The sequence below is a fragment of the Ictidomys tridecemlineatus genome, unplaced genomic scaffold (assembly GCF_052094955.1).
Source record: "Ictidomys tridecemlineatus isolate mIctTri1 unplaced genomic scaffold, mIctTri1.hap1 Scaffold_58, whole genome shotgun sequence".
Classification (NCBI taxonomy): Eukaryota; Metazoa; Chordata; class Mammalia; order Rodentia; family Sciuridae; genus Ictidomys; species Ictidomys tridecemlineatus.
This window is the reverse complement of record NW_027523917.1, coordinates 9,123-70,070: the sequence shown is the minus strand read 5'-3', so window position 1 is coordinate 70,070 and position 60,948 is coordinate 9,123. Positions and strand designations below refer to the sequence as shown.

The 60,948-nt window shown below is 51.5% G+C and overlaps 1 protein-coding gene, 1 long non-coding RNA gene and 1 pseudogene across 4 annotated transcripts; 2 read left to right on the top strand and 1 right to left on the bottom strand.

Moving 5' to 3' along the window:
• Positions 1–2,231: 2,231 nt before the first annotated feature.
• Positions 2,232–34,195, top strand: LOC144374098 (ribosome quality control complex subunit TCF25-like; annotated as a pseudogene). Its single transcript, XR_013433595.1, has 19 exons — positions 2,232–2,327; positions 5,435–5,596; positions 6,130–6,204; positions 6,910–7,028; positions 7,989–8,053; positions 10,817–10,894; positions 12,454–12,589; positions 13,100–13,199; positions 13,890–13,983; positions 15,014–15,106; positions 15,232–15,337; positions 16,635–16,793; positions 18,205–18,292; positions 19,476–19,497; positions 30,336–30,472; positions 31,280–31,370; positions 32,022–32,101; positions 33,525–33,597; positions 33,935–34,195. The product of XR_013433595.1 is annotated as a ribosome quality control complex subunit TCF25-like (transcript).
• Positions 34,196–40,411: 6,216 nt separating this feature from the next.
• Positions 40,412–43,059, bottom strand: LOC144374104 (uncharacterized). The gene is made up of 2 exons (XR_013433597.1): positions 42,858–43,059; positions 40,412–41,681 (listed from the first exon to the last, which is right to left on the bottom strand). It is a non-coding gene; the product is annotated as an uncharacterized LOC144374104 (long non-coding RNA).
• A 401-nt stretch (positions 43,060–43,460) lies between these two features.
• LOC144374097 (differentially expressed in FDCP 8 homolog) lies at positions 43,461–53,272 on the top strand. Of its 2 annotated transcripts, none has more exons than XM_078037044.1 (7): positions 43,461–43,525; positions 44,135–44,179; positions 47,390–47,523; positions 48,457–48,554; positions 50,168–50,317; positions 51,653–51,794; positions 52,625–53,272. In XM_078037044.1, exons 2-7 carry the CDS (start codon positions 44,157–44,159, stop codon positions 52,687–52,689), a joined length of 612 nt encoding a protein of 203 aa, XP_077893170.1. In that variant the 5' UTR covers positions 43,461–43,525; positions 44,135–44,156; the 3' UTR covers positions 52,690–53,272. The 2 variants fall into 2 exon arrangements, with proteins under 2 accessions (XP_077893170.1, XP_077893169.1); XM_078037043.1 differs by lacking the exon at positions 43,461–43,525 and adding an exon at positions 43,533–43,693.
• The last annotated feature ends 7,676 nt before the right edge of the window (positions 53,273–60,948 follow it).

Sequence of the window (60,948 nt, the reverse complement as noted above, 5' to 3'; positions counted from 1 at the left end):
CTTTGTGTTTTGCATGGGTTGCTTCCTGGGGCTGAAGTGTCTGCTTCCTGAAAGAATTTTGTTGCTAGCTGTGTGTCCCCACCACCCAGCAGGCATACACAGAGCTCCTCCTGGAAGACCAAAGGCATGTCTTCCTCAGGGTGCAGGCTCCTGGGCTGTAGAGTCAGTGACTTCCATTCCAATGTGGGATCCACCTCTTCTGGATGTAGGAGCATTGATTAGATACCTGATGAAAGCTTTGGGGATGCTTTCCTTGGCCTTGTGGGACTGTAGTGAAGACATGCTGGGCCCTCAGTGGGCACTCAGCAAGCACGGAAATGATGTGATGTTGAAATGGAGGAAGCAAGAGAGCTTTTCTAGAAGAAAAACCTCCCGGGGAAATGGACGCAGACACCTATAGGCCTGGTCCCCACCTGCCGCCTAGAGTGTGGACCTTGGTGTCATGCATGGCTCATGGGTGTTCCTTTGGCTTTGGTTAGAAATCACCTTTACTGTCTCAGTCAGGGGGTCCTAAAGACAGCTTACTGAAGTTAAGTCAGATGAAGTGCAGTCAGATGCACCCCAGGGGTATGTAGTGAGTCTTGACCAGAGGCATGCACAGCATGAGTGCCACACCACATTCTGAGAGCTTGCCACCCTGCAGCCTGTGCCCCCTTTCCCTGCGTGTGTGTGAGTCCTGCCTGTGTCTGCATTTCCCACCAGCAGAGTCTTCCAGAATGTGTTCTTTCCTTCTGTCCTTGCTTGCTTAGCCTGTGCTTTTGAGTTTCATGCAGGCTGTGGGTTTTCACGGTCAGCTCCTCCTTGCTGAGTAGCAGTGTATTGCAGGGTGTTCATCCGTGGTGTTTCAGGGGTCTGACTCAGTTCTGGTTGGGGGCTGCTCTGCCTGGAGTTGCTGAGCTCTAAGGACAGGTGTTTTGTGGGTTTGGGTTTCATTTTGGCTGATGGGGCATCTACAGGGAGAACTGCTGCATCGGGAGTGGATGCGTATACCTGGACCAGCAGGTGCTGAGTGCTCCTCCAGCGTTTTTTTTTTTTAATTGGTTGTTCACAACATTACAAAGCTCTTGACATATCATATTTCATACATTAGATTGAAGTGGGTTATGTACTCCCAATTTTACCCCAAATGCAGATTGCAGAATCACGTCGGTTACACATCCACAATTTTACATAATGCCCATTTAGTAATTGTTGTATTCTGCTACCTTTCTCCTCCAGCGTTTTATCCCACCTGCCTATGGGCTGTGCGAGGCTGAAGGTGCTCCAGCCTCCAGGGAATTGGTGTTGGCAGCCTATGCCCCCAGCCCTCAGCAGGGACAGTGCTCCTCACTGGCTTTTGATTTACATTTCAATAAAGATGTTGTTGGGTGTCTTTCCATGTGCCTATTGTCCATTTTTTTGTCTTCTTTTTATTAATATTTTTTAGTTGTAGATGGAAACAATATCTTTATTTTATTTTTATGTGGTGCTGAGGATCGAACCCAGGGCCTTGCATGTGCTAGGTGATCGCTTTACCGCTGAGTCACAACCCCAGCCCCTGTTTGTCTTCTTTTGTGAACCATCTCTTCACATTTTGCTACCTGTGGTGGATTCCCAGGCTGCTCTGTGAGCATGGAGCACAGACACCTGGGCAGACATGTGGCTGCTCATCTCTCTGCTGCCTATGGATTTCCAAAGAGGTTCTATTCAGTCAATTCAAGTGTTCTATGGGTTTTTGCCCTTATAACTCATAGGTGGAAATAATAGGAGTGTTTTCACATGCACAGGCCCTGGTTTGATCCCCAGCACCATGCATATGTGCCTGTACACACAGCATTTGTTAGTGTTCTGTCTGAGGAAGCAGAGGTATGCATGACATGGAGCTGCTTCATGACTGCACAGCCGGAACGTGAATGCATTGACCTGACCTCATAACTGACCTAAGTGCTGTGGTGGGCGGGCTTGCTTACAGGGGGCATGTAACCTGATGCAGTTGGCCCTCCATACCTGCAGCTCCCACCAACCACAGGTCGAAATATGTCTCAAACTCACAGCTGTGCTGCTTGTGTTTATTGTCATCGCTCCCTGAACTGCACAGTGTGCAGACTACTGAGACAGGATTTGAGTTAGGTTAGGTATGTGGTGATGCAGAGGAGAGGCAGAACACACAGGTGTGCACAGGCTCTGTGCAAACACGACACATTCCATAGAGGGGACTGGAAACATTCCCCCACCCCCCTGTGCACGCACAAATGCTAAGGAGTGACAGTGCAGTGCAGCCATTGAGAAATGATGTTATGCAGCAGGACGTCATAGTATTTGGGACCAGTGGCTACTTTGACATGCTGGTGGAAACCAGATACCTAAAAATAATGAGTTTACTTTATTACATTGAAAAATTTTCCCTCAGTCCCTTTCAAAGAATTATGTGTGTATGTCTGTCTTGTTTTCGTGTACAGTATAGTTGCTGTTCCCTGATGGTAATTGAAATACGTTTCAATTGTGCTATTAAATAAAAAAAAATATTTAAAAATAAATTTCAGTGTTCAGGCTGCTGCTGTTAGGCTGGAATAAAGACTTGAAATGCGGTGGTGGTTTTAAACTTGCCAACACTCTCATCTTTATTTTTGATAGTCATTTGATTTTTTTTTTCCTTTGGTACTGGGAATTGAACCCAAGGGTGCTTAACTACTAAGCCACATCCCCAACACTTTTTAAATTTTTTATTTTTTTTAATAATTTTTTTTAGTTATAAGTGGGCACAATATATTTATTTTATTATTTTATTTTTATATGGTGCTGAGGATTGAACCCAGTGTCTCACGCATGTTAGGTGAACGCTCCACCACTGAGCCACAACTGCAGCCCCAATTTTTTTTCTTTTGAGACAAGTTCTCACTAGGATGCTTACAGCTTTGATAAGTTGCTGAGGCTGGCTTTGAACCTACGATCAGTCTCAGCCACTAGGATTATAGGCATGTACCACCACACCTGTGATAGTCATTTTATTTATTTTTTAATTGTTTGTCCTGAACTTCTCAGAAGATGATATATAGTCAGTCAAAAAATATATGAAAAAGTGTTCATCATCACTAGCAACTAGAGAAATGCAAATCAAAACTACTCTAAGATTTCATCTCACTCCAGTGAGAATGGCATCTATTATGAATACAAACAACAAGTGTTGGTGAGGATATGGGGAAAAGGGAACACTCATACACTGCTGGTGGGACTGCAAATTGGTGTAGCCAATAAGGAAAGCAGTATGGAGATTTCTTAGAAAATTGGGAATGGAACCACCATTTGACGCAGCTATCCGTCTCCTCGTTCTATACCTAGAGGACTTAAACAGCATAATACAGGAATGCGGCCACTCAATGTTTATAGCAGCACAATTCACAATAGCTAAACTGTGGAACCACCTAGATGTCCTTCAACAGATGAATGGATTAAAAAAATGTGGCATATATACACAATGGAATGTTACTCAGCAATAAAAGAGAATAAAATCATGACATTGCAGGTAAATGGATAGAGTTAGAGAAAATAATGCTGAGTGAAGTTAGCCAATCCCCAAAAGCAAATGTTGAATGTTTTCTCTGATATAAAGAGGCTGATTCATAAGTAGGGAAGGAGAGCGTGAGAAGAATAGACAAACTCTAGATAGGGCAGTGGGGTGGGAAGGGAAAGGAGGGGAGGGGGCATGGGGTTAGAAATGATGGTGGAATGTTATGGACATTATTATCCAAAGTACACATATGAAGACATGAATTGGTATGAATATACTTTTTATATAACCAGAGATACGAAAAATTGTGTTCTGTATGTGTAATAAGAATTGTAATGCATTTCGCTGTCATATATAAATAATTTTTTAAAAAATTTATTCTAATTAGTTACACATGACAGTAGAATGCATTTTGACAGGGGCTGGGGCTGTGGCTCAGTGGTAGAGCACTTACCTAGCATGCATGAGGCACTGGTTTCCATCAGCACCACAAAAAAATGAAATATTGTGTCCATCTAAAAACTAAAAAGTAAATTTTTTAAAAAAAGAATGTATTTTGACACATCATACATAAACGGAGTATAACTTCTTGTTTTCTGGTTGTACATGATGTAGAGTTTCACCGTTCATGTAGTCATATGTGCACATAGGGTTATAATGTCCGATTCATTTTACTGTTCTTCCTACCTCCATCCCCCCTCCCTTCCTTTTACTCCCTCTATCTAATCCAGAGCGCTTCTAGTATTCCTAGCCACCCCACTCCCACTTGCTGTGAATTAGCATTCACATATCAGAGAAAATATTCCGCTTTGGTTTTTCGAGATTGGCTTATTTTGCTTAGCATCATATTCTCCAGCTCTGTCCAGTTATCAGCAATGCCATAATTTTATTCTTTTTTAAAGCTGATTAATATTTCATTGTGTGTGTGTATATATATATACACACACACACACACATATGTGTATATGAGTATATATATTTATATACATACATAAAAATATATACATTTATATTTCATTGTGTGTGTATATATATACACATACATGTGTGTGTGTGTATATATATATATGTGTGTGTGTGTGTGTGTGTGTGTGTATATATATATATATATATATATATATACCAATCACATTTTCTTTGTCCTTTCATCTGTTGAAGGGCACCAAGGTTAGTTCCATAGTTTAGCTATTGTGAATTGAGTTGCTATCACCATTGATGTGGCTGTATCATTATAGAACTTAGTCCTATGGGTATAAACTGAGGAGTGGGATAACTGTGTAAAATGGTGGTATCACTCCAGATTTTCTGAGGAATCTCCATGCTGTTTTCCAGAGTGGTGACAACAATTAGTAATTTGATGTTGATTTCATCAAGAACAAAACTCCCTGCTGGGCATAGTGGTCATGCCTGTAACCCCAGTAACTCTAGAGGCTGGGAAAGGAGAATTGCCTCATCAGACTTGAGGACAAAATTATTTTAACATGAACAAGAACAATATTAGAAAATTATAGGGCTGGGGATGTGGCTCAAGTGGTAGCGCACTCGCCTGGCATGCGTGCGGCCCGGGTTCGATCCTCAGCACCACACACTAACAAAGATGTTGTGTCTGCCGAGAACTAAAAAAATAAATATTAAAAAATAATTCTCTCTCTCAAAAAAAGAGAAAATTATAATCCTTATAATACGCCCCTTGTTTTTTTAGTTTGAAGTATTGGAATTGAACTCAGGGGTGATGTACCACTAAACTATACCCCCAGCCCTCTATTTTTCACTTTGTCACTGAGGTTGCTCAGGCTGGCCTCAAATTTGCCTTCCTCCTGACTCAGCCTCCCAAATAAAGTCTCTGGGGTGACAGGCATGGCAAGTCGTCTTCACATCTGGCTCAGCTCTACTTCGCCACGTACACTGTGACCCCTGTGCAGAAATGCCCTGGGCTTGTTTCTCCAGATAAACGTCGAGGATCTTGAGGACGACCTGGTGGTGAACGGAGAGAAGTCTGATTGTGTGTTAACAGATGCTGCAGTGTCAGGGAACAAAGGAAGGATTCTGCATGGAAACCCAGAGACCAAGTGGGAAGGAAATGTGGCCAAGGCTGCACCCCCGGAACAGGTATGGGGACCCCGTGGTAACAAGGAGGCTGGCATGTCAGGGAAGGGCTGTGGCATCCTGCCACGTGCCACCTGTGTCGGGTTTTTCTTGGAGGTATAATTTTCTGAATTTGCTTTGGCTGATTCCGTGGGAACCCTGATGAAGTTTGTGCTAAAGTCCTTGAGATCAGTGGTGGCCCCAGGGGTACTGCATGCAGGTCCCTGCCCTGCCTGCTGCCCACTGTGCTCCAGGCAGCTCTGTGCCTTCTGGGAGCAGCCACTTCTGGTGAAGCATCCCTGAGGAGCTTCTCACTGCCCAGAGGAGCTGGCCCAGTCAGGAGCAGGTGGGTGCCCCAGGCAGCCTGGACCAGCTCTGCAGCAGGGTAGGGTGGGAGAGAGAGGCCACACTGACAGCAGAGGGTACGGGCAGGGTCCTGCTGCAGAAGGATGTGAGAGGCCGCAGGTGCTCCAAGTGGTGCTGGCTTGCTGCTTTGGTTCTCAGTTTTTAAGATTTTGCTTCTCTCTCCATTGATTAGAATATCTTATTTTTATTAGTCTAATGCAAGTGGAAAACTCCGGAAGAAGAAAAAGAAGCAGAAAAATAAGAAAAACAGTGCAGGAGAAGCCTTGGTATGCGATCAGACTTGACTGGCCCCTGCCCAATCCCTCCGTGCCCCTTGGGCCGTGTCCCTCACGGTGGTGCTGGGAGAAGACCATTTTATTTGATGTCTTCATTTTTTCCTGTCAGGAGTATAACTATCTAAGAGGTCAAGGACAAAGAAGAGTCACCTACAGTTTTGCTTGTGATTTGCCCCTTTGTTCCTTGGTTGTCATGGCCTACTCCTAGTCTCCGTGTCCCAGCTGCCCTCTGCAGGGAGAGTCCCTTCCCAGCCCTGCTCCCTGTTGCTGTTCACCCAGCCTTCATCCCGCCAGTGCACGAGGGGTGCTGGGTGTGGAAGCCCACAGACCAGATCCCCCTCAGTCAGAATGTTTCCGTTCTTGCCTTGATCCTCCTTGTCTCATTGTTTGTCCTGAAGAGAGGTGGTAGCTTTGTTGCTGTTCAGTTGGAGTCACAGGTCCCAGTTCCATTCAACTGAGGATGTGAGCTCACCTGTGAGACATGAAGTGTGGCTCTCTGGCACGATGGTTCCCAGGGCCTTCTGGATTAGTGATGGTTCTGAGCTTCCTCCTATAATACATCTCCTCCTTCTGAGTTAGATCATCTTTTAGAAAGTACATACCAAATAACTTTTCAAAGTAACTCCTTGTTATTGGTTGTCAGAGCACTTGGAGTGAAGCCAGTGTGGCGATTAACAGTTCCTTCGGGGCTTTTAGGAAAGTGGGATGGAGGATATCGACCGCATCTTGGAGAGGATTGAGGATGGCAGTGAGCTCAGCCGCCCGGGTCCCCCACCACTGAGCTCCAGGAAGCATGTCCTGTATGTGGAGCACAGGTATGGCCTCGGCCTCTGATTTTGATGGGGAGGAGTGATTTAGAAAGAGGACAGTTTGCTGTCTTTATTTATTTAGAAGTGTTAAGAGTTCATTATTAAACATTTAGGAAGTAGAAAAAAAAAGGAGAAAGAAGTAAGGAAAAGACATCTGTGTTTCAAAGGACTTTTTTTTGGTACTGAGAATTGAATCCAGGGGTGCTTTACCATTGAGCCATATCCCCAGCCCTTTTTATTTTTTTGAGGCAGGATCTCACCAAGTTGCTTAGGGCCTCACTAATTTGCTGAGGCGGTCCTCAAATTTTCGATCTTCCTGGATGCTAGGATTATACCTGAGCATCACTGCACCTGGCTCCTTTTTATTTTTGATTTTGAGACTGGGTATTGTTAGCTTGTTTAGGGCTTGCTAAGTAGCTGAGATCAGCCTCTAACAAGGAGTCCTCCTGCCTTGGCCTCTGAGTAGACACGGGTGTGGCACCATCATGCCCAGCTCAGGACTTCCAAACAGCTTGCCTTTGTATGTCTCATGAGGCGTTTTGAGCTGTACCAGTGTAGTGTCACCCTTGGACGATCACCCATCTCTTGGTCTGGTGGGTGCTTAATGAAACCTGATCTTTGCCAGCTTTGACAAGCAAGCTGCCTGTATCATTGAGGCCCTCTACTCCACGTCAGGGTGCATGTTCCCTGTACGAAGCATGGCAGATGAACACTGGACCCACAGGGGAGACCTACCCCAGGTTCTCTCCTAGCAGTGACCCACTGCATCCCTTGAGTGCCCCAAGGGGCCAGTAGTGGTCAGGTCCTATTACAGGTGGCAGATTTAAAGAAAGCAGGCCTAGAAATCACCTTTCAAGCCCAAAATCATTGTTCTTTGGCTGCACTCTTACTTAGCTTTCTGTAATTTCGGGTCATTGTAGGAAAGCCTGACTTAATTTTTTCTTCCTCACATTTCCCACATTCTAGACACTTGAATCCGACACAGAACTGAAACGGTATTTTGGTGCTCGAGCGGTCCTGGGGGAGCAAAGGTAAGGCCCACAGCAGCTGCATTCTCAAGCTGTTTTTACCTGCTTTCATTTCTTATGGGTGGGGGAGCCATTGAAAACCCTGGGGGAGAGTACTGAAAGCCACACTGGACAGATGGAGCCCTTCCAGGGCCTGGGCAGGTGGCTGAGACGCCAGGAGGCCAGGCTGTTTCACACCTTCTCAACTGTGCACCTCATATTTTTAAAAAGGTCCTACAAGCTGTTAAACTTTGAATCCTGAAATTTTAGCCAGATCCATTTTGTTTCTCCACCAGCAGGAAAAATGACAAAAAGTTTGGGTTCTGAGATCAGTTTTATGTCACCTAACTCGTTCCTGGCTAGTCAGCCTCTGCAGTGTCAGCTGATGGTGTGTAGGCAGTGGAGTGTCCCTTGGCTTTTCCAGAGGAAGTCAGGGCCCATCCTGGGACTTTCTTTAGGAGGTGGGAATTCCACTCTCCATCTCCGTACCGAAACATCCGGAAGCTTGTGTCTTTTTAAGTATGTGTTTTCTGATTATAGAGCTGAATGCTTTTTGTTAAAGCTCTGAAGCAGTGTAGAAATATTCCCCTCTTATTCTGATCACCTGTGGCCATGTCCCCAGGCCTTTCTGCACGCCTCTCGAGGAAGCTGTGCTGGCTTTGGCATGTCGGAGTCCCAGGTGTCCTCTGTGCCTGATGCACAGGGTTCTTTGTTAGGCCAAGGATAGGCGTGTTCACACCTTGGCTGCAGGCCCCCTGCATCCATGCAGCCCTCCAAGAAGTGGCCCACTGTGGGTTTCCTCGAGTACCTGCGCCTTGCCCAGCTGCCCTCCCAGGAACGGTGCCACCGACGCCCACCTGCACTCGGTTGTCCTCAGCTACATCCTCGACAACACAGTGCCTTGAAACTGTGTGAAGTGTGCACGTGGCGCCCTTGTCTGACTGGTGTCTGTTGGGTCATGAGTGGGCCAAGGATTATTTTTAGACTTCGTTTGTCCCCACTTTCCTTGTATTTTACAGTTTTTGCCTTGTATTTTTGTTTTTAAGTGTTTGAGGACTCATGAGTTTCTGACTTCTGTGTGTTTTGGGTTATTTGTGAACAGCACTTACATGAGCCACTACCTGCGCTGCTCAGGCTGAGTTCTGCCGCTCAGCCCAGGTCTGTCTGCCTGCCCCTGTTACATTTTTGCATCATATTATTTTTGTAAATTATAGTTATTATCAGTCATTAGTTAATAATTACATTCTTTTTTAGTTTTTGTGGTGCTAGGGAGTGAATCCACAGCCACCTCCGAGCCACACACCTCTGAGCTGCCCCCTGCACATATTTCAGTTTTATGTATCTATTTTTGAGGTGAGGCCCTCCGTGCTTCCCAGGCTTGTCGCACACTCATGAGTCTGCATGGGCCTCCCCCTCAGCCTCTCAGGCAGCCAGGACCACAGGTCTGTAACCAGGTCAGCTCACTTACTACCTTTATAGTAGCACACTTTTTTGTTGTTTGTTTCTTCAAAAATTTAAGTCCTACTGAAGTATGTCCAGTGAAAAGCTGTGGTTCCCTTCTTCTTGGTCCCCCACCCTTGTCCTGTTGTTCAGAGACCAAACCTTAGCTCATTTCTGTTCCTCCCTCCTGGTGACCATTCAGGGTTTCCATATAGCTGTGTACTGATCTTTGGGGGGAATCTGACTTCCTCCTGAGACAGATGGGGTCTGCTCCCTTCCCCCTGTCTGTGCTGTCTCCACACCCCCTGTGTCGCTCCTCCTGACCCTCCCTCCAGCATCCGTCAGGGCTGCCTCCTCCCCTAGACTTCTGGCTGGAAGCTCACCTCAGACAGACCTGGCGGTGCCCAGGATGCTGTAGACTTCCAGGCACCGGTGGTTTCCTTTCCACTGCTTGCTGCATGTGCAGAGTTGTGCCATGTTGTGCCTCTCAGCCTCTGGCCATGCTTTTCTTTTTGTGTATTTGTTCTTCTCATACAGTTTTAATGTCTCTTTTTGAGAAAAGAAAGATGCTGTTTTGTCCTGTTCCGGGTAGTTCAGCTCCTTATTCCTTGTTTTGTTTTAGTGAAATAGGACACTGTTGAAAAGCCTAGAGATTGGCCTACACACATCCACATCCCATCACTCAGCTCAGGGTGCAGCCCTTCCAGGCCTGGCTAAGATGCCACCTGGCAAGGGAGCCAGACCCCCTAACAGCAGCTAAGAACTCTTGCCCAAAGGGGGCCTGGGACCCTCAACTTGTCGCTCCACAAGAGTCGCAGGGAGCTGGGTGCCTGAGGACCCTCAACACTCTGCTCTCGGTTTTCTTCCTTGCAGAAATATGCCAATTTCCTCCTCAGTTTTCCTCATTGTTTCCATGTTTTCCTTTTCAAAGATTGGAGTCATATTACTGGGGTCTGGGTCAGAGGTCCACTTCCCTAATTTGCCTCTGGCCACAGCCAGGCATTCCTCCTGTGCAACCTGTCCCACAGGAAGCAGCTCGTTTGCTCAGGGAATTTCAGTGGCCCTGAGCTCCTGCTCTGCACCATGTTCTAGGGTTTCACTTTTGTTTCCTTTTTGTCCCTCTTGCCTTTGTGCTGGACTATTGGCCTCCCTGTTCCCCTGGACCTGATGGTAGCTGCTTGCACAGGTCGCAGCTGGGGTCCCCTCTTCATGCAGCAGTGCTTTGCTCTTCCTCCCTGTGTGCCCCCCTGCCCACTGCTCTGCCTCCAGGGAGAGCTGGAGGGATTGGGTGGCCAGCCTGGCCCCTGGCCCGTGGAGGTAAAGCTGTGCCTGTCTCCTCCTCCCCAGGCCGCGACAGAGGCAGCATGTATAACCCAAGTGCACGTGGCTGACGACCCCCAAGAGCACCTGGCCGCGGTACAGCAAGCCAGATGAGTCTGTCAGTCCTGCAGCAGGGGGCTGGCACGCTGGCCTCAGTGCCTTCCAGGTGGGTCTTGCAGCACCATGTGCAGCTGCATGTGAAGTATGGTGTTCCTGAGGGTTCAGCAGCCTGTATGTCCCCAGCTGGCCTGACCTGTGCAGAAGCTCTCAACTTCCTTGCCGTCTGCCTCGTCCTCTGGGTGCCATGCTACAGGAAGCAGCTGAACAGACGCTTGCATTTTTAAGTGTTTTTTTGTGTATGTGTGCTGGCACTGAGCCCGAGCCCTCCAAGCCACACATGCCAGGCTGGGCTCTGCTGCTGAGCTGTATCCTCAGCCCTTGAGTTTCTTTTCACATTATGATAATTTGGGGGCTGGGGTTGTAGCTCAGTGGTAGAGCGCTTGCCTAGCATGTATGAGGCCTTGGGTTCGATTCCTAACACCACATAAAACTAAATAAGCAATATAAAGGTATTGTGTCCATCTACAACTAAAAATATTTTAAAAAATCAATAATGTATGATAGTTTTATGTTTAAAGAAAACAGCCATGCAGAAGGTGCAGGGTAGGAAGTGAATGCCCTCTCTGGGCATCGGCTACACAGCATAGAGAAGCATCCAGACATCCCTCTGCAGGTTGATGGGGCACATACTGTAGAAGAGGTCATGGGTGTGTAGAGGACATGTGTGGAGGGTGGTAACCAACGCACCTCACCTGCTGTGCCTGTAGGGTTGGGGATTCTAGAAGAATCCCCTTGGACTTCCAGTGAGGATCGCCTGGGAGTTCGGGACCTGTACTTGTAGGATCAACCCTGATGCCTCTCATGTATCTTCTCTTTCCACCAGGTCTCTTGCCCTTCTAGCAAAGGAACCCGAACATGGTAGAGATAGGGGCTCATTGTCTCAATCTGCAGGACTTGGACCTTGGGCCGGGCTCTCAGGATGGAGTAGCTCAGGGGAAGCCCATGAGAACCATTGGCCATTTAGTGGTTGTCTTAGCAGACTGAGTTTTTCAGGTTAACCAGAGGAAATGGTCCCTCCACACAGTCACACAAAAGGAGCAGAACCATATTTGGTCAGGGGTTACACATGGCCAAGGCTTCTGACCTGGCCCTGTGCCCACTGCTCGCCTCCTGCCCCAGCCCCTCACAGCCACCCTGGCTGCTGGTCCCAACCAGACGTGATCGGGCACCCAGATGGACCTCCATGCTCCCATCCCTGAGGTTTGTTGTCCTGGGCCACTTCGGCTCCATCCTTTCCCAGAGCTCATCTGAATTCTATACAGAAGTGAGTCTTTGTGGAAAGCAAATGGAGGCCAGCTCCCAGGACAGCCCAAGGAAGCAGTGGGAAGCAGGCCCAGGTGTTCTGAGAGTCCCTGGATGTCAGCCTCTGGCCCAGAGGCAGCCCAGCCCCAGGCCTGGGTGACCTGTGAGACCCCTCAGATCGAGTGGGTTGGTATCACAGAGTCCTTTCTGAGAACAGCACAAGGGAGACTATTGGGGCTACTGTGCTCTGTAGAGGCGCCATGTCCTGGCATCCAGCACACCCTCTCTGTGCACTCTCACCTGCCAGGTCTGTCTATGTGGCTGTTGGAATCAAAAAAAGGGCTTTCCTTCTTTGTGTTTGAACACAGTGAGGAGTACCAGCAGGCACAGCACAAGTTCCTGGTGGCCGTGGAGTCCATGGAGCCAAACAACCTTGTGGTATGTGGGCCCCACAGCTGCCAGTGGGTGGAGGGCGAGTGCTCGGGCAGCTGCTCCCTTGGCAGTGGGGCCTCCGGACCCGAGGGGCACTGTGAAGACTTGGCACTCAGGTGCTCTCCTGCTGGGAGCTGCGTGTAGTGGCACTATGGTCCTTCCCAGGTGCTGCCTCTGTCTTGGGCCTCACTGGGGAGGTAGGGGGAGCATGTAGATCCTGCTGGCCCCATGTCCCCCACGTAGGGGGGGGCGGGAACCTGCTTGCTTTCAGTCCTCTGTCCTGAGACCTGGGAGCGAATACAGCCCCACTGGGCAGGCAGTTTCCCCAGTTCCCACCTGGAGCCAGGTCCAGGCCTTGGCTGGGTAATAGCAGTGCACACCTGTAGTCCAAAGGGAATTTCGTCTGTCACCTGGTGATCATCTCTCCTGGTGTGCACAGGTCCTGGTGGACTGCAGGGGTGTCCTTTGGGTCCCTGCCTGTGACCTTCCTCCAGAGCTGCCCTTCTTTTCTGGTAGATTCTGCTCCAGACAAGCCCCTACCATGTGGACTCACTCCTGCAGCTCAGTGATGCCTACCGCTTTCAAGAGGATCAGGAGATGGCACGAGACCTCATAGGTGAGACCCAGTAGGCAATGCAGCCTGCCTGTTCTCGCCACTAGAGCAGATGCAGGTGGTGGGACGTTGTCATGTAGCACTTTGTGGAAGGTGTGTCATGCCTGGTTTAGTGTGTCCCGGAACTGGGCAGCCATCACTGCAGTCCATTCCAGGAAAACAGCCTGCCATCTTCTATCTTCCCCCAGGCCCCAGAACCCCTGACTTCTGGTCAGACTCTCCGTGGCCCTACCTGTGTGGGGAGCCATTCAGTGGAAGCACTATGCATGGTCTCTGCCCATGGTTGTGTGCCCCATGTGTGGTGTGACCCAGGTTTGCGTGTGCTCTTGGCTGGATAGTACTCCCCCTTTGGACAGACGTGGTTGGCGTATCCGTCATCAGTGGTGGTTCTGGTTGCTCTTCCGTGTGTGCACGCATGCTGCTGTGGGCATCTGGGCCGTGTTTGTATCACCTGGGGACTGGGCATGAACAGGACATGTGGCAGTTGCACCCCATGGTGTCGAGGGCGTTTCTCATTCAGGCTCACATGTTCTGTGGCTGCAATTAATGCCGTGGCACCAGGGAAACCTAGGAGGTCCCATTGCAGGGTCCCAATTCTGTGACCCCTTCTTTCCAGTGCTTCGCTTGTTTGGGGTCTTGGGAGTTGCAGGCGCCTACTGTGGCTGACTCCTGCCTCTGTGTTGCTGCCCACAGAGCGAGCGCTGTACAGCATGGAGTGTGCCTTCCACCCCCTGTTCAGTCTCACCAGTGGGACATGCCGGCTGGACTACCGCAGACCCGAGAACAGGTGAGCCGCCTCTCCTGAGGGCAGCCCTCCCTGTGGCCGGGATACTTTTGCAGGCCTCACAGGCCTGTTTCTTGATTCTTAAATCAGTGATGCTTAAGTCAGATTCAGCCTGACAGAGCAGACCTGGGTCTATGCTCTGCTTTATGACATTTCTGTGCTGACCACCTCTGGCATCAGCCCCGAGGCAAGGCTGCATGACTGCAGCAGTCTTCCTGCTGTCCTGTGTGTATTCTTGCTGCTCTGGGCAGCGCTGCTTGGCTGTGGCATGGCCCCCACCTTATGGCCACCATGCCCTGTCTCAGTGCAGCAACGTGGCTGCACTGGGCACTCTGTCTAGACTTTTTCCACTGGTTTCTTTTTCTAGTAAACTCTCAGTTCTAAAAATAAGTCTACAGGATGACTAAAGTCACATAGCTTTATGTACCCAACAGTAGCGCCATTGAAATTTGAAGGTAAATTAAGATCATAATTATAACCGTTTTTAGCTCATTTCCCTTGAATAACAAGTAGCAAACCAAAAGCAAGATAATGATTTCAAAAAGCTTGGTTTTCAGGGAGCTGAGGCTGTAGCTCAGTGGCAGAGCTCTTGCCTAGCACATGAGAAGCACTGGTTTGATCTTCAGCAGCACCACATAAAAATAAATAAAATAAAAAATATTCTGTCCATCTACAACAACAACAAAATTTTTTTAAAACCTTTTTTAAAATATTTATTTTTTAGGTGTAGATGGACACAACACAGTGCCTTTTTTAATGTGGTGCTGAGGATCAAACCCGGGTCCCGCCTGTGCTAGCCGAGCGCTCTACAGCTGAGCCACAATCCCAGCCCCAACAACCAAAATTTTTTAAATACTTTCAGTACATTTGTGTGTGTTCAGCTCTTCAGGCATTCACAAAGCTTCTCCCCAGACACAAAAGGCATTCGCAGACTCGTATGATGACCTGGACACTGGCGTGGAGCCAGGTGGCTCTCAGAGGCTGCTCTGCTGTTTGCTGCCACTTGAACTCACATGGACCTTTTTGGATATAGGAGCTTCTACCTGGCCCTCTACAAGCAGATGAGCTTCCTGGAGAAGCGTGGCTGCCCGCGCACCACACTGGAGTTCTGCAAGCTCATCCTAAGGTGAGTGTCCACCAGGGATCCACTCCTGCCAGTCCTCATGGCAGGGGCTTCTGGGCTGCAGAGACCCTAGGCCCTGACATTTTCCTTGCTCTCTTTGCTCTTCCCTCACTGTGCTGCCTGCGAAGCCTTGAGCCACACGAGGACCCGCTGTGCATGCTGCTGCTTGTCGACCACCTGGCCTTGCGGGTCCGGAACTATGAGTACTTGATCCACCTCTTCCAGGAATGGGAGGTAGGTGTGCGCTTGCAGTGTGACTAGTAGCCATGGTGAGGCCATGAAGCAGAGCCAGGGTGGGTTCCAGGGGCCTCCTGCCCTTTAGTCTCCCTCAATTCTGCTGTTGAGCAGAATCAGGTCTTTCCAGAGGGAAGCAGCCTGGCATCAGAACCCCAAGATGAGCACACAACTGCATCGAGTGTGCGTGTAGAGATGGTACTTAGTAATGGACAGTCAGGCAGACCACAGAGCTGGGCGTGCTAGGCACATAAAGGGACAGCCACTCAGTGAGGGAAGTTGTGTTGCAGGGCTGACAGGGACCCTAGGTCCTGAGTGTGGGGACGACAGTCTGGGTAGTCATGATTGGTTACATGTTCCAGGTCAGAGTCGCACATAAATTCCACCTGCCATCCTGGGGCCCCCAGACCCAGGAGAGTGGGGTTTGTCTTGGGCTCCACTGAGTGCTATAGAGCATGCACTATCTTGCTACAGGTGGGGTTTGCACACAAGTCAAAGCAGCAGTATAGGTGTTTTGGGTCAGGCTCCACGTGTGAAGATCAGTCTCACTTCTCGCTTTAGTGTAGCTGCTGCAAACTGAGTGGGACAAACAGCTGAACAGAGCTTGTCCAGAGGGGGCTCAGGCCTAGAAGGGGAGGAGGGGGAGGAGCCTGTACTTGTTCTACTTTTCTGCTTGAACCTTTCACAGTACATATTTTTTGTGAATAAAGAAATACATTTTTCATAAAAAATAAGTAATGAAAAACAGGTAAATCATTTAAAATCACATAACTCTTTATACAGTTGGCCAAGAAGTCTCACTTCCAGGGATCTAGTTTACAGAGATTCCAGGAGCTCAGGAGAATGGCTATAAGAAACCTACGGGGTCCCCAGAACCAGCCACAGAAGAATGTTTGTGGTGGTTTATAAGATTACAGAACTCTGTGGAGATGAGCATTCCCTGTTAATGGAAAAGCATGGAGTAGATCATGTCTGTTACATCGCACACAGAGAAAGGCGGGGAAATGTTTGAAGAGGGTAGTGACCCCTCTAGGTGGGGGCAGTCATAGCTTGGCTGCCTTAACTCTGGACCCTGCTGTGTGGGGAGAGGGAGTCGCTCCTGTCCCCCACAGTGCTGAGCCTGAGGGGCTCAACAGAGCTCTTTTCCCACTGACGTTGCCCTTCTGCACATTGAAGACCCCCAGGTGGAGCAAGTCCTCCATCCAGGTGTGGGGGTGGCCCGCTTTGTCAGCTCACTGTGGTGCACCTGGTCCTCACAGAGGGCAGGCCCCTCACCTGGCCTCTTGCTCCCTTGTAGGCTCATCGGAACCTGTCGCAGCTCCCAAATTTTGCCTTCTCGGTTCCATTGGCATACTTCCTATTGAGTCACAGACAGACCTCACCCAGCATGAGCTCAGCTTTGCCAGAGAGAAGGCCTCCCTCTTGATCCAGCAGGCACTCACCATGTTCCCTGGAGGTAGGTACCACGCTGGCCTGTGCAGTGGTTCTTCCTGAGGGTGGAGACCTGGTCCCAGCCCTGCCTTGTGCTTAAAGAAAGATGTGTTCTCCAGCCAGCCTAAAAACTGCTGATGTTGCAGTTAGCTGATTATCCACCTCAGCGGGCCAACTGCACGCCAGCCAGGTGGGAGGGGGCTTTGGGTGAGGGACAAACTGTATGTCCACTAACTTTGCTGTTAGTTACAGGACAGGAGAGAGATACAGGGTATGCACATTGGTGTTTAGTGTTAGGGAGAGAAACAGCAGCAGAGGGTTGAGCGGGGCCTGGACCTGATCCAGAGGCAGTATGTGGCACGGCCCTGCATTTCCAGGGTGCCCCCCCGCCACACTAGGCCTCTATCTGCACCCAGGGCAAGTCCAGGGGGCTGCTACCTACTCAGGCGGCAGGTAGGGAACCTTCTCCAAAAGCACGCAGGAAGTGAACCTCTAGAGGAGGCCGTCCTTGTGCTTGAGGGTAGGAGTGTTTTTTGTGACAGAGGTGTGCACACAATCGGTGACTGCCCCTCTGAGGGGAAGTCCCAGAGTCAGCACTGCTTTGTTGGCTCTGATGAAGCCATGGAGAGGCCCCAGCACTGGGTGGACTCGAGCACAGGCAGACCCACCTGCAGTGTCCAGAGCTCCCTGTCAGGAGCAGAGCCAGCTCAACAACTCAGGGCTCAGCCCATCATCCCAGCAGCCACCTCTGTCCCCCTTGGATTCGATGCAACTGGGAGCCCTCGGTAGGCCAGCCAAGGTGGGGGACACAGAGCCACGGGGCCCACGTTGAATAACAGAGCTGCCATGGCTATCCCTCAGGAGAGACCCTACTGCGGCTTGTCCCTGGGAGACAGTTGGTAGGCCGGCTTTCCCAGCAGCTGCCTCTGGCAGGGTCTCGGCATGCGGGCAGTGTAGGGAAGCCCTGCCTACTCAGCCAGAGAGTACTGCATGGGGACAGTACTAGAGCTGCAGAGGCCCTGACCCAGAGGACTGGACACCCAGAGCCCGTGACCATGTGTTGGCCACTGTCCTTACGCTGGGGCCCTGTGGGGTCACCTCCTCCAGGGCACTGGCCGACCCACTCCCATCAGTCTGTCCTAGGGTCTGTTGCTCATGCTTGAAGGGTGATGGCAAGTCTCCCTGAGATGTGGAAGGGCACTTGGAGGACAAGGGTCTGCCTCCAGTGTGCAGAGAGGTACCTGCTCATCCTTTGTGGACCCCCATCCTCAGCCACTCCCCCTGCAGCAGCTCAGAACGCTGGTCAGACTCAAGGACCCCATGGCCTTGCAGCCTCTGTGACGTCATGACTCCAGTCGTGTCTGTGATCAGGGCCCACAGGGCCCCGGGTCCTTGTCCTGCCCACTGAGCACCTGAGCCTCTGCTTCCTCCTGCAGTCCTCATGCTCTTGCTCGAGTACTGCAGTGTGTGGCCCGATGCCACTGTCTCCAATCACCGCTTCTTTGGACCAGATGCTGAGATAAGGTAGAGCCTTGGTGCCCTGCTGGGATAACACCTAGTGGGCATCCTCGTCGACTCCTGGGGGCCCTCGCTTACCTTCAGGGCAGTGGAGGGGTGGCAGGTGCGCTCTGCTCCGCAGGGTCAGGGTGTGTGTGTGGCTCTGTCTCCTGGAAACCTTCTTCAGCCTGGTGGCAATCTCGGAGACAGGAAACCCCTGGGGATGTTGGTTACTGTCCCCTAAGGAAGGCCTGGAGTCTGTGTCCACATATGGGTCACCTTACGTCTGAAGAGAAACACTGGTGGATCAAGTAAATGGCCTCTGGCCTAAGACATGAGGTTCACCTGATGCCTTTTGACAGGAGTGGGCAGCAGGGCTTAAGGTTAGACAGCATGACCCACAGGCACTGGCTGTGGGCAGAGGGTCTCTTGTTGCTGGTATGTTCCACATTCTGCATTGGCACATATCACCTTTTTCATGTTTCTCATAAAAATACAGAGGAGACAGCCAGGTGTAGTGGCACAGCCTATGATGCCAGCAATGCTGGAGGCTGAGGAGGGGGATCCAGGCTCAACAACTCAGCAAGACCTTGTCTCAAAGGAAAAATAAAGGGGGCTGCAGTTGTGGTTCAGTGGTGGAGCACTTGCCTTGAACTTGTGAGGCACTGGGTTTGATCCTCAGTACCACATAAAAATAATAATAAAATAAAGATATTGTGTGCATTTAGAACTAAAAATATATATAAGATATGAAAAATAAAAAGGCTGGGGATGTGGCTTAGTGGTAGAGTACCCCTGGGTTCAATCCCCAGTACCAAAAATAAACAGAAAACATAAATGAAAGAAAAACATGTTATGGGGGTCCACCCCAGAATCCCTGTCCCCTAGGCAGCCTTCGTCCTCTGCAATTGCTCTCTGCAGGCACACATGTACACTGAGCAACTCAGTCAGCTGAGGAGCGCAGACAGCACCAATTCAAAGTCCAGACCTGTATACCCTCCCTTCAGGAGGTGAACTATCCATCAGTAGCTGAGAGACAGCCTCTTTTTGCTCCAGAAGGTCCTGCTGGGGGGTCTGCTCACAGGCTTTGCTCCCACAGTCAGGCCCCACCATGGCGCAGGCATTGCTCCCAAAGCCAGCCCTCATCCTGCACCCTGATGTTGCTCCCACAGCCAGCTCCCTATCCCTGACCTTGGCTTTGCTCCCACAGCCAGCCCCCTGCCCTTACGCTGGCCTTGCTGTACCCAACTCCCCATCCCTGACCTTGGCCTTGCTCCACCCAGTCCCCCATCCCTGACCCTGGTCTTCCTCTCACAGCCAGTCCCCCATCTCTGACCCAGGCCTTGCTCCGACCAGCTCCCGATCCCTGACCCTTGCCTTGCTCCCACAGCCAGCTCCCCATCCCTGACCTTGGCCTTGCTCCACCCAGCTCCCCATCCCTGACCCAGGTCTTGCTCAACAGCCAGCGCCCCATCCGTGACCTTGGCCTTGCTATACCCAGCTCCCCATCCATAACTCTGGCCTTCCTCCCACAGCCAGCTCCCTATCCCTGACCTTGGACATGCTCCACCCAGCTCCCCATCCCTGACCCAGGTCTTGCTCCCATAACCAGTCCCCCATCCCTGACCCAGGCCTTGCTCCACCCAGTTCCCCATCCCTGAACCAGGCTTGCTGCCACAGCCAGCGCCCCGTCCCAGACCCAGTCCTTGCACCACAGCCAGCCAGCCATCCCTAATCAAGGGCTTGCTCCACAGCCAGCTCCCCATCCCTGACCCTGGCCTTGCCCCACCCAGGTCCCCATCTCTGACCCAGGCCTTGATCCACCCAGCTCCCCATCCCTGATCTTGGCGTTGCTCTGCCCAACTCCCGATCCCTGACCCAGGCCTTACTCCCACAGCCAGCCCCCTGCCCGGACCCTGGCCTTATTCCCACATCCAGCGCCCCATCACGAACCCTAGCCTTGCTCCACCCAACTCCCCATCCCTGGCATTGGTCTTTCTCCACCCAGCTCCTCATCCCGGACCCAGGCCTTGGTCCCACAGCCAGTTACCCATCCCTGACCAAGGCCTTGCTCTACCCAGCTCTCCATCCCTGAACCTGGCCTTTCTGCCACAGCCAGTCCCCCATCCCTGACCCAGGCCTGGCTCCACCCATCTCCCCATCCCTGACCCTGGACTTATTCCCACACCCAGACCCCAATCCCTGACCCAGGCCTTGCTCCAACAGCAAGCTCCACATCCCTGATCTTGAACTTGCTCCACCCAGCTCCCCATCCCTTACCCAGGTATTGCTCCCACAGCTAACCCCCAACCCTTACTCAGGTCTTGCTGCACCCAGCTCCCCATCCCTGACACAGGCTTGCTCCCAAAGCCAGCCCCCTATCTCTGACCTTGGCTTTGCTCCACCCAGCACCACATCCCTGACCCAGGGCTTGATCCCACAGCCAGCCGCCAATCCCTGACCCAAGCCTTGCTCCCACAGTCAGCCCCCCATCCCTGACCCAGGACTTGCTCCACAGCCAGCCCCCCATCCCTGATCCACACCTTGCTCCACAGCCAGCTCCCATGCCCTGACCCAGGCCTTGCTCCAACCAGCTTCCCATCTCTGACCCAGGCTTGCTCCCACAGCCAGATCCCCACCCTGACCCTGGTTTGCTCCACCCAGCTTCTCATCCCTGACCCAGGTCTTGATCCACCCAGCTCCCCATCCCTGACCTTGGCCTTACTCCACCTAGCTCCTCATCCCTGACCCAGGCCTTGTTACCAAGCCAGTCCCCCCATCCCTGACCCAGGCCTTGCTCCATCCGGCTCCCCATCCCTGACCCTGGCCTTGCTCCCACAGCCAGTCCCCTATTCCTGACCCAGCCTTTGCTCTACCCAGCTCCCCATCCCTGACCCAGGTCTTGCTCCCACATCCAGCTCCCCATCCCTGACCTTGGCCTTACTCCACCCAACTCCCATGCCTGTCCCAGGTCTTGCTCCCACAGACAGTCCCCTGCCCTGACCATGGCCTAGTTCCAACACCCAGCTCCTCATCCCTGACTTTGGCCTTATTCCACCCAGCCCCACATCCCTGACCCTGGCCTTGCTCCACAACCAGCTCCCCATCTCTGACCCAGGCCTTGCTCCACCCAGCTCCCCATCTCTGACCCAGGCTGGCTCCCACAGCCAGCTCCCCATCCCTGACCTTGGCCTTGCTCCACCTAGCTCCTCATCCCTGAACCAGGCCTTGTTCCCACAGCCAGTCCCCAATCCCTGACCCAGGCTTTGCTCCACCCAGCTCCCATCACTGACCCTGGCCTTGCTCCACCCAGCTCCCCATCCCTGACCCAGGCCTTGATCCCACAGCCAGTCCCCAATACCTGACCCAGGCTTTGCTCCACCCAGCTCCCATCACTGACCCTGGCCTTGCACCACCCAGCTCCCCATCCCTGACCCAGGCCTTGATCCCACAGCCAGTCCCCCATCCCTGACCCAGGCCTTGCTCCACCCAGCTCTCCATCCCTGACCCTGGCCTTGCTCCACCCAGCTCCCCATGCCTGACCCAGGTATTGCTCCCAGAGCCAGGCCCCCATCCCTGACGCAGGCCTTGCTCCACCCAGCTCCCCATTCCAGACACAGGCTTGCTCCCAATGCCAGCCCCCCATCTCTGACCTTGGCCTAGCTCCACACAGTTCCCCATCCCTGACCCAGGCCTTGATCCCACAGCCAGCCCTCCATCCCTGATCCAGGCCTTTGTCCACCCAGCTCTCCATCCCTGACCCTGGCCTTGCTCCCACAGCCAGTCCCCCATCCCTGAGGCGGGCCTGGCTCCACCCAGAGCCCCAACCCTGACCCAGGCCTTGCTCCCACAGCCAGCTCCCCATCCCTGACCTTGGCCTTGCTCCACCCAGCTCCCCAACCCAGACCCTGGCCTTTCTCCCAAAGCCAGTCCCCCATCCCTGAATCTGGCCTGCTCCCACAGCCAGTACCCCATCCCTGACCCTGGCCTTGCTCCACCCAGCTCCCCATCCCTGACCCAGGTCTTGCTCCCAGAACCAGCCCCCCATCCCTTACCCAGGCCTTGCTCCACCCAGCTCCTCATCCCTGACCCAGGTCTTGATCCACCCAGCTCCTCATCCCTGACCTTGGCCTTGCTCCACATAGCACCTATTCCCTGACAAAAGGCCTTGATCCACCCAGCTCTCCATCCCTGACCCTGGCCTTGCTCCCACAGCCAGTCCCCTATCCCTAACCCAGGCTTTGCTCTACCCAGCTCCGCATCCCTGACCCAGGGCTTGCTCCCACATCCAGCCCCCCATCCCTGACCTTGGCCTTGCTCCACCGAACTCCCATCCCTGTCCCAGGTCTTCCTCCCACAGCCAGTCCCCTGACCTGACCATGGCCTAGTTCCCACACCCAGCTCCCCATCCCTGACCCAGGCCTTGCTCCCACAACCAGCGGCCCATCCCTGACCCAGGCCTTGATCCACCCAGCTCCCCATCTCTGACCCAAGGTTGCTCCCACAGCCAGCTCCCATTCCTGACCCTGGCCTTGCTCCACCCAGCTCCTCATCCCTGACCCAGGCCTTGTTCCCACAGCCAGTCCCCCACCCCTGACCCAGGCCTTGCTCTCAAAGCCATTCCCACATCCCTGAACCTGGCCTTATTCCCACAGCCAGTACCCAATCCCTGACCCAGACCTTGCTCCACCTAGCTCCCCATCCCTGACCCAGGCCTTGCTTCACCCAGCTCCCCATCTCTGACCCAGGCTTGCTCCCACAGCCAGCTCTCAATCCCTGACCATGGCCTTGCTCCACCCAGCTCCCAACCCTGACCCAGGTCTTGATCCACACAGCTCTCCATCCCTGAACTTGGCCTTGCTCCACTCAGCTCCTCATTCCTGACCCAGGCATTGTTGCCACAGCCAGTCTCCAGTCCCTGACCCAGGCTTTGCTCCACCCAGCTCCCATCCCTGACCCTGGCCTTGCTCCACCCAGCTCCCCATCAGTGACCCAGGCCTTGATCCCACAGCCAGTCCCCCATCCCTGACCCAGGCCTTGCTCCCAAAGCCAGTCCCACATCCCTGAACCTGGCCTTGTTCCCACAGCCAGTCCCCAATCCCTGACTCAGACCTTGCTCCACACAGCTCCCATCCCTGACTCTGGCCTTGTTCCACACAGCTCCACATCACTGACCCAGGTCTTGTTCCACCCAGCTCCCCATCCCTGACCTTGGCCTTGCTCCACCCAGCTCCCCATCCCTGACACAGGCCTTGCTTCCACAGCCAGCCCCCTGCCCTGACCCTGGCCTTATTCCCACAGCCAGCTCCCCATCCCTGACCCTGGCCTTGCTCCACCCAGTTTCCCATCCCTGACCTTGGTCTTGATCCACCCAGCTCCTCATCCCTGACCCAGGCCTAGTTCCCACAGCCAATCCCCCATCAGTGACCCTGGCCTTGCTCCACCCAGCTCTTCATCCCTGACCCTGGCCTTGCTCCCACAGCCAGTCTCCCATTCCTGACCCAGGCCATGCTCCACCCAGGTCCCCATCCCTGACCCAGGCCTTGCTCCCACACCCAGCTCCCCATCCCTGATGTTGGCTTTGCTCCACCCAGCTCCCATCCCTGACACTGGTCTTGATCCCACAGCCAGCCCCCTGCCCTGACACTGGCCTTGCTCTACCCAGCTCCCCATCCCTGACCCTGGCCTTGCTCCACCCAGTCGCCGATCCCTGACCCTGGCCTTCCTCACACAGCCAGTCCCCCATCCCTGACCCAGGCCTTGCTCCGACCAGCTCCCGATCCCTGACCCTGGCCTTATTCCCACAGCCAGCTCCCCATCCCTGACCTTGGCCTTGCTCCACCCAGCTCCCCATCCCTGACCCAGGTCTTGCTCACACAGCCAGAGCCCCATCCGTGACCTTGGCCTTGCTACACCCAGCTCCCCATCTGTAACCCTGGCCTTGCTCCCACAGCCAGCTCCCTATCCCTGACCTTGGACATGCTCCACCCAGCTCCCCATCCCTGACCCAGGTCTTGCTCCCATAGCCAGCCCCCCATCCCTGACCCAGGCCTTGCTCCACCCAGCTCCCCATCCCTGACCCAGGTCTTGCTTTCATAGCCAGCCCCCCATCCCTAACCCAGGCCTTGTTCCACCCAACTCCCCATTCCTGACCCAGGTCTTGCTCTCATAGCCAGCCCCCCATCCCTGACCCAGGCCTTGCTCCACCCAGCTCCCCATCCCTGACCCAGGCTTGCTCCCACAGCCAGCCGCCCATCCCAGACCCAGTCCTTGCACCACAGCCAGTCGCCCATACCTAACCAAGGCCTTGCTCCACAGCCAGGTCCCCATCTCTGACCCAGGCCTTGATCCACCCAGCTCCCCATCCCTGACACTGGCCTTATTTCCACACCCAGCCCCCGATCCCTGACCCAGGCCTTGCTCCCACAGCAACCTCCACATCCCTGACCTTGAACTTGCTCCACCCAGCTCACCACCCCTTACCCAGGTCTTGCTCCCACAGCCAGCCCCCCAACCCTTACCCAGGCCTTGCTGCACCCAGCTCCCCATCCCTGACACAGGATTGCTCCCAAAGCCAGGCCCACATCTCTGACCTTGGCTTTGCTCCACCCAGCTCCCCATCCCTGACCCAGGCCTTGATCCTACAACCAGCCCCCAATCCCTGACCCAAGCCTTGCTCCCACAGCCAGACCCCATCCCTGACCCAGGCCTTGCTCCACAGCCAGCCCCCCATACCTGATCCACACCTTGCTCCACAGCTAGCTCCTATTCCCTGACCCAGGCCTTGCTCCACCCAGCTCCCCATCTCTGACCCAGGCTTGCTCCCACAGCCAGCTCCCCACCCTGACCCTGGCCTTGCTCTACCTAGCTCCTCATCCCTGACCCAGGTCTTGATTCACCCACCTCCCCATCCCTGACCTTGGCCTTGCTCCTCCTATCTTCTCAACCCTGACCCAGGCCATGTTACCACAGCCAGTCCCCCATCCCTGATCCAGGCCTTGCTCCACCCGGCTCCCCATCCATGACACTGGCCTTGCTCCCATAGCCAGTCCCCTAACCCTGACCCAGCCTTTGCTCTACCCAGCTCCCCATCCCTGACTCAGGTCTTGCTCCCATATCCAGCTCCCCATCACTGACCTTGGCCTTGCTCCACCCAACTCCCATCCCTGTCCCAGGTCTTGCTCCCACAGCCAGTCCCCTGCCCTGACCATGGCCTAGTTCCAACACCCAGCTCCCCATCCCTGACCTTGGCCTTACTCCACCCAGCCCCCCATTCCTAACCCTGGCCTTGCTCCACAACCAGCTACCCAATCCTGACCCAGGCCTTGCTCCACCCAGCTCCCCATCTCTGACCCAGGCTTGCTCCCACAGCCAGCTCTAAATCCCTGACCCTGGCCTTGCTCCACCCAGCTCCCAACCCTGATCCAGGTCTTGATCCACACAGCTCCCCATTCCTGACCTTGGCCTTGCTCCACCCAGCTCCTCATCCCTGACCCAGGCCTTCTTCCCACAGCCAGTCCCCAATCCCTGACCCAGGCTTTGCTCCACCCAGCTTCCATCCCTGACCCTAGCCTTGCTCCATCCAGCACCCGATCCCTGATCCAGGCCTTGATCCCACAGCCAGTCCCCCATCCCTCACCCATGCCTTGCTACACCCAGCTCCCCATCCCTGTCCCAGGCCTTGTTCCCACAGCCAGTCCCCCATCCCTGACCCAGGCCTTGATCCCACAGCCAGCCCCCCATCTCTGATCCAGGCCTTTCTCCACCCAGCTCTCCATCCCTGACCCTGGCCTTGCTACCACAGCCAGTCCCCCATCCCTGAGGAAGGCCTGCCTCCACCCAGTGCCCCAACCGTGACCCAGGCCTTGCTTTCACAGCCAGCTCCCCATCCCTGACCTTGGCCTTGCTCCACCCAGCTCCCCAACCCAGACCCTGGCCTTGCTCCCAAAGCCAGTCCCCCATCCCTGAACCTGGCCTTGCTCCCACAGCCAATACCCCATCCCTGACCCTGGCCTTGTTCCACACAGCTCCCTATCCCTGACCCTGGCCTTGCTCCACCCAGCTCCCGATCCGTGACCCAGGTCTTGCTCCCAGAGCAAGCCCCCCATCCCTTACCCAGGCCTTGCTCCACCCAGCTCCCCATACCTGACACAGGATTGGTCCCAAAGCCAGCCACCCATCTCTAAACTTGGCCTTGCTCCACCCAGCTCTCCATCCCTGACCCAGGCCTTGATCCCACAGGCAGCCCCCAATCCCTGACCCAAGCCGTGCACCACCCTGCTCCCCATCCATGACCCAGGCTTGTTCCCACAGCCAGCTCCCCATCCCTGACCATGGCATTGCTCCACCCAGCTCCTCATCCCTCACCCAGGTCTTGATCCACCGAGCTCCTCATCCCTGACCCAAGCCTTGCTCTACCCGGCTCTCCATCCCTGACCCTTGCCTTGCTCCCACAGCCAGTACCCTACCCCTAACCTAGGCTTTGCTCTATGCAGCTCGGCATCCCTGACCCAGGTCTTGCTCCCACATCCAGCTCCCCATCCCTGACCATGGCCCTGCTCCACCGAACTCCCATCCCTGTCCCAGGTCTTACTCCCACAGCCAGTCCCCTGACCTGACCATGGCCTAGTTCCCACACCCAGCTCTCCATCCCTGACCTTGGCCTTCCTCCACCCAGCCCGCAATCCCTGACACTGGCCTTGCTCCACGCAGCTCCCAACCCTGACCCAGGTCTTGATCCACACAGCTCCCCTTCCCTGACGCTGGCCTTGCTCCACCCAGCTCCTCATCCCTGACCCAGGCCTTGTTCCCACAGCCAGTCCCCCATCCCTGACCCAGGCCTTGCTCCCAAAGCCAGTCCCACATCCCTGAAAATGGCCTTGTTCCCACAGCCAGTCCCCAATCCTTGACCCAGGCCTTGCTTCACTCAGCTCCCCATCCCTGACCTTGGCCTTGCTCCACCCAGCTCCTCATTCCTGACCCAGGCCTTGTTCCCATAGCCAGTCCCCAATCCCTGACCCAGGCTTTGCTCCAAGCAGCTCCCATCCCTGACCCAGGCCTTGCTCCACCCAGCTCCCCATCCCTGACACAGGCTTGCTCCCAATGCCAGCCCCCCATCTCTGACCTTGGCCTTGCTCACCCAACTCCCCATCCCTGACCCAGGCCTTGATCCCACAGGCATCCCTGATCCAGGCCTTTCTCCACCCAGCTCTCCATCCCTGACCCTGGCCTTGCTCCCACAGCCTGTCGCCCATCCCTGAAGCAGGACTAGCTCCACCCAGTTCTCCAACCCTGACCCAGGCCTTGCTCCCACAGCCAGCTCCTTATCCCTGACCTTGGTCTTGCTCCCACAGGCAGTCCCCCATCCCTGACCCTGGCCTTGTTCCACCCAGCTCCCCATCCCTGACGCTGGCCTTGCTCCACCCAGCTCCCCATCCCTGACCCAGGTCTTGCTCCCAGTGCCAGCCCCCCATCCCTGACAAAGGCTTGCTCCCAAAGTCAGCCCCCCATCTCTGACCTTGGCCTTGCTTCACCCAGCTCCCCATCCCGGACCCAGGCCTTGATCCCACAGCCAGCCCCCAATCCCTGACCCAAGCCTTGCTCCCACAGCCAGCCCTCCGTCCCTGACCCAGGCCTTGCTCCACAGCCAGCCCCCCATCCCTGACCCAGGCCTTGCTCTACCCAGCTCCCCATCTGTGACCCAGGCTTGCTCCCACAGCCAGCTTCCTATCCCTGACACAGGTCTTGCTCCACCTAGCTCCCCATCCCTGACCTTGGCCTTGCTCCACCCAGCTCCCCATCCCTGACCTTGGCCTTGCTCCACCCAGCTCCCCATCCCTGACACAGGCCTTGGTCCCACAGCCAGCCCCCTGCCCTGACCCTGGCCTTATTCCCATAGCCAGCTCCCCATTCCTGACCCTGGCCTTGCTCCACCCAGTTTCCCATCCCTGACCTTGGTCTTGCTCCACGCAGTTCTTTATCCCTGACCCTGGCTTTGCTCCCACAGCCAGTCTCCCATTCCTGACCCAGGCCTTGCTCACCCAGGTCCCCATCCCTGACCCAGACCTTGCTCCCACACCCATCTCCCCATCCCTGACCTTCGCTTTGCTCCACCCAACTCCCATCCCTGACCCTGGTCTTGCTCCCCCAGCCAGTCCTCTGCCCTGACCATGGCCTAGTTCCCACTCCCAGCTCCCCATCCCTGACTTTGGCCTTGCTCCACCCAGCCCCCCATCTCTGACCCTAGCTTTGCTCCCACAGCCAGCTCCCCATCCCTGACCTTGGCCTTGCTTTACCCAGGTTCCCATTCCTGATCCTGGCCTTGCTCCCACAGCCAGCCCCCCATCCCTGACCCAGGCCTTGCTCCCACAGCCAGGCCCCTACCCTGACCCTGGCCTTATTCCACAGCCAGCTCCCCATCCCTGACCCTGGCCTTGCTCCACCCAGCTCCCCATCCCTGACCTTGGCCTTTCTCCTCCCAGCTCCCCATCCCTGACCTTGTCCTTGCTCCACCCAGCTCCCTATCCCTGACCCAGGCCTTGTTCCCACAGCCAGTCCTTCATCCCTGACCCTGGCCTTGCTCCCACAGCCAGCCCCCCATCCCTGACCCTGGCCTTGCTCCCACAGCCAGCTTCTCATCCCTGACCCTCGCCTTATTCCCACAGCCAGCTCCCCATCCCTGACCTTGGCCTTGCTCCACCCAGCTCCCCATCCCTGACCAAGGCCTTGTTCCCACAGCCAGTCCCCCATCCCTGACCCAGGCCTTGCTCCACCCAACTCTCCATCCCTGACCCTGGCCTTGCTCTACAACCAGTCTCCCATCCCTGATCCAGGCCTTGCTCCACCCAGCTCCCCATCCCTGACCCAGGCCTTGCTCCCACACCCAGCTTCCCATCCCTGACCTTCGCTTTGCTCCACCCAACTCCCATCCCTGACCCTGGTCTTGCTCCCCCAGCCAGTCCTCTGCCCTGACCATGGCCTAGTTCCCACTCCCAGCTCCCCATCCCTGACTTTGGCCTTGCTCCACCCAGCCCCCCATCCCTGACCCTGGCTTTGCTCCCACAGCCAGCTCCCCATCCCTGACCTTGGCCTTGCTTTACCCAGGTTCCCATCCCTGATCCTGGCCTTGCTCCCACAGCCAGCCCCCCATCCCTGACCCAGGCCTTGCTCCCACAGCCAGGCCCCTACCCTGACCCTGGCCTTATTCCACAGCCAGCTCCCCATCCCTGACCCTGGCCTTGCTCCACCCAGCTCCCCATCCCTGACCTTGGCCTTTCTCCTCCCAGCTCCTCATCCCTGACCTTGTCCTTGCTCCACCCAGCTCCCTATCCCTGACCCAGGCCTTGTTCCCACAGCCGGTCCTTCATCCCTGACCCTGGCCTTGCTCCCACAGCCAGCCCCCCTTCCCTGACCCTGGCCTTGCTCCCACAGCCAGCTTCTCATCCCTGACCCTCGCCTTATTCCCACAGCCAGCTCCCCATCCCTGACCTTGGCCTTGCTCCACCCAGCTCCCCATCCCTGACCCAGGCCTTGTTCCCACAGCCAGTCCCCCATCCCTGACCCAGGCCTTGCTCCACCCAACTCTCCATCCCTGACCCTGGCCTTGCTCTACAACCAGTCTCCCATCCCTGATCCAGGCCTTGCTCCACCCAGCTCCCTATCCCTGACCCAGGCCTTGCTCCCACACCCAGCTCCCCATCCCTGACCTTGGCCTTGCTCCACCCAGCTCCCATCCCTCACCCAGGTCTTGCTCCCACAGCCAGGCCCCTGCCCTGACCATGGCCTAGTTCCCACTCCTAGCTCCCCATCCCTGACCTTGACCTTCCTCCACCCAGCTCCCCATCTCTGACCTTGGCCTTGCTCCACCCAACTCCCATCCATGTCCCAGTCTTGCTCCCACAGCCAGTCCCCTGCCCTGACCATGGCCTTTTTCCCACACCCAGCTCCCCATCCCTGACCTTGGCCGTGCTCCACCCAGCCCCCCATCCCTGACCCTGGCCTTGCTCCCACAGCCAGCCCCCCATCCCTGACCCAGGCCTTGCTCCCACAGCCACCCCCCTGCCCTACCCAGCTGGTTAGTCTGTACCTCGGGAGGTCGCACTTCCTCTGGAAATAGCCTGCCACCATGAGCTGGCTGGAGGAAAATGTTCGCGAGGTTCTTCAGGCAGTGGACGCTGGGGACCCCACTGCGGAGGCTTGTGTGAACAGGTGAGATGCTGGGTATTCGTGCAGGTCAGCCCCTCCTGCCCTCTCTGGGCACCCTCTGATGTTAGATGCTGTGGGCCAGAGTGGTTTCATGTCTACTGCTGCTGGCATAGCCCTGCTCTCCTGTGGGTGAGCATGTAGACCCCAAGGCTGCTGCCACTGTCCAGGTGGGATTGAAGGTGTGGCATGGGTCTGCCCATATTCTGTCCTGCCTACTGCTGTGCGCCTGGTTCTCACATCTGCTATAGCAGGTGCCAGGCTCACACCTGCTGGCAGAGATAGCAGCAAGCAGCAGCCCTGGCCCACTTCCACCCATGGTCTGGCCTTTGGCCCTGTTAGCATTGTAGTCTGGGACTGCTGTGGCCAGGCTGGGTAGTACAGTGAGGACTCTGTGGTCTGTGCTGGCCAGGAGTCTCCCCTAACTGCCCAGAGGAAGCCCTCTGCTGTTTAAGTAAAATTGAAGAAATGATGGGAGAGTGGGGACCCTGGAACCCTGGCCCTCACAGCCAGTATTCACTGTGCACTCATCTGTTCTCCACACTAGAGGGGATGTTTTAATGGGCAGGAGCACGTTCTGCTCCCTGTGAAGCTTCTCTGCCCCACCCTGTCCAGCAGGGGCAGGCCCCATGCCGCAGCTGTAGTGACACTCGGGTCCTTCAGAGACTCACTCAGCACACCATGGACTGACTGCCTGGCTGTCTGGGGGTGAAGCTGGAGATCCTTGGGAGATGGAGACCTGCCAGGGAGGAAGGGCTTAGCAGTTTGCAGGGTGGGCAATGGTTAATCTGTTGCTGTTTGCCCTGGCCTCAGGTGGAAGATGCTCTACCAGCGTGCACCCAGAAACATCCAACGCCATGTGATCCTCTCGGAGATCAGGGAGGCTGTTGCTGCGCTTCCCCCGGTAAGGAGGATGGCGTAATGGTGGGCTGTGTGACCGTTCCCCTCCTGCTCCTGGCAGCCCACAGGCAGGACGGTGGGTGAGGCCAAAGGGGGTATATGTACCTTCCCTCAGCCTACTGGGGTGCTGGTCAATCCAGGAGCAGCTGGACCCATAGTCTTGGCCCTATGTGCCTTGCTGGTGGCCAGGCCTGCATGCAACACTGCTGAGAGCAGGCTGCTGCTGTGGGGAAACCTCAAGGGCACCACAGGTCTGTAGGAAGAGGCAGGTCAGGGCGGCCAGGACAGGGGGTCCCTTGGGGCCCTCGACACCACTAATTTACCTAAGCTGCTCTGCTGATCCTCAGGACAGCACTGCCAACCTCTTCTGGCCAGGAAGGCTTCTTCTGATGAGTAGTGACAGCGTGGTGCTGGCGGGAGAGGGTAGAGAGGCCGGACAGGGCTGTGCCGGCTTTGTGTGACTTGTGGTTCAGCCCGTGCTGTGTGGCTTGGGCACCACAGTGAGTTTGATCATGGAATGCATGGGCACTTCCTGTGTGCCTGACCTTTCCCACCATGCCTCTGCCCAGGGGCAGAAAGCCAAGCCCATTCCCTTTCTCTGTTGAGTGACCTGCCCCAGAAGGCTCTAGCATCACTGTTTCTCCCCTTTCTAAAGGATGTGACCACACAGTCTGTGACGGGGTTTGACCCTCTGCCTCCCCTGGACACCATCTACTCCTACGTCAGACCAGAGAGGTAATGCCCTCACCCCCACTGTGCTTGTGCAGACCCAGGTCAGTGCCTCGGGGCTCCCCGGGGCTCGATGCCCACCGAAGGCAGCCCAGAAGGCCAGCGGTCAGCCACAGGGAAGAGGGAGCAGAAGTGACACTCGGGACACAGCTGCCTTTGCACATATCCACCCAACTCTGAGCGTTTCTTTCCAGATTTTGTAGCAGGTACTAGAAACGCAGTGGGAAGCAGAATAAGAAGCCACTCTGCCTGTGGTCAGCTGCCGTGGTAGGAACAGATGAGAATTGTAGAACCTAGAGATAAGGGTAAGGTCCAAAGTGCACCGAGAGATACCCAGAGCAGCAGGAAGGCAGCAAGAAGGCCCGTGAGGCTGGGCAAGGAGAGTGGGTTTGTGGGACAGAAAGTGACAAAGAAACACATCAGAGTCCGCCTACAGGCTGCCCCCAGAGTGTGGGCAGCTTTCAGAGCCAACAAGAACCCTTTCACCTTTACTTCTGGTGTTAGGGCCACACCTATAATCTCAGCTACTCAGGGCTGAGACCATGAGGATCACAAGTTCAAGGCCAACAGCTTAGCAAGACCCTTTCTCAAAATCAAAAGGGCCAGGGTTTAGCTCAGTGGCAGAGCACTAGCCTAGTATGTGTGACCTGGGTTCCATCCTGGCAGGGGAAAAATGTGCTGAGGAGCTGCTTGTCTGGGATAAGCCCCAGAGCTGCTGGCAGCCCTCCCTTTTAAGGTAGGCTGCCTTCCAGCCCCACCTTTCCCCACCAACTTTGTAGAAGTTATAATGGGACTGTGTGTTCACAGTGAAGCCCATTGTGTCAAGTTCCCCAGTAGCTCAGGAGGAGGTCATTAGTCAGCGGTACAGAGGCACCTTGCTCTGCTCTCTGCCCACATGGGCTTTATCCTCCTCAGAGCATGGGTGTGGCCCTGGCATCCAGCAGACAGTGGCCGTGGTGTCCCCTGCCTGTGGCTCTGTTCTCTGCTCGCCTTGTGCTGAAGGAAGTGTGCACCTGCGGCCCTTTTCTGTTTTGTGGTGCTGGAGATTGAACCTGGGTGCTCTACCCCTGAGCTGCAGCCCCAGCACTTTTTTAAATGTTGGGGCCATCTTGCTGATTTGCCCAGGTTGGCTTTGAACTCATGATCCGCCTACCTCAGCTTCCCAAGTCGCTGGCACAGGCATGGCCACCACGCCCAGTGAGACTGCAGTTCTTCTTGGAAACAAGGCCTGTCCATGGCAGAGGACAGGCTGGCTGTGGTCATTTCACAGACTAGGCTCCTTGAAGAGAGACCCCCGGGCCCCTTCCTTTCCTTCCCAGTTGTCCTTGGGTGTCCATGGCACCTCCCCAAGCTGGATCCTGACCTGCGTTGGGAGGAGTCAAGGGGAGTCTAGCTTTGTTTTATGACTTCTCTTGACTTCCTGTTTCAGGTTAAGTCCTGTCAGCCATGGAAACATGGTTGCCCTCTTCTTCCGGTCACTGTTGCCAAATTAAACTGTGGAGGTAGGTTGGGCATGTCTCAGCTTCTGTGCTGAGTGGTTCAAGCCAGTCATCTGCATGCAGATGTCCAGCATCAGCACCATGCTGGGCAGTGCAGGAGTGGGCCCGACAGATCCTGGGAGCCGCAGGGCTGCTCGGCCCCCTGCCTCGCACTGGCCTGGGTAGACATGTGCCTTTGGTTTTTCAGAGCTTCATGTCCTTGACAGGGACCTGAGGAGGGTCCAGGTCCCATGCTGGGGTGCAGGCCGCCCCGGGCTTGATGACGCATCTCCCTGCTTGGGCCCCAGGTCCCCAGTCCCAGCACAGAGAGGCCCTGCTCAGACATGTCTTGCTGCTGCAGGGGGAGAGGCCAGAGGAAGGAGTGCCTGGGGGTCTGAACCACAACCAAGGCTTGAACCAGTTGATGCTGGCTATGCGAGACATGATGGCCAACTTCCACTTCAATGACCTGGAGGTGTCGCAGGAGGACAACCCCGAGGGGGAGGGGGACTGGGACTGAGCCACTTTGGCTGCTGCGCCCAGCGCTGTGTAATTGTGTTCCTGATTCTGTTCTGGTCTGGATTGACCAGTCCCCTGAAGTAGAAGTGCGGGATGTACCGTCTGCCGTGTCTTCTGTTCCCTGCAAACATGGATGGGTTTCTTCCCTGCTGCGGGGGCTCCTCCTCCAACACTCAACTCCACCTCAGCACTCAGGAGTCCAGAGCCAGCCCTGGCCCATGTGCGGCCCACACCAGAATCTGGAACACAGGGCTCCAGGGGGATCCCTGGTGGTGTGGGATCTCCAGGCTTGTATTGAGAAGAGATGTCTACATGGCTGGCCTTCAGGCCACAGCCCAGTTCTTTTCGAGCAGTTGCGGATAATGTGGGGGGGTCCCTCAGCGGGACACTGCAGCCTCTCCAAACTTTCGAGTTTTGAACTTTCTGAGCACACATTCTACCTTGGAGCTACAGCCCCAGCCCGGTACTGTATTAGGAAACTGGAGGGCTGAGATGAAGCTGAGGGGTAGAGCACTGGGCTGGCATGTACAAGGCTCCGGACCCCATCCTTAGCACAGGAGGGAAGGAAGGCAGGAGGGAGAGGAGGAGACAGGGAGAGAAGGAAGGAAGCTGGGAAGCTTCAGGGGCAGTGTCCGGAGGTGAAGGAGAAGCCCAAAAAGCAAGTTTAGGAAGAAAGTTGTTGAGGGTAGATTGGGGGTATAGGAAAAGTTAATGGACATTTGTTCTGGGGATAACTGGGAGCTCCAATAAGACCCCTAGGTTGGCTCACAGCTGGCCACACAGCCAGGGCACACCAGAGCCTCAGCATCATTGTGCCTAACCACTGGAGGGACAGATCATGTGACCCAAGACAGGCATGTTGGTCACACCTGTAATCCTGTAATCCCAGCAACTGTGGAGGCTGAGGTCAGGGCTAGGGATGTAACTCAGGGATACCATGTTTTTCAGTCCCTAGTAACCAACAGAGGAATATCCTGTCTAGTTCTGGAAAAGTCAGGAAATTGAGGGGTTGTGAACTGTGCCAGTTCTCTCCTGGGCCCCCTTCACAGTGCTGATCTTCTGCCCCAAGAGGGGCCATGAAGAGGCGCAGTCCCAAATTTCAATGTTGGCCTAACGGGGTTTGGTAGGGGATTGCACCCATCTCCAGGTTGGGCAGCACTCGAGCTTCCACAGCTGGGGTGGTCTGTGGGGGCAATGTACTGAGAAAGGGTTTGTTCTCTGAAAATGACAGGCAAGCAGGGTACCTTTCCTCTTCCTGCCTTCAATCCAGATATGTGATATCTGGAGCCACAGCAGTGATCCTGCATCCAGGAGCCAGGGACCTCTGAAATGGATGGCCAGCACTCTAGCATTAAAGCAGAGAGAAGGGCCCTGGGCTCGAGGGACCCGCTCAGCTGCAGGCCTGCTTCCTGAGGCCCTGAGCCCACAGCACCTCATGGTGCACTTGGGCTTAAGCAGTGCTACAGCTGAGCACGCTTCTAGAGTTGCTCACATCTCTGAACAGCCACGAAGGCCTAGCTGCCAAGCAGGCCTGGCTCGTCTTTGGACCACTTGGCCTCAGCAGGAGGACCTGTGTGATGGGCAGGGTGGCTGTCCAGCTGTGGCCTTTCTCACCGAGCTAGACAAGGTGGGCACCCAGGAGCAAACCTCCCTGTCACCTTCCAGACAGGGACTTCATAGGAGGCTGACATTGCCAAGATGTGGCCAACGCCCTTCCTGAGAAGCTGTGCTTGAGCATGAGGGTCAGGCAGTGGCCCCACTCTCCCCGTGTGGGGAAGGCTTGTCGATCCTCAACACCACATAAAAATAAAAAAAATAAACATATTGTGTCCACCTAAAAAAAATAATAAAAAATAAATATTTAAAGAAGAAGGCACCTCCTCTGAAGTCCCTCTGCAGTGCTCGGGCAGGTGCTGGTCTGGGCTGCAGACCCTCAGCCCTGGCGTGTCACCTCCTCCTCTTACCCCACAGGTCAGAGTAGGGCCGGCAACAACTGGGCCAAGGGCCACTACATGGAGGGCGCAGAGCTGGTGGACTCGGTCCTAGATGTGGTGCACAAGGAGTGCGAGAACTGCGACTGCCTGCAGGGCTTCCAGCTGACCCACTCACTGGGCGGCGGCATGGGCTCGGGCATGGGCACACTGCTCATCAGCAAGGTGCGAGAGGAGTACCCTGACCACATCGTGAACACCTTCAGTGTGGTGCCCTCGCCCAAGGTGTCGGACACGGTGATGGAGCCCTACAACGCCACGCTGTCCATCAACCAGCTGGTGGAGAACATGGACGAGACCTACTGCATCGACAATGAGGCGCTCTACAACATCTACACCCTCAATCTGGCCACACCCACCTACAGGGACCTCAACCACCTGGTGTCTGCCACCATGAGCGGGGTCACCACCTCGCTGCGCTTCCCAGGCCAACTCAACGCCGACTTGCGCAAGCTGGCGGTGAACATGGTGCCCTTCTCTCTTGCATAACCTCCCAGCTTTGGAGTGCAGGAAGCCCGTCTGAAGGTGAAGATATTTTGCACCTGACAAGTTGCATCTTCCAAAGAAGGCCACAGACGGGCTTCCACACCACAGGCCCGGCTACAGCCCTGCCACTCTCACCAAGAGAGTCTAACCCCTTCCTCTAGAACTCAGAATGGCCTTTTGTAAGAATAGCTGCAAAAACAAAACAACAACAAATACCCCAAAGAGAATGTGTATGGAGCTCCAGGTTGGGGTCCCCATCTGGGATAGGCACGTCTGGGTGGACATGATAAAAGGGTTCCTGTTTGATGCCAGTGGTTTGGGGTGGCCTTCTGGGTTAGTCAGCTTTTCCTCCCAATGACCAAAATGTCCAAGAAGAATTTTGAGGAGGAAAAGTTCATTTTGTTTCATGGTTTCAGGGTTCAGTCCCTGATCGGTCAACTCCATTGCTCTGGACCTGAACTGAGGCAGGACATCACGGAGGAAGGGCCTAGCAGAGGGAAGCCAGGAAGGAGAGAGAGGGCAGGAGGAGCTTGGAACAAGATCTCCAACTCTCCAGCCCTGCCCCACCAGGCTAGTTATCACCAGGAGCCCATCAAATTGCTAATCTGACTAGGTCACCATTTTACAATCAAATCATCCATCTCACCTCCTGCAGACCTCATGTGCATACCATAACAGCTGCTATATGGGGATGGACAGCCACTTTGTGCAGAAAGGAAAAGCAGAATTCTAGTTGGTTTTTCAAAATTAAAGCAGAAGGGACTTCCTCATCACGAGCACAACTGGTGTGGTGAGGCTCCAGAAAACTGTCCTAGTCTCAGGTTCAGTTGTGTTGTGTAGATCTGTTTTGAGCAGGCATGTGGAGTTACTCGTGAGCTTAGCCCCCTCCCCCAAGACAATCACCTCCTATAACTTTCTTTTCTTTTTTGAGATATGGTCTCCTTGTGTTGCCCAGGCTGGTCTTGAACCCCTGGACTCAAGAGATCCTCCCTCCTCAGCCTCCTGAGACTACAGGTCAGAACCACCACCACAGCATTTTTGCAATTTTAATGTAACATCAGCAGTGTCTTTTAAGTGGTGAAGAAGAAAGAACTCCAAGTACCACACCATAACAAACAGGTGGGTGGGTCACAACTCTATGTGGGGAGAGAAGATCCAATTGCAACTGGTGAATGGAATGTACCAGTTCTGATGCCACGCAGGATCTGGGCTAAGTCAAGGCACCCTTCTGCACAGCTCTGCCCCAGCACAGCTGCCTCCGCCCCTGTGCTGAGTGGAGCTCAAGTGCCGTTTGGTACGCTCAAGCACACGGACAGCTCACTCCTGATCACTGCGAGTGAAGGCTATGGACAACAGGCCTCAGGGAACTTCCCTTACTGTCCCCCACCTGCCCTCCTGCCCTGTCCCAAATGAGCTGGCCACCAGAACTCCTTCCACGACCTGGTGGTGCTAAGCCCTATAAAACCCAGCTCTTTGTTGCGGCCTGCCACAAATTTCCCCTCAGAAGTATGGTCCATGGAGGTCTGCCTCCATTCTCTTCTTCTTTTTGTATCCTTCCATGTGCTTTCAGTGAGAGTGGTGGCCAAGAGGGGTGGGGACAGAGAGCACCTCTGTTCCTCTTCTTTTCTGTTCCCACTCACTGCAGGTCAGATGGGTGTCCAAAAGGGACTGATGGAGCTGCCACACTGTACAACTCCAGGTGGTCATAACTGAAGGAGAGAAGAGTGCCCCTGGAGTTGCACATGCACAAACTGTGCCACTGCCTGCAGTCTGGGAGAATGGTAGCTCAAAGATGAAGAGGCAGCTGGGCATCTCTCATCTGCAACCCGTGACTGAAATGCCTTTGACTGCTTTGATAAATCTGCTTCCAAGTTAAAGAATGACCACTTTTCCACAGAGCTTTCTCTTTGTCAGGCTCTCTCCTAGGACTGTACACATACACCTCCCTGAACCTTCCCAACCTGCGCATGCTGCCCTGAGCAACTTTGGTCTGTCTCCCAGAGTTCCCAACACACCATAAATAAACAGACCATCAGAGAGGCCAGTGGAGCTTTACCCTGCTGCCATACAACAGGAACGAGCTTGACTCCTCTTTACTAGCTTGAGATACACTGTTTTGGCTGACCATATGTAAGTCCCCTCCTTCTGACCCAAACTGCAAGAATCCTGGACATGCTGACCACAGCTTCTGTGAGTGAGTCCCCCAATAAATTGTGCTCTGTACTAACCTAGACCTGGCTGCCTCTTTGTGGTCTTCTGACACCTCCTGGACAGTTCTCCCACTCCAGGACTCAGTTTTTCCTTTGTCTGCATTTCACAGAGAAGATGAGGAGGCTCTTTGCTATCTTGTCCTGAGTCTTGGTGAAGGTTGTGTGTCTCCCCTCTGGGCTTACAGTGGCCAAACATCTGCTTCCTCCAGAGCACCTTCACCAATAAGAGCTGCAGCTTTGCTCCTATGGCCGAGGTGAGCCAGTACTCCTTGGCCACCTGTGCCTTTATTGTTCTGATTTTGAGACCAATCACTTCCTACCCCCTTACCCACCCTTCAGACCCACAAGCACCAGTGTATAGTGTGGGCTATGTGACAGGATGGGGAAGGGTCAGGGAGGGGAACCTGGCACCTACTAGCCCTCTCAGACATCTCTGTCTCTTGCAAAATTTCCCCCTCTGGGGGACTTCACCTAGCATTGTACTAGTGCTCCCCTCCTCCAATGGGTGGCCATGGCCATTATTACCCATGGAAAACTGTAGCCCTGATGCTGACCTTTTTCATTCTTAGGAGCAGGATGATTGTCCAAAAACGAAGATTAACGAAAACAGAAAACACTGGGCTCACCAAGGTCACACTCAGAGTTAACTGAAACTGGCCAGCATGTCTCAGAAAGGGGGAGAATAAGTGTCCAGGCCCTCCTGGCATCCCTGCCATAGCCACCTGGATTACCCCTGACTGCAGGGTAGGCGGAACCCAGGGGAGTCTTCACCTACAGACGGTGGCTTTTAGAGAGGGGAAGGTGGGGGAGAGCTAGCAGACAGAACTGAAAAGAGGAAGGAGGCTTCTGAAAACAGGAGCATAAATGGGGTGGGGGTAGGAGGGATGGGATTCATAGGTTTGGGACCACCTGGCTCTTGGAGAGAAAATGTACACACTTTGTGAAATATCCCTTTCCTACCTGTTCTGATCCATTCTCCATGAATCAGCATCAGAGGGATTTGTGTGTTTTTTTTTTTTTTTGTATTGAGAATTGGATCCTAGGGTGCTTTATATTGAGCCATATCCCATGTCCTTTTTCATTTTGAAACAGGGCTTTGCTAAGTTGCTGATGCTGACCTCAAACTTGTGATCCTCCTTCCACAGCCACCCAAGTAGCTGGGATTACAGGCATGGCCACCACGCTGAGCTTCACATAATTTTTTTAAAATAAAGTCATAATGGGGTGATGTGGTGCACACCTATACCCACAGCTACTTGGGAAGATAAAGTGGAAGAATCCCATTAGAGGTCAGTCTGGGCCACTTAGTGAGACCCTGTCTTAAAATGAAAAATAAAATTAAAAGGGTTGGGGGTTTAGCTCAGTGGCAGAGTGACCCTGAATTCAGTCCAAAGTACTGAAACCAGTCAACCATGCCACTTTACCAGACTCTTCCAGCAGAGACAATGACGACAGTGATGTTAAAGACACTGAGAGTGACCAGATGCCAGTAAGAATGGCATAACCACCATGAGAGAATTTTTAAGTTTCTTAGAAAATTGAACACACTCCATATGATCTACCTATTCTGCTGCTGAGTATTTTGCCTAGGAGAAATAAAGGCGTATGTCCACACAAAGACTTGCACACAAATGTTCTAGCAGTTTTATTTGTAATATCAAACAGTGGCAACAGCCCAGATGTTTATCAATAGCAATAAAAAGAGTCAACAACTGCTCCCTGCACAACATGAATGAGTCTCAAAGTAACTACTGAGTGAAAGAAGTTACACAAAAATAAGTACGTACTGTATGAATCCATTTCTAGGAAATTCTAGAAAAGGCAATATAGTGACAGAAAGTAGAACAGTGGTTGTCTGTAGATAGGGGCAGAAAAGGGCACAAAGAACATTTGAAGGCAACAAAAATTAGGTTTTCTACCTTAATTGTGATAATAATTTCTCAGGTTCACATATATGTCAAAATGCATCAAATTGAATACTTATAATGTGCAGTTTATTATATGCCAATTGTATCTCAATAAAGAAGAGATAATAGATTTCAGAGGCTTCCATCCCACAAGTCAAAGCCAACATGTCTATAGCTGGCCCATCATCCCTCCATCTTAAGCCCTGTCCTCCTGCCTTCTCTTGGCACAAACTCTAGCTGCAGAAGCTGCTTTTGGCTCCACAAGCACACCATGCTGCCAGCTCCTCAAGGCCTCTGTGTTGGCAGTTTCTCTTCTGGATGCTTCTCTCGTGCTTACCCTTGGGATCTTGACTGGAGCATCTGGTCTTCCTGCCCCTCATCCCAAGTGCCACCTCCTCAACCTTCTTGGTGCTCAATACATCCCTGATTAGTTTGCTTCTTTGCTTATTGTCTGTCTGCCCTCCTGGGTTCTGGGATCTTGTCTGTCTTCTCAGCACCATATTTTGGTGCTCAGTCAAAACATGGTACACAGTTGGTGCTCAATAAATGCATTGTTGAATGAGTGGAGATATGATCATGACATATACTAGAGAGGCGGACCTTAAATTGTGAGTCAAGTATGGGGTCATCTTTGCTCTCCTTGGAGCTGGACCAGGACCCACTACTTGCACAAACACAGGCTCAGGTCAACAGTTGGTACTAATATGTGGTTATGGAATGGGCTGCCTGCTAAGCGCACTGTCTTCCTCTCAGCCCAGGACTTGCCTGGGCATTCAACCCTTCTTCAGTCCAGGACCCAGGACCAGTGAAGGAAGACAACAGATAGCTCGCCTGCAGCTCCTAGCTTCTGGTGGTAGTGGGAGGACAGACAATAAATGAAAACATACAAGATGGGGGCACTAGTCAGTGCTGGAGCTGAGCATGAGGGAAGGACACCAATGCAGGAGGAAGCCATGGAGAAGCCTTGGAAGCCAGGGCTGAGGGTGCGGCGTGGCCTGTTGGGAATCAAGGAGAGAGACTGGCGAGGGAGCCCTGAGGTGGAGTCTGGAACAGGCTTTTTTCTCCCAGGATGGCTGTGGCTGCTGAGCTGAGAATGGACTTGGGAGGAAAGGGGTTGGGGACAGGTGCAGCTGCCATTAAGGGTGGTACAGCTTTGAAGAGGCTGAGTGCCCACTTGGACATGTTGAGTGTGAATGGCTTATCAGACATCCCAGTGATGTTAAGAAGAGCACTGGATGTCAGCCTCCGAGTCATGAGGAGTGAGTGAGGCATCACTGGGGAGCCATTGACAGAGTTGTTTCTTAGAGTCACCTGCTGAAGGCATCCAGAAAAGGAGTGAGCAAGCACAGAAGGGGTAAAAGGATCCAGGGCAGAGTCAGAGCACTACAGGGTCAAGAAGCAGGAGACCTGAAGGAGCAGCTGGTAGGGTGGGTGAGCAGGGAAAGGTGCCCCCTGAAGGTCTCTCTGTTCATTCTTCTTTGTTGTGGCCCAGTCCTGGGCTTGCCAGAGGACCATAAGGGCAGGCAGGAGAGAAGCAGGGAGAAGGGCCAGGTGGAAAAGAGTCTTCAGGACGGGGCCAGGGAGGGACAATCAAATCATCAGACCAGCAGCCTTAGAATCCCAGCTCAGTGAATTCCCCTCCAGTATGAACAGGTCTGGAGAGGATGAGCACAAGGCACCAAGTCACCCAGAGCTGGGTGGCAATTTTGCTTCACTCCTTATTGGTGATGTGATCTTTGTGAAGTTGATGAGCCACCCCACCTGTAGACCACCCACCTCCAGGCTTGGATAGGGTTAAAAGAGGTGGTCTGGAGTTCCCACTTGGGAGCCCCCAGTTATAGGCTCTAAAATCATGGTGCCCTCTTTGAGCAAAGTGACCATTTCCAGAGTCTTTCCACAGAAACCAGAAACAGGGGCACCATGCCCCACAGCTGCCCTCCTCTGTCTCAGTTCCTCCCTGCAGGGATAAAGCTTATCCCTGAGCTGAGGGGCAGGACTGTGAGCTGGAGCAACCCTGCTTCTGTCTACAACCACCCAGAAAGCAGTAGTAACTCCAGCCTCTGTGGCAGAGGCTGTCTCCCACTGCTGCTGCACTGAACAGCCCCAGCCTCCCTGGGTCGAGGATGGACTTGAGAGGAAACTGGGGTAGATGAGTGAAGCTACCTGCTCACCAACAGAGAAGACCAACGAGGTCCAGCACAATGTCTGCTGCCTGTTAGGCGGTTCTCGCTTTTCCTCAACCAAGAGGGGTCCTCCGCCCCAGACCGGGTCTTGCAATATTGCCCAGGCTCCAACTCCTGATCTTCTGGAGTCACTCTGGAGTGACTGGGACTGCACGCATGCCCCTCACACACACTTTTCTTTTTCTTTTTTCTCTTTTCTTCTTTTTTTTGACAGAGAGAGAGAGAGAGAGAGAGAGAGAGAGAGAGAGAGAGAGAGAGAGAGAATATTATTTAATATTTATTTTTCAGTTTTCGGTGGGCACAACATCTTTATTTTATTTTATGTGGTGCTGAGGATCCAACCCAGCGCCCCGCGCAGGCCAGGGGAGTGTTACCGCTTGAGCCACATCCCCAGTCCCACTTTTCTTTTTTAAAGTGATGTGGCTCGGTTTTAACCAGGACTTTTACAGCCTCCAGACTTACCATGGTGAGCTGTGTCCCCCGGGGCCGGATGTGGAGGCCGCCCGGCTCCGGGCAGGGCGCGCGCCCTGGGGACCTGGTGTCATGAGCCTCCGGGCCGCAGGCGGCAGCAGCGCGCAGCGGGGCCGGACACAATGTAGCGGCCGAGGCGCGACGGGTTACAATGTAGCGGCGGTGGCGGGGGCGGCTGAGTTCTGGTGAGCGCAGAGCGGCCTCCAGGCGGCGGGCCAGGCCAGCGGGCGGGGAGCGGGAGCGTTGGGCCTGGGACGCGCACGGCCCGCCCGGCAGGACCTCCTGAAGCCCGGCTGCGGACGCGGACGCCAGAGCGCAGAGCCGGCAGGAGGCCCCCGCGCACCCGAGGCAGGGTTCGGACTCGCGACCCCAGCTGCCCACCCTCTGGTCCTCTCCCGGGAGCGCCAGGCACTTCCATCTGGCAGAGTTTAGGACCTAGATGGAGGGACCTTTCCACCCAGTTAACTGTCACCGTCAGTATGGGATCCGGGAGGCCCAAAGACCCGCATCACTGTGCCTTCCTCAGCGATGCTGGGTTGCTCTGAGCCTCGGGTTTCCCCTCTATGAAATGGGTGGGCGTGGTGGCAGACTGATCCCCACCAGGACCTGAGTATCCCCAGGGTGCATTCGGGTGGTGGGTGAAGGTGGAGATATGGGTTGGGGGAGGTTTGTCTCTGCAGCTAGTCTCATTGGTGGGTCGTCCTTAAAGGAATGGTAACCCTGTCCCTGGGCACACCTGGGTCCTGGCAGGCCTTGTTTAAGGTACAGATGAAGCGCACTTTGTCTCCCTCCAGGGTGAACTCTCAGGACCTCCAGATGACGGCTGGAATGGTAGCCAGGTGGGCAGGACATGGGGGGACTGATGCATGGATCCTGAAGATATCCTCAGCTTCAGCTCAGTGTCCCTCTGCCCCTGGGGCGGGCTGCTCTGGCTACACTCTGACGTTTTTTGATTGTTATGTTGGCAATCACCTCCACTACAAGAGGGGAGATCTCTAGAGGGCAGAGAATAGAGAGTGGGGTTCTTTCCTCTCTCCCCTTTCTTGCCTGTTCCTTTCTAAGTCCAAGCCAGAATAATGGGTACAGAGCTCTGTGGGGTGACTTTGAAGGGAATGGTTTGCTGGCTCTCTACTAAAGTCAGCAGCTGTACTCTTGCAGCCATGTGCTGGGACATCATCTATCTGCCCTCAGCAGACAGGGAAACATGATTCCCTAACCAGTCAGGAGAGAAACTAGCACTGAGATGTCAAATGACACCACTGCTTCATCCATCCACTGCCTTGGTGCCAGGCCTGGGGGGTGTCAATGCCACTCAGGAGTTGAATAAAAGATGCTGTTTCCTCTGGAGATTGCAGCCCCAAGACAGTTGCTGGGAAGCGTAAAGATATTGAGTCTCAGGCTAAGGTTTGCAGGGAGAGCTCCTGGGGGTGGCTTCCAAGCCCTCTACTCCAATTCCTTTCTATTGGGCTCATTATCATGTGATAACAGTGATAGTTTTCTCAGCAGCAACTCTGGGCTGCTGACTTTCATATCTATACAAACATTTAACCTCTCATCCACTTAAGGAGGCAGTGTTCTCCCTGACTGTAGACAATGTGGTCCTGTAGCTCATCACTAGGAAAGCTAGACTTTAAATCAGAGTTGTCATCTCAACAATAATGGTAACAATGATAATAACAAGTTGTAGCTGGTACTTATCATGGGCTTACTATGTGCTGGCCAGCACTTTCAGAACTTTGTATTAACCAATATTTACAATAGGCCCATATGGTACTATCATATCTTCTCAGAGATGAGAAGTTGGAAGTAGAGAAATGTGTAGGCTTTTACCCAAGTCATGTAGTGGGGAACTGGCGGAACTGAGGTTTAAATTGGGCTTGCTCATCTTAACACCAAGAGGCAACTAGGGTGAAGAATCAGGTTTTGTTTGGGCTGCAAAAGACAGAACTCTATCCCCAATAACTGTGGTGTGAATGGAAGTTTGTTTCTGTCTCACTTGAAAGAAACTTTGCAGTGAGTGCCCAGGGCTCAGATGGCGTCTCCTGCAATCTTGTCATTTGGCCATCTGCATTATGACTTCTATATCCCTGCCCAAGGTAGTTGCTCCAGCTCTACTCAGTACATCTTCACCCCAGACAGCAAAAGGGAGGAAGGAAGGACTGCAGAGGGGCAGCCCTCCCTTTAAGAACAATTCCCAGAAGTCTTGTGTGATCTTTTTGTTCATTTCCTATTGGTCAGAACATAGTCAAATTACCATATCTAGCTGCAGGAGAGACTGGGAAATCATGTGACAAGCCAAAAAACAAGGACTCCCTACTCAAGATGAAGGCATCAGTGAATATTGGGAGTGCATAATCTCTCCTGCTATTCTCTGGGCACTTGGGAGGTGGGTATCAGATGGCTGCCTCTGACTCTGGTGCCCAGTGTGAGCCACCCATAGTCATCAGCTGATAGTGAGAGGCCATGCTTGAGCCACAGCACCTTCATCCTCTTGTGTACCTTCTGGTTTTGACCCAGGAATTGCCTGTCAACAGGTGCTGGCTCTTGCCAGACTAGAACTCTGGCGGCACAACCCATGCTCCATGTCAGAGGCATAACAAGCAGGACAGGATCCACAGGTGGTGTGGAGCTCCTGACTCCAGTGTAAGGACAGCATGGGGCTGGGGTGGGGCTATTTAGTTGCCAGTGAGGTGACACTGGGACCCAGGGCAGGGCCTTTCCCTCTGGACTCAGTTCTCTTCCATTTCTTTTGGGTGAGGGAGCAGAGGATGAGTCACAGGATTGTCTTGCATAACAGGTATGGAAGAAGCATAACCAGGACTCCTGGACTTACTGCACAGCTTTGAAAAATTATCTTTTGACTTCATATGATAGTAAATCTTTTCTGTTTTTGTTTTTTTTTTTCTTTCTTTATACAATGGATTTAAACCAGGGTTGCTTTACCACTGAGCCACATCCCCAGCCCTTTTTGTTTTCTATTTTGAGACAGGATCTCTCTAAATTGCTTAAGGCCTTGCTAAGTAGCTGAGGCTGGCCTTGAACTTGTGATCCTCTTGTCTCAGCCTTCTAAGCTGTGTGTGCCACTGTACCCTGCCTATCAGAGTAAATCTTACCAAGAGCTTATTTTGTGCTCAACTTCTGTGAACCAATTTCACCTGGAAAGTGGCTGACTTGTGGATGATGGAATGGAGGTAGAGGGAGGCCGTGGAGGGAACAGGGCCAGAGAGGTTGAGGAGTGTGACCCAGCTAATTAAGTGAGAGCCATATTTGGCTGCCTGTGTTCCTGCCCAGACAAAGCCCTTTCTTCCTGCCTTGAGTCCTTAGCCCTGTGTGTCCTTAGTTTGTTGAGTCCTGTGACGGGAAAGAATAGTTACTGATCCTTGACTAGGCGCTTCCTTCTTGTTACGTTGGAGGAGAAGGCACAGAGCTGTGAGAATGTCCCGGGTCATGTGGCTCTCAGCAGGACTGGAACCCAGTCCTGAGAGGTGCCAGCAGAGTCTAGAACCTGGAGGCATTCCTGGAGCAGGGGGAAGGTGGACCCTGCCAGTCACACAGCAGACAGAAAAGCAGGGTGGGCCCCGCACTGGCTGCAGTTCCAGGAGTTGTGGTGGGAAAGGAGCACCTTAGGTTGGGATGGAGGATCCCAGTTGTAGGAGACGTGTCTCAGGGAAGTTGGCCAACAGCAAGGGCATGGCAGGACTTGGCCGAGTGAGGCCAGTTTAGATGTATGGGGGACTCTAGCGCTGGAGCCCAATAGTGTCTGGGGTAAAAAAAACCCTGAGCTGGGAGGGAAGACCTTGGGTTCCAGAGCATCTGGCTGGGCACCCTTGGATAAGTCATATACATGACGGACATCAGAAGGGCCGGTCACTGTGGACTTCCCCAGGGGAGCCTGCCAAGGGGCCTGGAGGGGGTCTTCAGGTGGTAGAGGGAGAGTCTGAGGATGGAGGCTGTAGTGTGGGGATGCTTCCTGAAAGAGGTAGGGGTTTTCAGGAATGGGAATGCTCCATGGTGAGGCTGGAACCTGGGTCCTCATCTTGCCCTGCCAGGTGGAATGCTATGGAATATGATGAGAAGCTGGACTGGTTCCGGCAGGCCCACCTCAACCCCTTCAACAAGGAGCTGGGGCCAAGGCAGCATGAGCAGGGACCTAGTGAGGAGGCCCTGGACATTTCTTCTGAAGGTAGGTGCTAGGGGACTCTGTGGGCCCCCTGACTCTTCTCCCAGCCCACTACCTTTCCTCCCACTGCCCTCTCCAGCATGCTGGCTTTCTCCCAGAGTTGGTTCCCAAGGGCACAGTCACTTTCTACCTGCTCTGTGGATTGCTTCTGCCTTCTTGCCAGCAGGAGATTTTGAGGGCAGGGATTTGTGTCTGGTGTGCCACTGCTGAATCCCAGGGCCTGGCACATAGTCCACGCTCAGAGGACACTTGTGAAACAAACTCAGAGCCAAGACTGGTGGGGGAAGTTAGCAGGTGAAGCATCCTGTGCAGAGGCCCCTGCTCACCTAGGGGTCAGGAGGGTATGAATCCAGGAACTGCAGATGTGGCCTGCAGTACTCATCAGAGTATGGATTTTATGTTATAACTGTTCAGTGGCTACACCACACAACACACTTCCTTTTTTTTAGAAATTCAGTTGCTTTTTTGGTTGTGTAGAATCAGTGCAGAGTCCATGTAGTTATACATGAGGTATCTGCTGTAGAAACTGAGATGTTTCTATAAAGCTATCTTGTGGGCCTCTTTTAGCACCATTGAATACCATTCCACCTCATCATTTTTTTTAATATTTATTTTTCGGTTTTAGGTGGACATAATATCTTGATTTCACATTTATGTGGTGCTGAGGATTGAACCCAGGCCCTTGCACATTCTATACGAGCGCACTACCACTGAGCCACAATCCCAGCCCCTCCACCTCATCTTTTTGAATTAAACCAAATGGACGTGCAGAGCTGAGCAGGCCCAGCTCCCCAGGGCCTCCTTCTTGTGTCTACCTGGGTCCCACTTCCCAGCTCCAGTGGCCCCAGCTTCCTTCCTGGGGGATGAGGAGCACGAGAGAGAGCAGGCTGAGTTTTCTTTCCTACCATCCTCCATGCCCCTCCTCTCTTCCTCCAGAGACTCTGCCTGAGCTGCCCCCTGTGGAGCCTGGGTTCCACTGCTCTGAGTGCGTGATGGATCTTGGCCTGTCTGAGGACCACTTCTCCCGCCCTGTGGTGAGGTTTGGGTCTGGGAGGGGAGAGGGGCTGGACCATGAGGTTTGACGTGTGCAGTCTTCCCTCCCCAGGGAACCACCATTTTCAGGTGTTGATAGTCCCCTCCTCAGCCAAGTCCCCTGGAGCTCGAATCTGAGCCTGTTTGAGAGCAGATGGAGAAAGCCTGGGTTTGGAGCTTGAGGACCTGGGGCTTCTGCCCTCCTCTAGGCTCCTGCTCCACATTCTTGGGGAGCCAGTGTGAGGATTGGTTCCCTTTGGGGTCTTCAAGGGTCTTGTAGATCTGCAGTAGAGTGAGGGTGGATAAGGAAAGCAGGAGGCCTTCCCTGCCTCCCCAGCTGCCCAGCACTGAAGGGCCACTCTTGCTTGTTCTACATGAAGTTCTACAAAAGGGTTACTTTGAATGAAAAGTGAATGTGGAAGACCTGGAATTATTTGAAAAGTTAGAAAGCCTTTAGTTTTATGCAAACTATCTCCAACTTTTATTTGAGAGAAACACAGTAAAATCGGAATGTAACTTAAAAAGATTTAGCCAGAAGTCACCCGATTCTAATTCATTTTTCATTTTGTATGTGGCCTTAAAACGTTGCCCATGCAGATACATGTTTTTATCTTTATTGTAACATTTTGAATACTTCCTTTTGGCCACAGACTTTCCAAGGAGAAGGGAAGGGTGCGTCTTCTCTTTGCCTGGGTCTCTTAGAGCCTAGCACACCGGTGGATGAGGAAGGTTCCTGAGTGTCAGCCCAACCTGCTCAGCTCCAGGAGCTGCCTCCCTGTGGTCTGTTCTGGGTCTGGGGCTTAGCAAATCCCTGCTAGTCTGGTGGTGGTGGACACCTCCAGGCTCCTTTATTGGCCTTTGTCTGGGCTTGGCAATTGAGCCAAGTGACCATTTCCTATCCTTTATGACAGCAAGTATCATTCCCCCAGCTTGCCTCTAAGGGGAAGTTCTTTTGAAGTCAGTGTAACAGTCAGCCACAGTGGTGCGTACTTGTAATCCCAGTGACTTGGGAGGCTGAGGCAGGAGAATTGCAAGTTTAAGGCCGATTTTCTCAGCAACTTAGTGGGACCCTGTCTCAAAAAAAAAAAATATCACCACCACCAACAACAAACCAGCACTGGGGATGTAGGTCAGTGGTTAAGTGCCCCTGGATTCAACCTACAGTACAAACAAACAAATAAATAGTAAGTGAAATAGTAGAGTCAACAAAACAAAACAAAACAAAACAAACAAACCCTAGTCAAATTTCTGAAAAAAAGGAAGTTAGTGTGCTTGTGTGTGGAGGAGTGGGGGTTGGGCTGGGGACTACATCAGCTTCCAGCATGTCAAACAAGCCCTGTACCACTGAGAGTCCATCCCAGCCCTTAGAAGTTGTATTTTGGAAAGCATCCTGAATTACTGGGTCTTCAGAAGTCTGTGGGTAGACTAGTCCAGTTGGGGACAGGCAGTGCAGGATGGATTCTGACTGTGCTGCTAATTCTCCTGAGCTTTGAACAAGTCCTCATCTGGGGGAAGGGCTTGAGGTCTGCTCTGTGCCTAACTGTCCATGAGGACCAGTCTGGCCTCCAAGGGAGAGTCCAAGGAGTGGCCATCTGACTGCTTCCCAACCTGGCAGGGTCTGTTCCTGGCCTCCGATGTTCAGCAACTACAGCAGGCAATTGAGGAATGCAAGCAGGTGATCCTGGAGCTGCCTGAGCAGTCAGAGAAGCAGAAGGATGCAGTGGTGAGGCTCATCCACCTGCGGCTGAAGCTCCAGGAGCTGAAGGTGGGTGTTGGCTGGCTGTGCCACAGGGGGAGCCTAGCGCCAGGGCTGTAGCAGTGGGGACAGGAGCACCAGGGTGGCCTCCAGTTCCTCCCTGGTGCGTCTTTTTGGGCTCTGAGGGGCTGAGATATAAAGGCATCTAGAAATGCAGAGTGAGGGATGGGCCCTTATCCCAAGTGCAGGCTTTTCCCCTCTTGGTTGCAAGGAACAGAAACCTGACCTTACGTAGCTTAAAGGAGAAGGAAAGTATTTTCTTGTTAACCAACAGATCCTCAGGAATCCTGCCCTCTTTTGTTCTGCTTTCCATGTTTGACCCCTCCTCAGTAGTCCGCAGACAGGTGATGCAGACACGAGCCCAGCAACAGCAGCTGGGCTTTGCAGCAGAGGAGAGCTTCCTTTCCTTTTTCTTTTCTTTTTTTTTTTTTTTGGTGGTTCTGGGATGGAACTGGGGCCTCCTGCCAGTTAGGCAAGTGCTCGACCACTGAGACAGCCCCAGTCTGAAGCTCCCCTTTGTCAGTGGTTAGGGCAGAAGTCAGTCCTGGGCCCTCCTGACCTCTGACCTCCTGACCTCTGCCACATGGCCATGCCTGAAACAAGCACCACAGTGTGCCAGCTCTGGTCAGGTGTCCCACTGAAGTAAGTGAGTGGGGCAGTACCTCTTTGAGCCACATCCTCCTCTCTAGATGATGAGAAGGAGTTTCCTGACAGGAGAACAGAAGGAGGTAATGAATCCCAGAGTCCAAAATCCCTAGGTGTCCACTGCAGGCCAATTGTGTTCCTCGGCTTGGCTGTCATTGTATGCCCTGCAGTGACCCACAATGTGTGTGTGGCCACAGCCTCACTGATTTCCTAATAAAGACTCCACATCAGAAGACCCTGGGAAATCAGTAAGGCTGTGGCCACACACAATCCAAAAACTCAGTGATTTAAAGGAGATTGGTGTGTGGTTTTCCTCATGAAAACCCCCCAGGTGGTCCAGGGCCTGTGTGACAGGTAATGGTGTTGAAGACCCGAGTCATCCTTTTTCATGGCTCTGCCATTCCCTGGGAGAGTCCCAAAGGGCTCCACACCACGTCGCTTTGGTCTGCACCCAGCCAGCAAAGGGACAGTAGATCATTCCTGCTCACAGGGCAGACCCAGATGGCAAGTGGCTGACAGGGCTGCCAGGAAATGGAGTGGGTGGTCTGTGATCTGCCCCTGACTGACAGTCTTTCTATGGCTAATGGGAACTCAGACTCCTATAAGCAGTGCCTGGAGGAAATAAGTAGAGGGGCTAGAATAAAGGAAAGGAGTTGAAACCAGCTCACTGGTGGCCCTTTCCTGGCTCTCTGTCTGTAGGACCCCAATGAGGATGAGCCCAACATTAGGGTCCTTCTTGAGCACCGCTTCTACAAGGAGAAGAGCAAGAGTGTCAAGCAAACCTGCGACAAGTGCAACACCATCATCTGGAGACTCATTCAGACTTGGTACACCTGCACAGGTAGGCCAAGACTGAGACCCACACCTACTGGATAAGCAGTCTAGGTCTCTGGGGCAGGGCAGAGAAGTCCAAAGCTCTGCTTCCAGATGTGGGTCATGTTCAGGTGAATCCTCTATAGTGTACACAGTGGACCAAGACCTATTGTGTGCTGGAGATACAAGGAACAGTTAGGGGCAAAGATCCTGCCTTCACTGGCCTGCATCCATATCCAAGCTGTCCAGTACGGTGGTCACTAACTCTACATGGCCATCAAATTAAATAGGAATCATAGACTAAAATGTTGTTGACAATGTCAAGCACTCTGACTTCTAAAGAACTCCCACAGGAAGAAATTCCTCCAGCTTTCCCAGACATAGCTGTGCATTCTGTTCTTCTCACCACCTTAACAGTATGAGACGTCCAGATCCAGACAGTCGCAATGGCTTCCCCCTGTGTTCTCTAAATAGTCAGTCACATTCATAACCATTCTTTTAACACAATCAATTGTAATTATTTCCAGGGCTAATATAGAGTGTTGCACTTTCCAAACAAGTGCAGGTCTCTGTGATTACTCAGAGGTTAATCAGGGAGGTTCCCCTCCCTGAACTGAGTTATCCTGATCATACCACCCATCTTCCCATAAACATGTGGCCCATGCTAATGAGAACTACAGTTATACAAATTACACTTGTGAATCTAATATCCAGAAAGCTATAAAGTAATGCTGTGCCAGCCACAGTGAATGGGGATTAGAAAATGCTAAGCTCTCTAGGACTGGCACACCCCTGCAGTCTTGACCATTTTTGTGTGTCAGCTTTTCTCACCCTTATTCACTTTCATTATGTCTATAGCTCTTCTTCCCCAACTTTGTCCAGTACCGGAAAATGCTGCCACCTGCTCCCTCAGGTTGTCATAATCTCTATCATTTTATGCCAACAACCACTCAACCACACAGACATCCACTGAAAATTTGCAAGCAAGACCATCCCGCCACCCTCTTATATTCCTGTCATAATCAATTGCTAGTAACTCTTTACTTACCTAATTCCAACATTAAGAAAAACTTCATAAGGTGCATGAATTTCTTTTTGTACGCTGTGGTCCCTGGAGTGAAACTTTCCACATTCTAGGTCTATGACTTAGGTAAGTCACTCAATGTCTCCAAAAATCACTTCCTGAAATGAGAATGAATGTTAATGATATTGTAATGAAGGAAAAATGAGTTAAAATATTAAAATACATAATTCCTATTGGATGATTTTGATATTATCTTTGTTTTTATTTTATTTCATTATTATTACCAATTTAACTGGGCTTTTATATTACAATTGTTTTTATTTTTACTGCATAACTTTTACTTGTAAATAAATACCCACAACTGTGATATATTGTTTCCAGAATTAAGCAATTAATTTTCTAGTACAAAAGCTAATGTTTAATCCATACTAGAGATTTACAGTTCTGAGAATAAAGGAATATTTTTAAAGTAATTTTTCAAATTGTTTTTTGAACATGATACTTACTGTGTTTCTATTAATCTACTTTGATGTTAAAGGACTGATTTCTGTAATCCAGTTACTGCAGCTTTGACTGTGAACAAGCTGCATTCATGGAGGTCTTCAAAACTGACTTTGTTCTCTACACACTGCATAGGCACACCTCCTCCAGTCCTTGGGTGAAATCTAGTGGCCCCATGGTTACCTGCTTATGTTCAGATAAGGAAATATCCACTGATTCTCTACAGGGATGGAATAAGATCTGGTTGCAGTAATTATACTGCCAGTCCAAGGCTTATAGTCAAAACAGGACACTGCATTGAAACATGAAGTTTCTGTCTCAGAAACAGCCAGTCTTGCCAGAATTCTGCAGAGTCTATCCAGCAAGTACCAAATATACTTCTCCCTTTACATTTGGTACATCTACCTCTTCCAGCAGACAGGCCTAGTGATCTTGTCTTCTGACCACTTCAAGTCCAATATCTACCCTAGATTAAAAGAACAAGAAAATATCACTTGATGGGTGCTCTTTTCCCTGTGTCCACAAGGATTCTATCTGGATTAGACATGCATTCATAGGGGACTCCTTCATTGGCATTCCCTGTGGTTTCCTGGGCCTCATTCCTGTATTTTCTCTGTCAAATTTTCACAGTTTTCCCCTGGACTGTCTCTTCAGTTCTGTTCGATAAATATTCATTAAGCATCTACCGTGAGCTAGGCACTGTGCCAACTGTTTACGAGGCACAGATATCTTCTCAATGAATTTATACTAAAGGAGCAAAAGCAGCCACACCAACACATCCATCCATCTATCCATCCATCTACCTGTCAATCTACCCATCAATAAACTAACAAATAACATGAAATGAAATACACATGGTAAAGAAAGCATTTGGTGTTCCAGAAGTCTCCAAAGTGAAGATGATATCTGATTTAAACAAAATTAGAAATTACTAAGGGTTTTAACTGGGAGAGAGTAACATTCATTTATGCACTCATTTATTTATGTAGTATGTATTATTTAGCTATTTTGTACCAGGCATGGTGCTAGGTGCTCAAGGTAGGATAGTGAGTAAATCTGGTGCTGGGTATTTTTTTTTCATGGAAATCCTCACTGACTGGGGAAGAAGACACCCAGTCTGCAGTTTTGATGATGTTAGATTAACAATGTAAATAACATAACGGAGTAGAATTACAATGGAATACAGGAAGGAAGAGATAATTGCAATAGCCCAGGTGCTATTTTATGAGGACTTAAGATAAGACAGGGAAATACATTTGTCTGAATTATCCACAGAAATGCATCAGATTATGGACTCATATTTTTCTGTTAATCTATATGCTGCAGACATAGTATTCATTTAATGAGAAAAGATATAACACAGAATGGTGTTTCCTTGTCTGCCTTGAGTATTCAAATTTGTGGTTATTTCCAAATGATGTTACTCAGAAGGATAGAAATGGAAATAGAACCAACTCCCAATAACATAGAGTGGATAGATCTTAAAAAATGAAACAGTGAATAATTGTCATGAAAATGACAGTCTTGGATGCAGACAAAGGGAACCAATTCTAATTTCAGATTGTGCAATCAGGCAACAGAGCTAAGCAGAAATGAAAGGCTTTGTAAAAATCTCATGTCATAGTCTAATTTTGAACACAAAACATCCACCCACTCCAAGAACAAATTAAAAAGTGCTTAACCTTAACAAATCTGTATCTGAAAACTTTTCTGTGGGGTTCTGATAAGATGAATGAGATTCAGTTATTGGACCATTGGAAATTAGCCTGTTTGTCTATGATGCTCAATATTTATAAAGCTATGCATTGAATTTAGCAAACATTTACTGAGATTCTAGCAGGGTAGGTGCCTTCAATAATGTGAGGTTGAAAAAAGACTTAATTTTGCCTTCTAGAAATTCTTGGTATCTACTAATATGCAAATCACAAAGATGGCCTAGCGCAGTGATAGAGTGTGGACTTTGAAGATATCTTTTGTTTCAAACTCCAGTCCTTTTATTTAACATCAGTGCCTGTAAGCACATTACAGGTCTCTCCCTTAATTCCAAATTTTGCCATTCCTCCAATAAAAATATTAGTATGGTATGAATTTTCTAAGCTGAAAAACCAAAACCACAAACAGTGGATTAAAAATAATGTACATTTATCATCTTGCAGTGTCAAGGGAACAGAAAACTAGGAGCCAGCTTACCCTGGTCTACTGCTCAGGCTCCAAAGAGGCAAGTCTGAAACCAAGAGGCCAGTCTAGCCAGGTCCTTTCTGGAACTTGGGAATCCTCTTTTAAAGTTGTATTGTTGTTGGTGAAATTTGGCCTTTGGGGTTATATGACTAAGGTCTCCAATCTCAGAGTGGCTGACAGCCAGGGCCTGTGTTCCTGGCCCAGTGTGTTCTCATGGTCCTTCTCTCGACATAGCAGTTCACATCTTCAAAGCCAGCAGCCATGCTCCTGAACAGCAGACCCTTTTTTAAAGGAATCACCAGACATTCTCCCTTTTCATTATATAAAGTCAAGTGATTAAAGATTTTAATTATTTTTGCAAAATCCCTTCATCTGTGTCATACTCTGCTGTTTAGAAATAAGTTCCAAGTCTGGCTCACATTCAGAGAGACCAGATTCTCATGGGCCAGGGAATCAATGAGTACATCTTAGAATTCTTTACAAAGGGTTTGGATGGGCTGTGTAGCTCCAAAACGTAGGCATCTGTGACTTAATAGCACACCATTGTGGTCACATGCTGAGGCCCCTTACCAAAGTCTGCTTAGAACTTTCAGCCTGATGATGCCACATGCATCAAGACAGTATCCTATATATTAAGTGAAATAAGCCAGACCCAGAAAGACAAATGCCACCTGAAGTTGCTTACATGTGGAATCTGAAAATATTGGAGCAGAGAGTAGACTGGGGATTGCCAAGGGCTGTGGGGATGGGGGTGGGAAAGTTCAAAGGATAAAAAGGTGTTTTAGAGTTCCCAAAGTTCTGGAAGTCTAAGGTACAATATGGTGAGTGCAGTTAGTGATACCATATTTTATTCTTGAAATTTGCTGAGAGAGTTGATCTAAAGGTACTTTGATTTTTTATTTTTGCATATTGGAAATCAAACCCAGGATCTTGCAAATGCTAGGCAAGTGCTCTAACAGGGAGCTGTGTTCTCAAATCCCTATGTTAAGTATTATTAGCACAAAAAATAATGTAACTAAGTGGTGATAGAAATGTTAGTTAGCTTGAGTGTGGTGATCATTTTGCAGTGGATACGTACATTGCAACATTACTGTGTACATATTAAACATATGCAGTTTTAATTTGTCAAGAATATCTCAATATAGCTAAATAAGAAAAGGAGAAGGAAAGGCTTACTTACTTAAAGATCTCTGGGAGTGTAGGGTGAGCCTCTGAAGCTGGTTGGAGATGGCTGGAGAGAGCCAGTGAAGGTCACTGGCCTGGGTTTCCTTACAGTTAGGGGTAGAGTCCGAGTCCACATCTGTACATGCTGATGAGGCTGGCTTTCCCATCAGCATGTACAGATGTGGGCACAGGTAAGCAGAAGGGTGAGACACAAAAGCTGCCAGAAGCCAGACATCAAAAAAAATGGAGTCAGAGGGGTCCTGGCACCTACGTCACAGCAGCGTTGGGGTTGCCAGCCCAGCTGGTGTGGAGGCAGTGAGGGGGAGGGGTGCAACCATCCTCCATCTTTCTCTGCTTTTCTCAGCCTTGCTCTTCTGACTTAGGGTCTTTGCACGATTTATGATGGCTCTGAGACCTTTTTTATCCTTTTTGTCCACATTCCAGACAGCTGGAATGAGAAAGGAGAAAAGTCTAACACATGACATTCCTCAGCTATCTGTCCTTCATTTAAAAACTTCCTAAAAGGTACTACAAATAATCTTTTCTATGCCTCATGGCAGCACCTTGAGTTAAAGAGGGCTGGGAGCCTCAAGGGAGTGGGAAATGCAGGTTTCCTGCTGATGTAGTGGGTAGGAATTCAAAGAGGAGAAAGATTTTTCCTTGGATCTCAAATACCTAGTCCAGTTACTGGCTTTTTTTCTAGAAATTCTATTAATTAAAAAATATGCACATTTAGCTACTTCAAATAATAATAATCTAGGAGAATTATAGATTTTGTAGAAAAATGGGTGAAGAGTAGAAAGTGCCTGAGAGTCCTCACTCTTCCAGTTCTTCCAAAAGTGATCTTCTTGTGAGATCGGGAACTATGTTGGTGCGTCTCCACGAACTCAGCTCCAGACTTCCTTTGGAAGTCACCAGCTTCTCCACTGATGCCTTTTTTCCAATTCAGGGTCCTCCTGTGTTTAGCTACCACATCACCTTCTCTCTCAGGTCTGTAATGCCTTTCTAGAATGTTCTATTTCTGAAGACCTTGACAATTCTGAGGATTCCTGGGAAGTTGTTTTGTGGACTAGCTCTCAATTTAGATTTTTCTCAAATTTCTCATGATCAGCATTTTGGGGTATATCATCACAGAAGTACAAAGCATTCCCTTCCCCATCACAAGAGATAGTACATGTGAAGTTGTTTTGGGGTTTCTGAAGTTACGTTTTCCTCCCCCCATAGACTCTAATTTGGAAGTGGGTCACTGAGTTTAGCCCTTACTCAGTGGGTGTGGCAGGGAAGGGGATTAGGCTCTGTGTTAGCTTTTCACCTATGTGATTGAAATGCCTGACAAGAACAACTTAGAGGAGGAAAAGGCTCACAATTTCAGAGGTTCAGTCTCTGGTCTGCTTTATCCCTTGCCCTGAGCTTGTGGTGAGGCAGCACATCATGGAAAAAGGGAGTGGTGAACAAAGCTGCTCAGAGGCCAAGGACAGATATTGTCCATCCCTCAGTGACCCATTTCCACCAGTCACATGCCAGCTGCCTATAGTTACTACTTTAATGGGTCCATTTGAATTATTAATCTATCAAATTGACTTCACACTGATGAGGTTACAGACCTCACAATCCAAATTTTCCACCTCTGAGCATTGCTACATTGCCTAACATATGAGTTCTCTGGGGGACACTTTTATATCTAAACCAAAACAGATTCCATCTCCTGTAAGGAAGAGATCTAAATATACTATCTGGACTTCTTCATTAAATTACCCCTCTTCCTAGTTTATTTATTGCAATAATTTATTTGTATTAGTATGGAATTGTACATATTTTTGTACATTTTGTATAATCAATATTAAATTATTTATTGTGTTTCTCTAGTCGTTTCAGCTCTGGCCACTTGGAACTCTTTTAACTGGCCTTCATGACAAGAGACTGTGGGCTCATCAGGAACTTTCCCTACTCCATCTTCAGAATCACCTATTTCTCTAAGCAGCCCCTTTTATTGGAAAATGGTGCTAAAAACTAAGGCCTGGGAACAGGATGCACATTGAATTTTATAAATGTCAACTGAGTACTGACATGATGGAGATAGTGCTATAAAACGATGGTCATGATTAAATACCAGTGGAGAGTTACAGTGTAATAACAAAATGTGCTTTGTGAATGATATCAATGAATTTGTCTATACATCATCTCATTTTATTCTCCTGCAAGCACATGAATGAGATATATTAAATCACAAAATTCTCCAATTTATGCATGAGAAAGGGGAGGCCTAGATATGGCCAAGTGCTTTGTGCATGTCACAGAACTAGTGAGTGGTAGAGATGAAACTTGAAGTCACAACTTCCAGATCACTCACTTTTCCATCACAGTATGCTGCCTTCCCAAAGGATGTTTTTAAAAGAGTTCCTTCAAAGTTTTTTTTTTTTAATTCTATTAGTTTTTGAGTAAGTCAACAAAATGACTAGTCCTAGGCCAGGCACTGATCCAGAGTAGAAATTAAAAGTTGGGTGGAGCAGTTCCTAGCAATGTTGTAACTGGAGAAGAAAGTCAGTTAAAGGGTCAAAAAATAAGTATATAGTTTCTTGGAGTATGAAATACCATGCAAAAATATCATTGTCTGTCAGATGAATGATGAAAAATGGCTACATTAGCCAAGGAGGCCCTAAGTGTATTAAGGCATGGCAGATACAAAGAAATCAGAAATAAAATGATACAACCACAGAAAAAATAAGGTTCCCATGGCTGGAACAGACTTGGTATGTTCCATGAAATATAATGAACGCCAGTGTGCTGGGAAACTTGGGGGGTATATTGAAAAAGATAAGGCAGAAGATAAGTTAAGCAGAATAGACCTCATAGGGCATTGAGATGGTTTTGTTTCTACTATTGTTAGAAGCAGTAGGAAGCCATTGTAACAGTTGGTAGGGGAGTTAGAAGACCTGATGTGAATTATAAAAAAAAAAAAACTCTTCTTACCATTTGTGTCAAGAATACACACCAAAAATTCCTTCAAAGTTAAGATACCATTGATTGTAATATCCACTCTTGTTTTGATATGCTAAAATTTGACACACACACAAAAAGGGAAAAGAACAGTAAAATTCTAAAGTGCCTTCCACTGATTGTAAGATGCATTCCAATTTCAAAGGTGCTAAAGTGTGGAAAAAAAGAACATCTTAGAATACATGGATTGCAGAATGGTTGGTAAGAGAAACAAGCAGTGAGATCAACAGGAGATGGTGGCCCTCCTGCAGGTGGGACATGTACCTGGAATAGGCTGGTGTCTTTGGGCTGGAGATTGTTGAACATATTTTGGTGTAACTGGAGGTAAAGTAGCAGGGCCTATTGACAAATGAGATGTAGGTGTGCAGGAGAGAGAAACAAGACATCTAGGATTTAGGTTGAACCACGGGATTATGGACATATTTTCATTTGGATGGAAAAAGACATTTTTGAAAGGGTTCTGACTTCATTTTTTGGCCCCATGAAAGTTGGGATAGCCAGGAGACTTCCAAGTGAGATTAGATACATGGTTGAATAAAGATTATCTGGCTACAGTAGAGCCAGGGGAGAGCTGATGATATTGATCTGAGAGCCATTCACATGTGGTCATTAAGGAGGATATGAACAAGATGAGTGAGAAACCAGAGACCATGGGAATTCTTAGAACTTAGACTTGGTCATGAGAAGAGGAACCAGCAAAGAAGTCTACAAAGGAAGTCAGAGTAGAAAGTGGCTGCAGGTGAAGTTTAGCATCACAAAAGGGAAGAGTGTACAATGGAAAGGAGTGCCAACCAAGTGGCACTCAGCTGAGAGGTTGAGTTTGATGGAGAATGAGCGGTAAGTGTGGGTTTTGCAATGTGGAGATTAGCAATAACACTCTGGGCTTGTACCAAGTGCTCATATGTTAATTTACACCTTAGACAAGTAAAGATAAACCTCTCAGAAACTACTCATGCTGAATATTAACCTTGACCATATTGCCCTTTGTCTAGTTTTTTTTCTTTCTCTTTTTATAACTCTGGTACTTCTGTAAGATAAAGAATATTTGTGGTTTTTATTTTTAAAAATGCTTACAGTGGCACATGTATTAATCAATTCTGAAGTTATTTGGTCAAATGATAAAATTGAATTATTAAGCTTTGCTTTTTAATTGCATCTGAATTATATATTAGTTTATTTATTCAATAACCTTTCTTTTTTATCCTGAAACTATTTACAAGAATCTTCAAATGTATAGAGGAATGCTTTACTTTTAACAATCAACCACATCCTGAGGGTATTGAGTTTGTTATTTTGACTAATTTTGTTATTGATCATT

Bases quoted from the DNA above. Each gene is read 5' to 3' on its own strand.
- LOC144374097 (XM_078037044.1), top strand. From the start codon at position 44,157: ATGACGGCTGGAATGGTAGCCAG. The intron at 44,180-47,389 runs GTGGGCAGGACA...TTGCCCTGCCAG, and splicing joins ACGGCTGGAATGGTAGCCAG to GTGGAATGCTATGGAATATG. The intron at 51,795-52,624 runs GTAGGCCAAGAC...TTATGTCTATAG, and splicing joins GACTTGGTACACCTGCACAG to CTCTTCTTCCCCAACTTTGT.